Here is a 72,089-nt window from a genome sequence, read left to right on the forward strand (position 1 = left end):
TTATAAAATCTAGGTGTATTGTATCGATAACATATAAATAGCACTTTTACTGTAGGAATTGTATCCCATACTTTTATTTATAATGTCTAGGCATGTGTGCCTACATAATAAAGTAATTGAACAATTCATACTACAATAGACAGCCGCTGTTTGTTATAATGATACATTTATATTTGGAATATTCCTTGTATTGATTTAATCATGGCTGATACAAACGTTTGGGAATATGATGAAGAGCTGCAGAATTTGATTGAGGAAACTCAAGAATTCTTGATATCGGACTCGTTACTACGAACTTTGATTATTTCTTTAAGTGTGATTCTCCACGGGCTGATATCTCTAGCAGGCGTCTTGTCCAACAGCGTCAACGTGCTCGTCTTCATTAGACTTGGTCTCAAGGACAGCATGAGTGTTGGACTTTGGGCGTTATCTTTTACAGATCTTTTAGTAACGACATGTCAGTTGGGTGCTAGTATTTGTTACCTAATCATTTGTATGTATCCAAAGTTACCAATTGATCTATGGTCAGTTGGTATGGGTGTATTCGGTTGGATGAGGTACGTAGGGTATTTAATATCATGCTGGACAACAACAATTATTGCTTTAGAAAGGTGTTACTGTGTTGTCGCACCTTTTCAAGTGAAGCAAGTTTTTACAAAATCAAGGTGTGTTGTTTTGGTACTATTAAATTACTTCATTCATTTCGGTGTTCTAGTTCCCATTTTCGCTTATGAACCTTTTATTTGGTTACAATATACCATTGGAGAAACAGATGAAAACGGGACCCTTATTTATTTTCCGCAAGTACAGATGGTGGCTACAAAAGAAGGGGCGCATTGGGAATTCATCATTCATGTTGTAGAGAGTGTAGTCCTGTCTTTGCCTTCTCAAGGACTGATTCTTCTCTGTAGTTTCTGGATGGTGTTTTCTCTGAAGGCGTCTTCAAAAGTCCGGAAACATTCAATGTCTCAGAATGAGAAAAGGGCAGACAACCTTTCGCCAAGGGAGAGAATCCTTGTCAAAGTCGTGATACAGCTGGCTATAATCCAGACTTTTTGCAACATCCCAAGATTTATCACAACTGGGGTTTTTCTACTTGTGCCTGGGATGTTGATCGGTGCTTATATTGATCTTATGTGTGTAATGTGGGAGCTGTCCTACATCTTCATCACCATCTGTTGTACTAGCAACATCTTTGTTTACTTGAAGCTGAACTCCAGTTATAGGCATCAGTTTTACTATGCTTTTACAGCCAACATAAATAAATAATAATGCATCAATTATTTGGGGTTGAGTATGTTGTTTGTTCCGTGCATCTAATAGTGGGGTTTGAGTATGATGTTTGTGTCTATTAATTTAGCTTAGGTACGTTGTTTCATATAAAATTTTAAAATCAAACAAGTTCATTGAGTCAGCCAAAACACAATTTAGAATGAGTGGTCCCAATGAATCTGTACCCACAATGTTTTAAACCTATTGCCACAAGTAGCAAATTAGCAAGTAATAGTTGATACTGTTTGTACCTTCAATTTTATCATCATAAACCAATTTTTCCTTCTTTGCCCAAAAACATGATGGTGCTGATGTGAAAGAGTTCATCTGTTTTAATAAACTCGATTTGCTAATTCGTTTTATTTGTATCTTTGAGAACTAGACCATCAACATTTGTGTTTCCTACCATTAATCAATTTCTCATCAGAGCTGGATGAACATAAATTTGTCCTACCAGTAGTATACGGAACTAGAGACTATAGTGTAAGCATATAATATATATATATATATATATATATATATATATATATATATATATATATATATATATATATTTATTTATATATGTATATATATATATATATATATGTATATATGTATATATATATATATATATATATATATATATATATATATATATATATATATATATATATATATATATATATATATATATATAAAAGTCACTATACGAAATACACACACATACATTATATATATATATATATATATATATATATATATATATATATATATATATATATATATATAATGTATGTGTGTGTATTTCGTATAGTGACTTTGGATTATCAATGTTTTATAAAAACTGTAATTTAAGTAATGTCTTTTTATCAATGTATGCAACATCGAATGCTCTATCAACTTGCTGCATGGTATTTAGTAAGCTTTTATTAAGTTACCTGTGTATTCATCAATATAAATCATTTCAGGATTCCTAAATGTATTGGATAATCTTTGTTAACAATGTGTTTTTCATCAATTGATCAGTAAATAAACCTAAATTTGATGCGTAAAAAATTACTGTTTCAATATGATTTATTTAGGATTAACGGTTAAAATATTACTATTTAAAATAACTATATTAATATTCCAGTAAGCAATATAGTAAAAAAAATATCGCAAACACAATAATGATATTATCAAATATGGGACTAGAGAAATGACAAAATAATGCTGTTGGATTAATGCAGGGGCGGAACTACCATACCGCCAGACCCCGCAATGCGGGGGGGGGGGGGGGGGCAGGACGTTTAGGGGCCCAGTTCCGACCAAAAAACAATGAATTTTTTTTTTAAATTATGTTTTTCATGCATCTTGAAAGTGGTTTTGTAAAAAAAAAAAAAAAAAAAAAAAAAAAAAAAAAAAAAAAACAACAGGCCTACTATAGCAGAGATTGTTGCGTAGAAAAATATTTTAAAATCTACAAGAGCTATAGTTTGAAAGGTAGCCAAACATTCGCAGAGATTGTTGCGTAGAAAAATATTTTAAAATCTACAAGAGCTATAGTTTGAAAGGTAGCCAAACATTCACACTACTACCATGACTTACTGCCCTTCTTTAAAATAGGTATGCCCACGAAGCTCATTTAAATAGTTTTGTACTAAGTATATTAAAAAACAATTGATTCTTTAAATTGTTATTTAAATAAGACGTAATAAACAATGGTATAGCTATAAAATTCAATTTTTTCAAAATTGCTATTATAAAAGCCAAAACTGAAAAAAAATAAACATAACGCGAGAAACCATTCACGAATCAAGCTTACGTCTTTATATATTTTTGAGCAGCAATTTTAGTAGTGTCCATGATTATTTTTAACCCAAGATGAGTTTGGACTAAATGTGTCTGGTTTGTTCTCTCAGAATGGTTATTTATTGCAATGAAGTAGACTAACTTACTCAATTAGGATATAGATTTTATATATATATATATATATATATATATATATATATATATATATATATATATATATATATATATATATATATAGGGGGCCCTAATTTTTTCAATGCGGGGGAGCCCTTTTTTTCTAGTTCCGCCACTGGATTAATGTACTTGTAAAACTTATGTTTACAATATTCTCTATATCTACCTCGTCTAAAGATGATTTAGTAACGTTATGGTATACATTTTATGGTAACAAAGTCAGCAGAATATCATTTCTTAAATGTCGTAAATACTGTAGCATGTTACTACTTTTAAAATCGTATTGTAGTTTTAAAGGAGTCAATGTTACATGTCAGACGTAATATTATTTTTAACTATTAATAATAGTGAATATTATTTAAATGTATTATTTTACATCTCAGTGTGACATGCTCAAAGTTTACACACACAGCTTGAACAGATTACGCAAAGACAAGTTACACATATTTATATATTTATTTACTAACTCTTCTTTGTTATATAATTTAGGAATATTGTCTTACCAATATATCCAAATATTAAGTAAACATCCCGTTTGATATTTAGCGAACTTTTTTGAAAGCATAACTGATTTTCTTTTTGTTAACTAAATGATTTTGCAAGAAGTTGATATTAATGTTAATTATATAACCACTCAAATAGTTTTCTTTTAAATTAATAATAAAATATTAGAAAATATTTTTTTTTCATATCTGAAACACGAGGCAAAATATGCTTCATTATTTTGAAATTATTGACTTATTGACCAGCTGGTACCAGTTATGTATTTTGTTTTGAATGTATAGAACTAGTGATCAGTAGTTCAATCAATAAAACCAATAATAACTATTTAAAATAAAATTGTCGTTTTCTAGTTATCATATAGTATCAGATTTAAGAAATGTATTTTTCTATTTTTCTATTTTGCAAAACAAAAACAAATTTCTTTATTTAAAATGGATCGTCAATACCTCACTCTATTGACTTTTCCATAACGAGTGTTCCAATGTAGCACTGTTGGTCTTATTGATAAACCTGGATCGATGAATGAACGAGATAATCTAATAAAACAAAATTTGATATCAATAAAATAGCACTGAGTTTTAAAATAACGCAGAACTTCTAATCGAACTAATGCCAACAAAAAAAAAAGAAGAAAAAAACAGGATTGTAAAACTCTAATATAATTATGTTGTATTATTCGCAATTTTCTCGGCGTCGTGGCAAATAGCTGTAGATGTTTAACTACATTTTAGAGGTTGAATATCGTTGTCTTATGTCAATATCCTAGGTATGAGTTCTTTCCCCAGCGGGGAAGAAATTTACCGTTCATTCTGAGTTGGAACATTGCAGACAAAAATCATGCCTGAACTTGTTCAGGTGATTTAAAAAGAAATATTTAAAAATTGTATTAGCAAAGTTTTGACTACAAATTACTATGTATTTTTTAATGAAATGAGTTTTTTTTAAAAATATATCAACGAGTTTCTTTACAACCCATCTAGTTTTGTCTTAAGAAAGTGAAACTTTTGGTTATAACATAGGCTTGATGAATATAAATTGGAATATAACCTTAACCCTATAAAACTCAAAAAAAATCTGGCTCTCAGGATTTGCCATTTGTATAAATTGATTTTAAAAAAAAATTATATTTCTGAGATATTTTCAGGCTTAAGTTTTTATTTCTATTTTTTTTTTTACATCCGCTTTGATTACAAAATTAAAAAAAACAACGACAAAAAAATAAATAAATAAATAAAAAACAACACGCATTATTTTTATGTGGTCATTACAAATTTACATTTTGTCATTCTGCAACATTAATTTTGTTGTTATCATACGCTAAAAATGTTGAATCACGTTTACAATATATATTACTTTTTAATGTGTAAAATATGGTTAAAATGTAGTCTGAAGTTTTTACTCATCGTCAAATAAACAAAGAGGTTAATGGCACAGCAGACGGTGCTAAAGATGTAGCACAGCTCCCACATAACCATCGTGAGGTTAAGGTAAGCTCCGAGCTGTAGAGCTGGTAGAGTTTGATGGACAGCCGTCACGATAAATCTGGGAATGTTACAAAGTGTTTGAACTATCGCCAGTAGAATCACGACTTTAACCATGAGTCTTTCTCGTAGGGATAAGTTGTCTTTTATTTCAGAGTTACCCTTCTTTGTTTCGTTAACTCTTTGTTTTCTGACTCTTGAAGAAGCTTTTAAAGAGACAGTCATCCAGACTGTGCTTAGGATGATCAACGCTTGTGAACACACGGAGAGAACGACGCCTTGTACTAGATTGTTAATCGTGTCCCACTTTGCGTATTCTTCAGTTAACACCACACGTACTCTCATCCCATAAATAAGTGTTCCATTTACATCTCTTTGTCCGGTAGAATACATCCCCCATTCTAAAGGTGTACCGCTGAACAGCGGAACAAGAAGGCCAATATGTATTTTATATATTACAATTACAGACAACACGCATTTTGCTTTGGTAAATACTTTTTTAACACGGAAAGGAGAGACAACGCAATACCATCTTTCTATAGATATCCACGTAGTTATCCAGCATGAAATATAGTAAGCCACAGCTCTTGACCAACCAAAATACAGAGCCCCAAGTGTCCAGGTATTCACAGCAGTATAAGTAGACAGATACGCCACAAGGTAACATAAACACGACGCTAATTGTAGCGCCGAGACCGCGAAATCTGTGAAGGATAAAATCCAAAGCCCAACACTGATACTGTCTTTAAGACCCTGCCTAATAAATATAATCATGTTGATACTGTTGGTGAACACACCTGTTAGTGAAATCATCCCATGAAAAATACCACCTATAGTAAACAATAAAATTCTTCGTAGGGAATCGGATATTAAAAATTCTTTAGTTTCCGCAATCCATTTCCGAAGATCATCTTCAGTATGCGTTGATTCTGTCACCGACATTTTTTATAGCAACAAAGCAGGACTGAGAATTTAACAACCTGATAAACGTCTGTACTGTTTCGCCAATGCCGTAGATGTAGAACACTATCGCTAAGGAAAAATAAACCTTTGGTTTACGTTACTATAGAAATAAAATAAATAGCGTTTATTTAAATAGCTTTAAACAAATCCTAAAATTAAGTTTAGGATCAATACCTATTCGAAAAGTGGTAATCTTGTACTCATATTTTTTGGAGGGTTATTATAACGACGGTAATTACCAGAGGGCATGTAATGTAAAGAAAAAGTAACGGTGGGAATGATAATTGACGGTGTGATATCCTGCTTCCTCTAATTGTATTGTTTGTAGCGGGATTGGAGAGTTATTTTGTGCAAGATAATTCTTACATTTAAATTTCTTTTGAGGTCTTAAATTAAATCAAATGTAGTCTTAGGTTAAGGTTTAAGTTTTAGTTAGTTTTAGTTAAAAACTGAACATAGACAGTTAAACATCAGTTATTGTAAAGATTTTACTTGCATTTAGAATTAAAATTACATATTATTTAGTTTATCACTTAGGTTAATGGATGTTGAAGATAACACTTTTATTATTATTTTTTAGTTTTATATTTTGCAGTAACTTCAATTAATTTTGTAGTGTTGCCTTAAAATCTTCTGTTGAGATATATGCTTGTTTGTAGGCTAGGAATAAACATTACGAGCCGACCCGCGGCGTATAATACGCCGCTATTTAGTTGTTTTATTTTCTACTTTTCAGTAATTCTTATTTGTGAATTCGACAGTACCAATGCTGCCACTGAAAATATTTGCTTTAAAACACTAACACCCCCCCCCCCCCCGCTTTCCCCCAGCCCCTACCCTACACCCCCCCCCCCCCTCCTCTTAGTTACCTCCTCTAAGTTTAAAATCGTTTCAAACTAAATTATCTGCCCCTAATAGCCGTCACTAAACCCGGCTCTATGTTTATAAACATTAGCGTGACCACAGCTCACCAGACCATGTGGGGGGGGGGGGGGGGGTGGTAGTGATAGAGAGGAAGAGAGGGGACTGTAAGGAGGCGCTTGCAGCTTGTTTTCTAAAGTCTCCCAGAAGAGAATTATATATATAGATATTTATCTTTGACTAAGATTTTGTATAGATACATGCTGCTTGAATTTACATTGCATCTTAAATATGAATTTTTGTTTATAAACAGATTTTGATTTGGGCTTTGTTTTAAAATAGGGATACAATTTTATTTTAATATATTTTGTATTTGCTGAAAGGAAATTTTAAACGTAGATTTCTATTTTGGTATCGAAAAGTTTTACATTTTTTGTGTGATTTGTAAGTGCAGCTGTTCAGATTTTTTAGATTCATTTTTGGCTATATATTATGGTTTGAGATTATCTTTTGAATTTAGCAATGGCGTGCGCTAATTATTTGTATTTATTTATGCTTAGAATTCGTATAGACTGTAGTGTTTGCTTTTAGTAGGTTTTTTTTTTCTTTAATTGTCCCATGAATTGTAAATCGTTCAAAAAGTTATTGATCTTAAATATGTTAACAATTTATTATATCGTATGTATTTGAAAAACTCTCTCCTCTCTCTCTCTCTCTCACACACACACACACACTCTCTCAATATATATATATATATATATATATATATATATATATATATATATATATATATATATATATATATATATATATATATGTATAATTTGTTAAATGTTAGTAGTTGTATATTCAACCGTCTATACAACTTAAGCTGTGTATATTTTCTTCTTTTATATGGATACATTATTAAAAACTTCTAAAATGAAAATTACTTCATCGCTTTGAAAATATACAAGCATCAAGTTTGCTAACAAACGGCCTGATTCGAATTGAATTTTTTTTTTCCATCTTTGTATTGCGATGCATGTTTAAAACTGATTGTATGGGTTTCTGATGAATTTGTTTTCTTTTTAATTGATGGCGTATTAAAGAGAATACGTTATAAAAAAATTAGTGAGTTGTAAAGTATTAGTAACTTTAAGTTTTATATACCTTGGCATGCGATGATAGAATTAAAACATTTCAACCGAAAAGTATATTTTCTGAATGAAGGTATTTGACTCGAATTCCTTCTAATTGTAAATCTGGGCTGTATAATTGTACCCCAGTAGTCGACGAATTGATTTTTGTCTGCAAAAGGCGTAGCTTTTTGTTGAAAAAGAAATCTATTTACTACAATGTAGGTATTATACTAATTTTCTACTACTAACTTCACTATATTTCAAGAATATTTTAATTATCTTATGTAAGTAATTTTTCTAAAAATTGTATATAAAATACCTTTAGAGGTGATGAACAATATTTAACCAAAAAAAAAAAAAAACATTTTTCGTAAGTGTATAACATATTTTTTAACATAAATTGGATACAAATCTTTGGTATGTACATAAGGGGTATGAGAACAACATTCTAAACTAGACAATTAGGTGGAAGTTAGAGATTGGACACAAGGGGACATGAAGGGGAACAACAGCTGAAACTCGCTATGCTTGTTTTCACGCTTACCTCCCCTTTGGCCTTGTATGCCAGTCTGCGACTATCATTAGGAGTAGGTATTGTTAGTGTTAAAACTAAATATGTACACAATCAATATAACGGATTTATGCTCATGTTAAGAAAGAAACTAGATATAAATCAGAACGTAAACATTTAATACATATTATATGTAGGCCTATACAATTAGTAGTAAGCTTCCTCTTTAGAAGAGCTAAAATGTTTCTTGTCCTAGGCATTTGAATTAATAGTATGGTCAACACTATACCTAGCCGCCTTTACTTTCCCTAACGTGAGTTAGATACCCATCAGAACTGAGTGGGCTCAGGTAAGTCAAAAAGTTCTGAATCCGGAATTATTACTTGTACAAACACCCTTATATGTTGAAACACACTTTTATTTTTGTCTTAATTGTTACAAGCCTTTCGTAAACACAACACCAGGTAAATTCTAAGCCGTGCTCTTTACTGTTACGTATACAATGAATGTATAGGTTAGAATAAGTTTAGTTACGATGGGATATTGAGTGTGAGTATTGGTTAACTCCATGTTGCAGTATTATGTATTCTAAGGTCTAATATGGGTTTAAAAGCAGTGTGGACAATTGTTAGGGAGGACATTTTGGTTAGATAGCTGGTACAGTTGCTTGTAAAGTATCGGTACCGTAATTGTGAAAATAAACAAAGACCACGTTGTTTAGTATGGGTGTTTTTTTTTTGTTTTGCATATATACCTCATTCTACCATGTCATTTTAAACTGATGGTGTCAAAATAAAAACAAAAACAAAAAACGGCGTTACTCTTTTTATTTAAAGAAAGCCATAAAACTGTTGTAGTCTCATACTTTTAAGTATAATTCGGTTGATATGTGTAGTGTTAATTCGTAAACTTTCAGTGTGCTTAATGTATAGCTTACTGCATTTGAATGTCGTATAAAACATGTAAACTCCGTTTTGTAAAACAAATAAAAGCGAACACAGTATGAAATTCTGTATTTACAAAATAACAAATATGAATATGTTTTTGAAATGTGATATTCCTGTTTCTCTTGAAAATATGCCAATAAACAAGGCGGGCTAAACCAAAATATCCCATTGCTGAACGGCTCTGATATGTCGTTTCTTCTTTCTTCTTCTTTCTTAATTTTAGTGTTAGAAGGGATCCCCTCCAACACAATTAAGTATACGTGACAACTGGTTATACGCCAATGAGGCTATTGACTTCGATTTCAGCCTGCTTTTCTTGTTGGATTTGCTTCCATAGCTTTTGTCCAACCAAGAACAAACTACAAGGCAGTAGTTGTTTGATTTTTGGAGTTCTCTCTCCTAGAAGAGTGGTTATCCCCAGCTAACGAGCCTCATCTGCCCGAGGGTTCGAACTCGAGACCTTTCGGTGCAGCAACTATGAGCTTTACCAACTACATAATTGAACTATAAAAATAAAATAAATAAAAATAGTTAGTCTAGTAAAAATAAATAATTGGATTTTCATGGTGGTTTTTTTTTGGTTGCTGCTTCGTTCACACTGTGAGCTACTGCAACAGAAGCCAACATAAGTTGTTGATGAATATGGCAATGACGTATAGCCTGAATCAGAATTTAAGAAACATAATCTTCAGTAAATGACATCGAGTGTTTCTAGAAAGCAAATCTGCAACACTCAAAGTCAATGTTGTTTTATATTGTTTAGAAAAAGATGTTACCGAGTAAAAAAATCTGCTACTGTAAATATCCTGATAACATATTTTAACCTAAAGTGGATACAAACTTTAGTCTTTACATTAGGGGTATGAGAAGGCAAACACCATTCAAAACTTGACCATTGGGTGGATATAAATTTTTCTTGACACATATGTATAAAAGAAAAGCATGACGTATTTATATTTTAAATGTCACATAATATATATCATATTAAACGATTTTAATAATTATATCTTTTAATAAAATCAAACGATTTTAAATCATACTTTCAATATCGGGAAAAGAAACCTTACTTTATGATATTTGAACAACAACAGTAAGAGTAAAATTATAAAATATTAAAAACAAATCAATTAGTTCTGAGGTTTTATATGTCTGTGTGTGAGAGAGTATATCTGCGTGTGGTAGAATTAAATCAAATAAATACATATTAAAACAACAACAAAACTCGATTTACAACTTATTTCTTATTGTCAGTTACACCAGTGTCTGTCCATACCTAGATGAAGCTAGAATACGTACAATACGCCAACTAGTGAACTAAAGCTGAGAATAACTTTGATGCTCATACAAGAAAGTGTGTAACATAGTGTGCGGAATACACCACCACCCCAAAACACAACATTATTTATGTGGTACATCATGAAGCACACTATGTTGTGTAAGACCACATTACCACATAGTGTGTAATACCACACTGTGTCAGATTATATAAGAACATTGCCAAACACGGAACATTCAGCTGAATTAAACTCATTCCATAGAAAATGGACCTTTTTCGAAAACAATACCAAGACAACAGCCGGATATAATGCTACAATCATGACCAGCGATGCTGAATATTGAACCCGAAATGTTTACAAATATAACTTTCAGCACATGTATTATTTTACTTTACCTTAATAGAAAAGTCTAAGCACGCCAGATCTACAAACATAGAATTAATTCATTATATAGCCTACATTCTATAAAATAAAGTAATAACACACATTTCTTTTTACATTTTAATAAAGTCTTATACATTGCTTTGTTTTTGCTAGTAAGATTATTTGTGTAACTTGCCATACTTTTGGAGTTTAATATCTTTGTTGCTATAACTTGAAATATGATTAACGCCTCAACCTTTAGAACCCTGGGATTTTTAAGACTATTCTATCCAAGTCGAGATGCGGCTCTTGAATGTTCCAGCAGACACATTTGTTCACGTATAGTTTTTGCTATTAATAATCTATATATATAATTCTCTTCTGGGAGACGCTAAAAAAACAAGCTGTAAGCGCGCTCCCTACCACCCCACCCCTACATGGTCTGGTGAGCTTTGGTTCACGCTAAATGTTTACAGTCGTATAGCCGGGTTTAGTGACGGTTACTAGGGGCAGATAATTTAGTTTGAAACGATTTTAAACTTAGGGGAGGTAACTAAGAGGAGGCTGTTTTCACGGGGGTGGGGTAGGGGGTGGGGAAAGGGGGGTATCGTCCTTAACGGGCTACTGATAGTGTTTTAAAGCAAATATATTAAGTGGCAGCATTGGTACTGTTGGATTCACAAATTATGAAAAGTAGAAAATAAAACAACTAAATAGCGGCGTATGATACGCCGCGGGTCGGCTCGTATATACTAATTATATAAGGTCTGAGTGATGGAAGAGATGGGCGTGATCATAGTAGGGGGTATTGCCCTCACCCCGGGATCAGTGGCGTAGCTAGGATTTTTGGGCCCCTATGCAAAAAGTGTTAGTGAGCCCCACAGAGGCGTAGCGACCCTTCCCGGCGACCGGGGACAAACTTTCGATTGGCACTCCCACTCAGACTTTCGAAAAAGGGCCCCTATTTGCCTTGGGCCCCTATGCCTTGCTTACGCTAGCTTTACGGTAGCTACGCCACTGCCCGGGATTAATTCATGAAATAGTACCGTTGTGAAGTGCAGCATAGTAAAGTTTCAAATTCAGAGATACATCGGCACAATCTGTTTACGACATGCACTTTGATGGTCTCGAACACAAGTCTTACAGTAAATATAAATTATTCTGGCTTGTTATTTTTTGAAGCCTGTCATCCTGAAAACAGTCTTCATTCTCAATGTGTGGCCTAACCAATGTCATGATTTTCGATCTTAATTGTGATGCTAGATGGGACTTCCTCCAACACAATTAAGTATACTTGTCAGCGGCACTTAATGGTGTCATCCCCACAGAGGCGTAGCGACCCTTCCCGGGGACAAACTTTCAATTTTCGATTTGCACCCCCCTCAAACTTTCGATTTGCACCCCTCCCCCCTAAAACTTTTGATTTCCACCCCTCCCCCCAAACTTTCGATTTGCACCCCCCCCCCTCAAACTTTCGATTTGCACCCCCCTCCTTAAACCTTCGATTTGCACCCCCCCCCCCCCCTTCAAATTTTTGGAGCGCGAGGATTTTTAATTTAGCAACCATGGGCGTTTTTCCAACCCTACTACGCCGACCCCTATACGGTCATTTAATTAACGCCTTAAAATTATTAATAACCAGACTTAATTCTTCAGCCATTTCTAGGAATTAATCAGACATATCAGTAACGCCCTAGCGTGTTGTAAATTGACTAAACTAACACAATGGCAATCCTAAAGAAACTTGAACTCGAATTCGAACACAAGACTTTCGGAATAGCAGCGGTGGCGTAGCGAGGTCGGGTGTCACACGGTGCGGCACTTTATGGTGTCACCCCCCCCCCCCCCCCAGACGCGTAGCGACCCTTCCCGGGGACACACTTTCAAGTTTTCGATTTGCACCCCCCACCCTCAAACTTTCGATTTGCACCCCCCCCCTCAAGTTTTTCTCTATATATTTTGCTATTTTTTGTCTTGTTGTCACCCCCTAAATGGTGTCACCCGGTGCGGTCCGCACCCCCCGCCCCCCCCCCCCCTCGCTACGCCCCTGGATAGCAGTTTAGCTCTCTACCACTATGGGCTGTATGCCTAATTTGAAATAAAGAGATTCCGCTCTAACATCTTCATCGTTCTTAACCTTTTTGGTTTACATTTAAGGAGTCTTAGCACAAGATGAATGTCGTTGACGTACTGTTTGGTTGTCTCTAGATTTCCAAGTTCAACCTTCATAAAATGACGGCTTGGTCTAGATCGCTAGTCTGCCAACCCCAAAATAGAGCTTTACTTCTGCAATTTAAAAAAAAAATTGTATATATATATATATATATATATATATATATATATATATATATATATATATATATATATATATATATATATATATATATATATATATATATATATATTGACCTTATTAATCACTATTTTTTTTAAATTGTTTTTTTCATAGTACCATTTCCCCCAGTACCTTTAACTTATAAATTAAAAACCCTACGAGATTTCAGAGTTGGTTTTCGCTCATCAACTCGCTTTAGTTATTTATGTGACATGTCATACTGATCAGGGGAGTTAACAAAGGCAGTCACTCGCTGTAAAAAATATTGTAACAGTAGTGCCCCTTGTTCTAATGTTACCCTGTGTGAATAGTGAGTTCAAATTTCAGTCATCTGGATACCAACCAGAATGGTCCAAATAAAATTCATCCACCTTGTGTTTCAACCGACTTGTGTTGTTTATCAGACATCGTTTATCCTTTAAAATCAATACCACGAACATTACATATAGCAATGTACAAATACGTCCTTCTTTTGATTTCGGACAAACGCAGGCCTATGAAGAAATAGTGTGGTCAGCACTGTATACGGCCGTCTTAACTTTCCTTACTGCGAGTCAAGTACTCATCAGAGCTGGAAGGCCATGAGGTAGTTTACGGGATCCGAACTCAAAACTATCATGTTAGCTATCTCCGAACAGTACTGTGAACAGGTAACTCTTGGCCCTTGAATGATCGAATTTTTCTAGCACTTGATTGTGGATACTATCAAAATGTCTGGACTTTAAAATGTAAGTCACAGCATTGAACTCATTGATTTCCTTGGTATATAATCATATACTTTAGAACGGATTTTTTCATAAAGTTATAATTTACTTAATAGGTTAAGTAATTGTTGTATCATAGCATTTAAAACTCGATACTTGGGTTTAGCCTGCCGACGACTAAGCTTGTCGTAATTTGAACAATTCTCCGCTAATAATTACTTACGTACTATAATCAAGGTTCCAATGTAAACGTTAAATAGTATTTATAAAATTATATTAAACTTGTGTTTAAAACTCTTTAGTGATGTTTATATATATATTTATATGGAAACAAATCAACAATTATGCGCTTCTAAAAAATTAAACACAGTATTAGACATTCAGAGACAAACAAATAAGATATAATTTATAAAATCAATAAACAAGACATTTGTATCGTGTTTGATATAGTTTTTTTTTTCTTCGATTACAGGCAATTTGGTATCAGTAGAGTTGTAATGTTGTTTGATGTTAAGTTAAAGTAAATGATGAACACGATCTAAATATATATTTAGACTTATCCCAGAGATATTATTATTTTGTTTTTTTCTCGCTATTACTTTATAAAAAAACGTATTCTACTGTGATAAATTAGGATTTTACTACACCAGCTTTTTAATTCAATTATTAGTAAGATTTTATTTTGAAAATATAAACTGACAATTGTTCCATCTTTTGTGCAAACGAATTGTACGTATGCGTTAATTTATATCTATTTCTTCGAAGCTTTTTGAAGCGTTTTTGTTTTGAATATCGAGACAGGTAACTTAACTCATCAGAGATACATAAACATGTAAATCACCCCTGGCGCAAACCAGACAGTGTTGCAAAATATGAACTTTACATAGAGATGAGAGGGTGTGGTTGAATGGTAGAGCATTCGACTGCCAACCCTAAGCTCTTGAGTTTTGATCTCGTTTTCGAGTCAATAGGACGTTCCGAGTCCACTAGAGTGGGTACCTGATTAACGTTAGGGAAATTAAAGGTGGCTTTGCATAATACGGACCTCACTATACCTACCTTGATGAGAGAGAGAGAGAAATTGAAACAGGGAGAGCGAGAGAGCAAAATAAAAATGTGTGTTTTAAAGATAGAAAACTTGTCTACTACATTGAAATGAAATTGTATGAACTTTATAAAAAGTGAATTTATTTCTAAACAGATATATACCATTATTTTCGCATTAATTTAGACGCATTTCTCAAAATAATGTATCAACTTATTTTAAGATGTACAGTATACTCGAATAAACGTTCTGTTTTTATTTTTTTCATTTGTCAGGTACATTTGGCTGATTCCAACATCTGATAAAATCTCGCACATGTTTGTGTACTGGTGTGTGTACTTAGCAATAGCCAATCAAGGTTTTACACCTACATCAACAGAAATCTGTACACGCTCCTATAATACGTGTTATCGAATAATTTTTTTTTACAAATATTGAAATATGGCAGACACAGATGTTTTGGGACATGAGGAGGAAATACAGAACTTCGTAAACGAGACAAAAGAATTCTTGTTTTCCAACTCTTTACTGCGTACTTTGATCTTTGCTCTAAGCGTCATCCTCCATGGGGTGATATCTCTAGCAGGCGTCTTGTCCAACAGCGTCAACGTGCTCGTCTTCATTAGACTTGGTCTCAAGGACAGCATGAGTGTTGGACTTTGGGCGCTATCTTTTACAGATCTTATAGTATCTACGTTGCAGTTAGCATCTTGTGTATGCTATTGTGTAGCTTATGTCTATCCCAATAATCCTATTAGCCCTTGGTCAATCGGAAGTTTTATCTTTGGATGGGCTAGGTCAGTAGCGTATTACATATCATGTTGGATAACTACAATCATTGCTTTAGAAAGATGCTACTGTGTTGTGGCGCCTTTTCTTGTGAAGCTTGTGTTTACAAAATCAAGGTGTGTTGTATCGATCACATGCATCTACCTTTTCCACGTTGGATTGGTGATTCCAGTGTTTATCTATGACCCGTTGGAGTGGGTACCAGCAACTCTTGGTGAAAAAGATGCCAACGGCAGCCTCATTTTTTTCATGCAGTTTCAAACTACTTTCACGAAGCTCGGCGCGAAATGGGACACTATCAATTCATTAGCTTATGGAGTTACCCTTTCATTAATCTCTCAAGGTTTGCTACTTTTCTGTACCTTCTGGATGGTCTTCTCGCTGAAAAACTCTTCGAAAATACGAAAACATTCAGAAACGAAACAAAACAGAGAAAATCATCAAAATTCGGACAATCTTTCAGCAAGGGAAAGACGACTTGTTAAAGTTGTAATTCTACTGGCTATCATACAGACTGTTTGCAGCGTTCCCAGGTTTATGGTCACAGCAGTGTATTACCTGGTGCCAGGGTTTGTTCTCGGAGCTTACGATAATATATCGATTCTAATGTGGGAATGGTCTTACATCTTCAGCAGTGTTTGCTGTGCCAGTAATATTCTTGTGTACCTGAAGCTTAACGCTAATTTTAGGCAAAAAGTTAAGGCGATGTTTGAAAATAGTACTTCTTAGACAGTAAATGTAATTGGTAGATTGAATAAATACATGGTTTTATTTTTTAGAGTTAACAATTTTAAATTGTTAGTTTTAGAAATAACTAGACTACCCGTCATCCCTTGGATAACTGTGGGTTTCGGGGGTCATCCATAAAAAACATTACGTCTGTCACTTATCGTCACAAAAAACCAGATCTACATTAAAAAAGAGTTGTTTTTTTTTCTTTTTAAAACACCGATTTTGGCTGAGCATGGGTCTGACCACACTATCCCTTTATATACTGACAGGTGACCTACTCAACTCAACTTCACCGTTTTTATCGTTTAAAAAAACAATTCCAGCCGAGCATGTCTCTCACCACACTATCCCTTCATATGCTTAGGACAAACAAACAGATTAACTCTACTTCACCTGCCCTGTATCCCACCAAGTTCAGATAGGCAAATTTATCATTCACATCCAAAAAAAAAAAATTGAAATTTTTTTTTAATATTGACGTGATGTATCTAGAACCTCTCCCACCCGCATGAAAGCCTATTACACTAACAACTTAGCTATCTAGACTCGTGACGTAATTGATGTTTTTTTATGGTATAATTTAATACTTTGAGTCTCCTTATGCAACTTGATTTATGCGTATATGCCCTGTCTAGAACTAGATCTAGTAACTTTCAAATTAAATTTTATCTTAAATTAGCCAATTCCACAGCTTAATAAACAAAGATTTATTTAAAACGATGAAGGTCTAAAATAGTTTAGTATAGAAACTCATTATTATCTAGATCTAGATAGAATTATCAATATATTCTACGACTGGTTTAATTAAGGTTAGTTTTTGCAGTAGCCTAACTCTTGCTAGATCTAGATCTAGATCTAGATCTAGAGAGATAAACCACTTGCATTCTAGAAGCTAAAAAGCAAAGATTTATATCAAATATATAAGAATTAAAATAGTTTAATAAAGAAACTAAAAAATGCATTCTGATTTTAAAATGGATTGTATTTTTAACTAATTAATGATGGTTTGACCTATATTCTAGATCTAGTTCTATAAATAACTTTCTTCGACAGCTTATCTTTTTAGTTTTTAGATCTAGAGCTAAAGAAATTTATTGAAAAATTAAATGAAAAAGACAGTTGAAAATGGATATAAGTGTTGAAACTTAACAAATACAGCAAACGGACGATTTGTTAAAGTTATAGCCGACAGAATATTAGCTTTAGAACGCGTTAAACATTGGAATGGGAACACAATCTTCTTCGATAGAAGCCGCCATTGTTGATGTAAAAAGTAAACAAATCATGTGACGTCACTATTCAGTCAAAGTAAAGCCACATTTTAAAACATTTATAATTAAATAGACTACCCGTTATCTAGTTAGATAACTGTGGGTTTCGGGGGTCATCCATAAATGACATCACGTCTGTCAGCACTTATCGTCCCAAAATAACCAGACCCCACATTCAAAAAGAAGTTTCTTAAATTTTAAAAAACTCTACTAAACTCTACTTCACCTGCCCAGTGTCCCACCAAGTCTCAGACATGTTTGTATTTTAAAAAAAAGATTCCGGCGGAGCATGGCTATGACTACACTATCCATTCATATGCTGAGAACGTACAAACAGATGAACTCACCTTCACCTGCCATGTGCCCCGCGAGGTCCTGATAGTCAACTTTATCATTCACATCTAGGCCTTAAGAAAAACTAATTGAAAACATTGTTGTAAAAAAATAAACCGGGAGTGATCTCCTCTAAACTTTCTCGCATATTCTTATATAACTTGGAATATAGACATGATTTTTAATTACTTAATTTTTAAAAAATAGAATATAATCTCATAGAAAAAGAATTGCGCACCAATCGAACGCCAAAACAAAATGTGCATAATAGTGCGCAATATTATTAGTACTTTATAAATGTACATGCGGTTTTTTTTTAGAAATCGGAAATAGCGTAAATTAGTACTTCCGTTCAACGGAAATTACTCAAAATTTGACAGAAGGTAGAGAATTAGATCTGTTACTTACAAATGAAATTTAATTTATCTATCTGAAATAGTACTCAAGTTATAGGTTTTTGAAAAATTCAAAGTTGAAAAAGTACCACTTCCGGTTATCGGAAATCGCTAAAAAGTAGATCAGGATGTACGATATTGATAAAATACTTACATAGGACATTTCATCAACCAAAATGTTACGGTACTCAAGTTATCGTGTTTACACACAGACAGACACACAGACATAAGGACAAGATTGCAAAATTATGTTTGTCCGTATCAGTGAAGTGCAAAACGTCGAGATTTGTAAAAATCTCGATTTTTTTTTTTGCACGATTACAAGACTTTCTCTATACTTCGTATATACGAGAAAGTAATAAATCTTTTTACTATTAGTAAAGTCATTGTTCTAAACTTTTATAATTAATGGGGTTAATCTACCTATGAATATATCAATAAATTAATTAACGGCTTTAAATTAGTTTGTAATTAACAGTGTGTTTAAGAAAGAACAATGTTCTCCACCCAAAATCCTGTTTTACAGCTCTACAGATAATACAAATTCTCCCCAATAACAAATCAGACAAACAAACAAACAAAAGAATGAGTCATCAAACATGTAAACTTGAGTTTCACTAGTATACTAGACTACCCGTCATCCGTTGGATAACTGTGGGTTTCGGGGGTCATCCATAAAAAACATCACGTCTGTCACTTATCTTCACAAAAAACCAGACCCTACATTCAAAATGAGGTATTTTTTTCCAAAATAAGTATAGCTTGTAACTTAATCACGACCCACTATAATAATAGAAATTTCGTTCATATTTTTCACATGCATTTGTAGGCTTTAAGTAGTGAGTTGTGTCTCTTAGTTGACTGTTCCACGAGTTGGATTATATAACATTTTAATTTAACCAACTATATTGTGACTCAAAAATGTTATAAAGCTTTTAAAAATGTATTAATATTACTTGAACGAGAAAAATGGCCCGTTGAGGAAGGATACAACGGGCACTAGGTTGATAGCGTTGTCTCTTTTTTCTAAACCAAAACTAAAGTCTCCACCTTAACCTCAAATTGAATCGGAAACGACAATTTACGTTGAAAACGGATTTTTATCAAGAATCGTCATTTTAATCGGATTTAAGCTTGATCTACACTTAGTTACCGCGCATTGATACTGAATACTGTCGTACCACACCCCTAAGCTATGCACCCAATCTCAATCATGACAAAAGTCGCATTTAGAGTTTCTTTTAGGCTACTCTACTTCGGGATAGGGGGCTCCGCCCCGCCCCCCCCCCCCCTTTCGGGGAGAAAAAAGTCTGAAAGAAACACTGGGCGCATTTGTAGATCATACAAACTAAAGGAGGAGCCTGGGAGGGGCTTCGCCCCTACCGGAAGAGATGCACGAAAGAAACTGTGCACGCAAAACACTTTTTAGATAAGAAAAAGTTCCTCCCTCCGGTGAGGAAAAAGTCTGATAGAAACACTGATGTTGCGCTTAGCCACTACCCGAAGAATTGCATGAAAGAAACTCTACACGCAAAACGCTTATAAGATTAGACACAATAAATATGCCTTAATGTGAGTCTTTTTATTATAAAGTATCGATGACGTCATTTCTTTTAGGTTAGGAGGAGGAGGCGGGAATGGGATTTCGCCCCATCCCGAAGAAATGTATGAAAGAAACTCTTCACGCAAACCACTTAGATTAGACAAAGTTGCCTTTTTATTCAATGTTTACTCGAGAATCAATGACGTCATATTACTGTGTACACACTCCGGCTTGATACTAATTTCTACTATATGCTCCAATGTGACGTCATGTTTCGTTTTCATTTAACTATGCATGTTTTTAATTAGCTTGTGTTTTCTCTATAGCGTTCTTGTCAGATACATAGATACACTGACAGCGAAACTATTCTATATATACGAGAAAAATGGCCCGTTGAGGAAGGATACAACGGGCGCTAGGTGGATAGTGCTGTCTATTTTCTCTAAACTAACCCCCCCCCCCCCCACACACACACACACACACCCCAAAACATGTCTACCGTCCCACTCAACGAAATATAATTATATACTTTTTCCAGTGTCCGCCCCCTCCCAGAAAATTCTACCCCCGCCCCCGAAAATTTCAAGTACCCCCACCCCTCTCCGGCGAGGAAAAAGTCTGACAGAAACACTTGTCGCATTTGTAGATCATACAATCTAAAGGAATAACCTGGGCGGGGCTTCGCCCCAACTGGAAGAGATGCATGAAAAAAACTGTGCACGCTAAACACTTTTTAGATTAGAAAAAGTTCCTCCCTCCGGGGAGGAAAAAGTCTGAAAGAAACACTGGTGTCGCGCTTAGCCACTCCCCGAAGAATTGCATGAAAGAAACTCTGCACGCAAACCACTTTTTAGATTAGACACACGAATTAGGCTGTAATTTTATTATAGAGTATCGATGACGACATTTCTTTTGAGTTGGGGGGGGGTAGGCTTTGACGTTCTTACGCGGGGGATGGGCTTCGCCCCTACCCGAAGAATTTTATGAAAGAAACTCTTCACGCAAACCACTTTTAAGATTAGACAAAGTTGGCTTTTTAATTTAATGTTTACTAGAGAATCAATGACTTCATATTACTGTGTGCACTCTCCGGCTGTAGACTAATTTCTACTATATGCTCCAATGTGACGTCATGTTTCGTTTTCGTTTAACTATATTTCTCGTTAGTATCAATATTCTTGCCACTTACTTTGTTTTAATAAGTAGCTAATCTTACTGAATACCGTAACCTCATGCACAGTCTAGTGTTTACCGTTCCTATTAAATTGTGTTAGCTTTTTAAAGGTCGTAAACTGTGTTTATCGAATTGTCATGTAGTCATCCGACTTGTTTATATAAGTCCAAAATCTCTATAAAATAAATCACAGCTTGTTTTTTTTTTTACATTTGCCTGTCTCTATACATTATCTCTCAACAAGTATATGTGTTGCTCAGTTGAAAGCTCGAATACAGTGAATAAAATATAACTTTAACTCTTCGACTTTAAACTCATCTAAAAAATATGGGTAAAAAGTAAGTACTCTTTCTAACATCACAGTCTATTTGGCCGTTGAAGTAAAAACCTGTTTCAGTGAGCGCGACATAAGAAAGGATAGTGTGGTCAGTACTCTACCCAACCGTCTTTACTTTCCCTAAAATGAGAGGGTAGGCTCAGGGACGTCTATGGGATCCGAACGCGAGACTTTCGGGTCAGCTTTCTCTGAGCAGCATAAAGCAAATTTGAAACTGGTGAATTGGTTTTTGTAGTGTTGAATGTTTCTACCACCTAACAGCAGATAATATAGAAAATGTGTCCTGTGTAAAATGTAAGCCACGACATTGGACGTTACAATGTGTTTGCTACATAATGAAATACTTAAGAACATTTGTTTTGTTTTCGTCAAAAGGTATAGGCCTACTTTTCTTAGTAGGCTAAACACTAGTTGTAATATAACATTAAAGAGTCGATAAATGGATTTTGCCTGCCAACGCCAATGCTTGTCATATTTTTAATAATTTTTCAAAACAATTATTCACGTATCATAATTTAGGTTTCAATGTAAACTTCGCTTATCGTTTATGTTATTTTCAAATAAAGGATGTTTTAAAAACTTAAGTGATGTTAAATGGCATTTCTATGAAAATAAACAACAATTTTAGTGTAAAACTATAATTCTGTAGGAACTTAAAAATAGTAGTAGGAAATCGGTGACACGCACGTAAGATGTAATTCATAAAATCAATGAACGCGACTTTTTAAATCCCGTCCTATGTAGGTTATTAATTTCTTTATCCTTTGATAAAATGTAAGCCAGCGTTAGTAGCTTGATAGCATAATATGATGTTTTAAAAGTTAAAGAAAATATCGAATAAGATCTAAGTATTTCCTTCACTTATTTGCAAGTGGCTATTATTTTGTTTTAGGGTAATTATATTAATAACAAACTTACTCTAAGACGATGTAATTAAGATCTTACAACAATAATTTTTGAATTATATTATAAGTAAAATTTTATTTTAAAAAACACAAACTTACAATAAATTGATGCATTCTAACTGTAAACGGCTTGTACCCTCGTCTTTACTTTTATTTATTTTCTTAGCGTTATGACGAGATTATAACGGATTTATAATCACAGAGAAAACAAAAATTTTAAAAAATGTAATCATTTTGCTGTAGCTTATGCCTCTGACACCCTTGAAGCATTTGTACAATTATATATCTGTTACTATAAAAGTAAAAGTAACGTTTGGATTTAAACCGACCATCATTTAAGATTAAGTTTCATTTTTAAAACAATTTTTCTTTCAAACTCATATTTCATCTTTTATAATACTATAAAGTTTTACCATTAAGTGAAACCTAGGACTGGCCCTTGGATGATAAATTATTTTATTGTAGCTTCTACCCAGCTATGATCGATCCTGTTTCGCGAATAAATTATCTTTAATAAAATAGTCTTCATTGTATTCAAAACTATCTTGAAACTGAGAAAACTATCATAAATATGTATTCTATTATCAAGGCCCCTCTGTGAGCACTCTAGTGCGCCTGATTTTTTATGGTAGCCGTTCATCGCGCCGCCATGTGAAATTGAATGTTATTTGCAGAAACCTTTCTTGTCGTTTATAAAAAGTCACTTGATTTTAAATAAAAGCATCAATATATATTTAGTGCGATTTTATAATTAATCTACGTTGATTATTTATTTTTTTTATTTACAGAGAAGAAAAACGTTTACTTTATTTTCAAAACAAGTTAGTTTTGAGTATCAAGGGAGTGATATCAGTCCAGAAAAGATTTTGCAAGATTAAAATGGCTGAGACGGATGACAAAAGTTTTGAAGAGAGCGTGAGGAAACTTGTAGAGGAAACAAGAGAATTCCTCATCCCGGATTCCGTGATGCAAACTCTGATGCTAGCATTGAGTGTTATCATCCATGGGGCGATATCTCTAGCAGGCGTCTTGTCTAACTACATTAATATGCTCGTCTTCATTAGACTTGGTCTCAAGGACAGCATGAGTGTTGGACTTTGGGGGCTATCTTTCACAGATCTTGTAGTATCGGCTTTTCAACTAGCGACATGTGTATGTTACCTTATCACTTATGTATATCCGAATACTCCCATCAGCTCTTGGTCGATCGGCACTTTTCTTTTCGGCTCCGTAAGGTATGTAGCGTACTTTATATCATGCTGGATAACTGCAATCATTGCTTTAGAAAGGTGTTACTGTGTTGTTGCCCCTTTTCGCGTAAAACAGGTATTTACAAAATCAAGATGTGTTGCATCGATTATATTAATCTACATAATTCACGTTGGAATTTTACTTCCTATTTACATATATAATGACATGGAATGGGTAGTATACACGAAAGGTAAAATAGATGTAAACGGCAGCCTAATTTTTACCATGCAACTTCAGTGGACGTACACGGAACTTGGGGCCCAATGGGAAACTATCGTCAATATGGTAGAAGGTGTTACTCTCTCTTTTATTTCCCAAGGACTCATTATCCTTTGTACTTTCTGGATGGTTTTCTCTCTGAAGACATCTTCTAAAATAAGGAATCAGTCTGAAAAGAAAAGAAAAATGGACAGTCGTCAAAAATCAGACAATCTTTCATCACGGGAAAGACGTCTGGTTAAGATTGTAATTCTACTGGCTATCATACAGACTGTCTGCAGCGTTCCAAGGTTTATGGTCATAGGAGTGTATCATCTGCTTTATGGGTGCGATCTTGGCGGTTACGACAATATGATTACACTGATCTGCGAGCTGTCGTACATCTTCAGCACTGTTTGTTGTGTTAGCAATATTTTTGTGTACCTGAAGCTTAACGCTAGTTATAGGCAACAATTTGAGTTGATTTGCCGTGTCAATATTATTAGTTAGTAGTTATTGTCCATTGATGAAATGATACAACGGGATCAAAACTGTCAATGTTTCTTTTGTTCTCTACCGCACACCATGGGTGAACCTATTTTATCGGTACATTTTACTCAAAAATATAGGCATTGTATTGTGTTTGTATAGTCTTAAGTGTAAAGTTTTCACAATGTTAAATCTACATCAGGGGTCTCCAAACTTTTCAGTCCGAGGGCCGCATTAACTATCAAATTTCAGTTCGGGGGCCAGTTTCTTCCAGGCATGTCTTTGATTTTTTCTGGGCAAAGTTCCTCAGCCATCACCAACAAACGTTTTTTCCGTGGACAAAATGATCTCCGCGGGCCGGATGAGAGGACATCGCGGGCCGCATGGAGACCCCTGATCTACATCTAGCGCATTTAAACATGCACACTTTAAAAAAATAGTTTTAACAAACAATTAATAAAAACAGTGTATCATTTTATTTGCGAAAACATACCAAATTTAAATACTTACATTTCTTACATTTTTACATTTATGTAAGATATCACTGTAATATCACATACAATCTAGAATCTTAGAAGCAAAATTAATTTACGAATCACTGCTAACAATTAACACAAAATAAACAAAATTGTGAAATTTTTTTAACTTTGAATGCTATTTTTTTTAAATTTATAGAACTGATAATTTTATGTTAATGTCGTTATATAATATTATATTACAATTACAATAAACGCAAATCTTAGACGTTACAGCACACCCCTCCTCCATGTCACTGCTCATAGACTCAAAATCAGATGATTGCAAAACGTTTGTAAATTTTATCCAATAATTTTGCATGGAAATCTATTCTAGACAAAGGTCCTAACACTTAAACATATAAGCTTATAAAACATAAATCTACACCATAGACAAATAACCTAATCTACGAGGTTAAAACGCAACCATCTGGTTTTGAACACATTGAAATAAGACTTCATTTTTTTTTAAAATAACCATTTATATTTAGACATTTGTATTATATGAATGTTACTTGAATTGGTGTTTATAAGACTCATAATGTGCACGTGTCCTATGTGACCTACTTAGGTCCAGTAATGTTTTATTTTGACATTGTATAATACCTTATATGGATTGATGGTGCAACTACCGGGGTTTTTCCACTGTCTTATTAAGGGTGTCTAAGACTAAGAAATTTTCCATCAAGATCTGATTGATTGATTCGGATCAGTTGACTACCCCAGCCAATGGCTACATGAGTTGAGGATAACCTCCCCTGTGGCCTAAGTCTTTAACTAGGTCGCACACACGCGACACGAGGCAGTTCACCTTGATCAGGCAGTCTACCTTGATCAAACGGTCTATTAAGACCAGGCCGTCCATTTTGTCCGGCAATAGATTCTGACCATTTGAACGTGAGAGAACTTAAGTCCTGAGTGTGCTATGCTTTCTTAAGTTGTTTTAGTCTTCTAGTATAATATTACTTGTCGCCAAGTGATTCTTGAAGCTTTAGCAGTGTGGTGTGACCTGTGGCTATTTTTATACAGTGTTAAAATCTGTGATAGCATTTTTTCTTACGCTTTGTAAGTTGGGTTTTGTTATTTTCTAAATTAAATATTTTATCTCGTTTAACCTAGTGTTCTGCCACAACTGTGTTCGCTTATTAAAGGTTGTATGCAGATTGGATGAGTGTTAACTTCAATAGTATCACTAGTTTTCCCTAGACATCAAAATCGAGCCCTAGTGTGTTGTTGAGTTAGTGTTCATTCATTTAGGCTGTAAGTCATTTGCATATAGCCCCGAAAAAAGAATCCGGGGACGTTCACCTTCTATCTGGCTGGTGGATAGGCAAACGTTACAAAGTGGGGTCTCGCCGAGATTTAATCTGTCGTTCCAGTTGTTGGTTATATCAGTTAAACACTAAGTTTAGTTTGATTTAGTTGTTTTTCTATCCAGTAGCGCCGTGTTCTTACAACGCGCGCAAGGCTAGAGGTATCTAGGTCAAAAGCCAGACGTGTCACGATAGGAGGTCAAGTACACGGCCCAACGCTCCGTGTTAATTTAAAGAATCTAGGCTTGTTGTGATTTTGAAAGTTAGTGTTATGGAATCTTTTTTAGCTAATCCCACTTTTGAGGAGGTAGAAAAGTTGAGTAGAAAAGTTTTGATTAGTGTTGTTAAGGAATTGAAATTGGATTATTCTGTTACGCAGAAGTCAGAGGTGTTGAGAGATAAAATTGTTATTCATTTTATTAATGAAGGGGTATTTGATGAAAGTTTGTTAGCTGGTGTGTTACTCCGCGAGGAGAAACCTCTAGAGAAGGTAGAATTAGAAGCTAGAATTGCTTTAGAGAAACAGGAGTTAGAGGCTAAAATTGCTTTAGATAAGAGGAGGTTGGAATTAGAGTTTGGTCAAGTTAGTGATGTCACCTCTCTGGTAGATCCAAAAAAGTTGTCGGTGGGGCAAGTGATTGCCAAATTTGGGAAATTAGTTCCTAAATTTGATGAAACAGATTTGGTCGTTTTCTTTAACTCATTTGAGAGTTTAGCGAAGACATGTGAATGGCCCGAAACTTCCATTACTGCTTTATTGAGTACGGTCCTTACTGGGAAAGCTGCAAAAACATACCAGGCACTCTCTCACGACGTTCGAAATAACTATAGTTTGGTCAAGACTGCCATTTTGAAGGCCTACGAACTGACGCCCGAGGCCTATCGGATGAAATTCCGAGCACTCCGCAAGTTACCCACTCAATCATATGTGGAATTTCTCTTTGAAAAGGAGAAAATATTCTCAAGGTGGCTACACTCTGAGGAAGTTTCTGAGTTTGAGAAACTCAGGTCACTTATCCTAAGGGAAGAATTCCTAACGTCCCTGCCTGAAGACATACGACTTCACATACTGGATAACAAGATAATTGACATCCAGAAGGCTGCTGAGTCGGCTGACACATATATGTTGGTGCATAAGAAACCACCAGTGTCAGGAAACCGCCTCAACCCCGTGCTTCCCCTTTTTGGCAGCAATCCTCCTGTTGGCCAATACGTGAAGGCATCACAGTCCAGAGAGAAACCAAGATCAACTCTCAATCGTCGAGCAGTATGCCAGTTCTGCAAAAGACCTGGTCATCTTGTCAAGGACTGTTACAAACGTCGTCAATATAACAGAGAGGTGGTGCGTACTTCTGCGCACTATGCTCTATCCCCTCAAGCAGCCAGTTCAACTATGAACTCTAGAATTCTAAAGGACGCTAACCCTAAGTGTCCGCAAGAAGGTAGTCAAGTTTCCACACATTATGTGCAGTCACATTTTGACTGTTCACGCCACCATCCAGTTTCTTCCGAGTCTACCAATCTCGAGGGATCGAGAAAAGTTGACTTTTCATCTTTCATTACCGAAGCCATCATTAGCAAACCAGGTGATCCGTTGTCTCAGAAGAATATCACCGTCCTAAGAGACACAGGAGCGTCACAATCACTTCTTTTGAAAAGTTCAATGGACATTACACCTGAGACGAACACCGGAAGGATTTCCATTATCCAGGGAGTGGGGACAAAATCTACTGTCGTCCCTCTACACAAGTTTGCCCTGAAACATCATCTCGTCGAAGGTGAAGTCATTTTAGGTGTGATAGATAGTATTCCTGTCCCAGGAGTACACCTACTTCTAGGGAATGACCTTGCGGGAAGCAAAGTATACCCCTGTACGGTTTCAGACCCTTTGTCAACAGTTCCAGATAATGATAATGAACTGTATCCTGTATGTGCGGTGACAAGAAGCCAGACCAAACAATTGGCTGACACAACGTCTGAACCACACCTACAATCATCGTCAAGAAATTCGACTCCCAAACTGGAGTCTATGCTTCCAGAGAACACAAACCTGGGCTTACCCCTGAGGATATCTCAGGAAGACATCATTAAAGCTCAACAAGTCGACGCGGAACTCAAGGCAATGGTCGAAAAATCTCTCTCATCTGACGATGGGGAATATTTCTCCGAGAACGGCCTCTTCTTTCGTCGCTCTATACCAGTGAATGCCTCACCAGCCGAACCATGGTTGGGTAAAAACCAGCTGTGGGTCCCTCCACCTTATCGGCATGAAATACTGAAACTGGCACATGACCATCCAATGTCAGCGCACCCAGGAGTCACTAAAACGACGGCGAAGATCAAAGAACTGTTCTTTTGGCCCAAAATGAGAAATGATGTGTCGCGTTACTGTAAAAGTTGCACGAACTGTCAGTTGGCCGGAAAGCCAAACCAGAAAATTCCTAAGGCCCCTTTGAGTCCGATTCCTGTATTAGAAGAACCCTTTTCTAAAATCGTCATGGACTGTGTAGGTCCCTTGCCTAAAACCAAGGCGGGCAACGAGTACTTACTTACCTTTATGTGTTCAAGTACCCGTTTTCCCGAGGCGTTCCCCTTACGGAACATTAAGGCAAAGACTGTAGTCAGAGCCATGACCCGGTTCTTCACTACCTTTGGATTACCTAGAATCGTGCAAACAGATCAAGGCAGCAACTTCACCAGTCACCATTTTCAGGAAGCACTAGCCAAGCTAGGCGTTACCCACATCACCAGCTCAGCCTACCACCCTCAGTCTCAAGGCGTACTTGAGAGGTTCCACCAAACCCTCAAAACCATGCTAAGAACGTTCGCTAACAGTAACACCCAATGGGATGAGACTGTTCCTTGGATTATTTTCGCCGCGAGGGACTGTGTCCAGGACTCTTTAGGCTACTCTCCTTTTCAACTGGTGTTTGGACATTCTGTCCGTGGTCCCCTGAAGCTGATACACGAACGGTGGACAGGTACCAGCGATCATCCTGTGGAAAACTTTGACGATTTTCACGTTCGACTGAAAGCCGTGTGCGAAATGGCTCACAAGAACTTAAGAAAGGCCCAAGTGAGAATGAAAGGACTGTATGATAAGAGTTCTCGTAAACGAACATTCAATCCAGGCGAGAAAGTTCTTGTGCTAGTGCCTAATCTGAACAATGCGTTGTCCTTGAGATATTGTGGACCCTTTACTGTGCATTCAAAATTAAGTGATTTGAACTATGTTGTCAATACGCCTGACAGAAGAAAGAAACAGACAGTGTATCATGTTAACTCACTGAAAAAGTATTATGATAATTGTAACAATTTTCATTCCACAGCTAAAATTACTTTACCTGTATGTTCAAATGTTTCTGATGATGTGATACATGATAAATTGAAACCCCCAAAATTGGTAAATTCTGCCTTTTTAGATAATTTAAATGACCACCTTATGCATTTGTCCACAGAGGAAAGCCATAGATTGTCTCAGTTATTCGAGACATTTCCCTCTATTTTTGGGGATGTACCCAAAGAAGCGAAGGTTCCACCTCATGATGTAGACGTAGGTGACGCAAAACCCATTAAACAACACCCCTATAGAGTTAACCCGGAAAAAGCTGCTTTGATAAAAGATGAAATTGATTATATGCTCAAGAATGATATCATTGAGCCCAGTTTCAGCAACTGGAGTTCCCCATGTCTCTTAGTCCCGAAAGACGGTGGATCTTTCAGGTTTGTGACCGACTTTAGGAAGGTAAATGCGCTCACCAAAGCTGATTCCTATCCATTACCTCGAATAGAAGACGTTATTGATAAAGTTGGTCAGGCTAAGATAATTTCCAAAATTGATTTACTTTCAGGATACTGGCAAATCCCCTTATCTGACCGTGCAAAAGAAATATCTGCTTTTGTAACCCTTAATGGTTTTTATAGATACAAACGTATGCCCTTTGGTATGCGAAATGCTGGTCAAACTTTCCAGAGGGTCATTAACTCTGTCATTGCTGACATAGACCAATGTGAGGCCTACATAGATGATATAGTTGTATTTTCCAATACTTTTGAAGAACATATTGTTCAGTTGACTAACCTTTTTAGAAAATTGTCTGAAGTGAATTTTACTGTAAACTTGCATAAAAGTGATTTCTGTAAAGGTTCAATTACCTATTTGGGTTATCAAGTGGGAACGAACCAAGTTCGGCCCATTGAAGCTAAAGTAGATGCTATTGTAAGGTTACCTCCTCCCAAAAATTGTAAAGAAATCAAAAAGTTCCTTGGGATGGCTGGTTACTATAGGCGGTTCTGTCAAAACTTTTCAGCTATTGCTGAACCTCTTACTGCATTATTGAAAAAGGGTGTTGAGTTTGAATGGTCAAATAAATGTCAAGAAGCTTTTTTAACCATTAAGTCATTTTTATCTAATGCTCCTGTTATGGCTGCACCAGATTTCAGCAAGCCCTTTAAACTTGCCATTGATGCTAGCAACTTAGCCATTGGCTCAGTCCTATTTCAAGAAGACAACATGGGGATTGACCATCCCATTGCTTTTTTTTTCCAGGAAGTTAAATGAGAACCAAAAGAATTACTCTACTATTGAAAAAGAAGCTTTAGCTTTGGTTTTGACCTTACAACATTTTGAAGTCTATGTCTCTTATTCAACCAATCCCGTCCGAGTGTTTTCTGACCATGATCCCCTGAAATTTACCTCTAAGTTAGGACAGACAAATCAAAGAATATTGAGATGGTGTTTATATTTCCAAATTTTTAATCTGGAAATTTCACACATTAAGGGTAGTGATAATGTTGTGGCTGATTGTTTGTCAAGGATGTAAAATCTTATTGCACACATTGATCATGTGACATGTTTTGTGGTTCATTAAGACCATACACAGGTGTTGTGTTTGGGTGACACTCACATGAAAATGAGTGGTATAAGTTTTGAATTTTTCAAAATGTCAATCCTGTTACAAATTTTGTTTATTTTCAGGTGAACCTTAATTAAAGGTGGTTTTTTATTATATGTAACCTTTTATAATAATATGTCTCATATGACTCAGTTGATATTGTAGCTAGTCATTGAAATAAAGGTCTTACCCTGGCGGGTTTACCACTTTTAATATCCTCATGGAAATATTGTAATACCCCTATTCTGAGGGATTTTGATGTATAATTATTTTTTGAAAGGGTTACTCCCCATTCACAAATTGTAAAAGTCTGAGTTACTTCCCTTTTATGTTCAGGGATATTTTCATCTGGTATTAAGGTTTTGATTGCCTACATTTGTAAAGCATTTTTTTTATTATTTCATTGCCAGATTGGTTCCTTATGTCTGTTTTTGTGGAACCTATCTGTCACTTCCAAAAAGGGAGGGGATGTGACCTACATAGGTCCAGTAATGTTTTATTTTGACATTGTATAATACCTTATATGGATTGATGGTGCAACTACCGGGGTTTTTCCACTGTCTTATTAAGGGTGTCTAAGACTAAGAAATTTTCCATCAAGATCTGATTGATTGATTCGGATCAGTTGACTACCCCAGCCAATGGCTACATGAGTTGAGGATAACCTCCCCTGTGGCCTAAGTCTTTAACTAGGTCGCACACACGCGACACGAGGCAGTTCACCTTGATCAGGCAGTCTACCTTGATCAAACGGTCTATTAAGACCAGGCCGTCCATTTTGTCCGGCAATAGATTCTGACCATTTGAACGTGAGAGAACTTAAGTCCTGAGTGTGCTATGCTTTCTTAAGTTGTTTTAGTCTTCTAGTATAATATTACTTGTCGCCAAGTGATTCTTGAAGCTTTAGCAGTGTGGTGTGACCTGTGGCTATTTTTATGCAGTGTTAAAATCTGTGATAGCATTTTTTCTTACGCTTTGTAAGTTGGGTTTTGTTATTTTCTAAATTAAATATTTTATCTCGTTTAACCTAGTGTTCTGCCACAACTGTGTTCGCTTATTAAAGGTTGTATGCAGATTGGATGAGTGTTAACTTCAATAGTATCACTAGTTTTCCCTAGACATCAAAATCGAGCCCTAGTGTGTTGTTGAGTTAGTGTTCATTCATTTAGGCTGTAAGTCATTTGCATATAACCCCGAAAAAAGAATCCGGGGACGTTCACCTTCTATCTGGCTGGTGGATAGGTAAACGTTACACCTATGTAGATTCGTAATTATAAATTTAGAAAAAAAATATTTTTAAACAAGAATGTATGTCTCTATTTGTATCTCTTTTGGAACACAATGTTATGCGTCATGTATTGTTATTTTTATACATATTGTTAGAGTAAAATAAATTAATTGAGTGATAATTTTATATTTATCCACGAAGCCACGATTATAGTTGGTTTCATCACAACGAAACTTGCACGTGTCATTGTAGAAAAACTCAATACGTTTCCATACTATTTGCATCTTTGCACAGAAATTATTGATACATATCTTCTGACAATATGGATTTTAAACCAGCAAAAAAAGCTCCAACCAGCTCATCTTCGTCAAAATTAAATCAGGTTTTCTTCAGTGTTAGTTTTAATAAAATTTGGACTTTCAAATAAATAAATAAAAAATAAGAAATAACAAGTTATTATTTAATTTATCAAATATTGAGGTATAAATGACTAGAATGATTAGTATTAACAATAGCACATTGATATTACAAACACATTAGTGATGTGAGTATCATTTAATACATGATTATTGAAAGTCGGAATATCAAAATTAACTCTGCATGAATATTGATAGTAAGACTATCAAATTACCTCTATTTCGGTAATGAACAGATGATTACAATTAATAATAAACTGATAATTATATTTAAATTTACGAACTTGTAATGTAAAATTTATTGAAGGATGGATTTAATAACAAGGCAGTTTAAAATGGAGAAAACGTTTAAGATATTAAACTTTTCTCTTATAAAGAAATCTGCATGAGATAATGAGATATCGATTTCATGTTATGACGCTCAAATATATATTGTAGCCGTAGCTGTGAATGAGCAAACACACGAATGCGCGCGAAGTTATTCTGTAATGTCTTAATGGCCAACGCAGCGTTCACTTGAATACGCTTCCTAAGCTTGAATCAGAGTTTCTTCCAGGCATTTACGAGCAGTCCCCCTTCCCCCCCCCCCCCCCCCCAAAAAAAAGAAGGTCCACCGCCCTCCACCCCGAACGAAATAAAATTTATATAAAAAACATATACTTTTACCATTGTTTCCCCCTCCCCCCCACGGAACCCCGCAAAATGTTTTCCGCCCCCCCCCCCCGGAAAATATCAAGTGCCCCCCCCCCCCCCCCCTGAGAAAAACGTCTGGAAGAAACACTGGCGTGAATCGATTGATACCCTTTTAACTCACTTACATTGTTTTAGATAAATTAACTTATACTATACACGAAATGAACTTGCTTGCACCAAACATTTTAACACATTTTGAACACTCTGTAGCTGATTAAATGTTATTTAATTGTGCTTTTAACATATTCGACACATTTTGTGTTTCCCTTAGTTTTCACCGTTTCTTTGGCAAATAACACTTTTATCTATAAATATATGTTTCTAAAATGTTCATGATGTTCCTTGTGTTTAATAATTTTAAAACTCTTTTATATCAACAATTATTAAGAAACGCAGTGGTTGTGTGCCCTATTTTAAAAGCAAAATAAAGTTTTTTCAATGTGTTTCATCTTTATAGTTTATAATATTTAAATATAATATTTAATCTGCTACATTATCAATTTACGATATTTTAATAATTTTAATCATAATTTTTCATAACGTTAAATCTTTTGTTAAATCTGTTAAGTTTTAGATCTTATATTACTAATATAAGTTATAATATTTTATTAGGTAAATGTATGTATGTTATTTTATTACAACGTCAGTTGAATGTGCCAGATAAATTACATTGTGCTAGATAAATTACATAAGTCCTTAGAATTCATAGACGTAACAAGAATGCTGAAAAACGAATCTAATCATGTTTTGTTTTTGCCCTCTAAGCAATTTTGTGCATAATTAAAAATTATCTTTTACTTTTCGTCTTATTGAATTTTATACTGCAATCATCGCACAGCTGGTAATGTGTTGTTTAACTTTTCACGTAAAGTATTTATTTACAAAATCAAGGTGTGTTGCATCGATAACATTAATCTGCAAAATTCACATTAGAGTTTTTGAATTCCTACTATAAACTATGACCCGATGGACTGGGTACTATACACAACAGGTGAAAAAGATGGAAACGACAGTCTCATAATATTTTCATGCAGCTTCGGTATGTACACGCAACAAGGCGATCAATGGGACACTATCAACACCACAGTAAAAACTCAACACTGTATTTTATGTGGTAGATTGCCATATTAGAGTATGGGCCGAAAGAGAGTACAGCAGGGATATCAGTGTAGTGTTTGCTATCGTTTGAAGTTTACAAATTCGCTTCTCTGAATATTTTATCCAAAATCAATTGATAGAACTTCTATATTGGATGGGGGCACCAACTTAAATGTTCGCCACGGGCGCCAGGAGACGTCGCAACGCCTCTAAACAGAATTTCTAAAATTTGTTTTTAATTTATATATATATATATATATATATATATATATATATATATATATATATATATATATATATATATATATATATATACATATATATATATATATATATATATATATATATATATATATATATATATATATATATATATATATATATATGCGAATCGTATTTTTTAGAAGTATGGCTTCTATATTTACAACTTTGAATCAATTATAATCACAATCACAAATGAAGTATTTCAAACAAACAATCACGTGTATGATAAACGACGACAGCATCGAATAGGCTAAATTAAAAATTACTTTATTTTCCATCTACGCATTTCTGTGTTCATTAAAGACTAAAATTATGGATTTTGGCATTCTCCGTTTTTGCTCTTGACTTTAGGTTAGTTTAGGTTTAGATCAAGATTTCTTATTACATTTTTGGAATGTATAACATAATGCACGACATGCCAAGTTTTATTTTGCTATGTATATAATGATTTTTTTTTTAAATGTAATGAAAAATAAAGTTTTCTTAAAAATGACAGAAAAACCGGTTTTTTTTTCCTGATAATAATTTTGGGTTGTATAATTGCACTTCAACGTCGATAAATTAATTTTGCCTGGCAAGAAAAAGCTTGTTAGTTTTAAAAATAATCTTCTAGCTCCTGAACGTGAGCATTTTAATAAGCGTGTACTGTTAAATTTACTAACCACATCAGAACAAAATCATATTTTTATAGATGATGTTTTACTTCAAAGGTATTTACAACACATATAATTGTTTTAAACTCTTCTAGCAGCTTAAAGAAAGAATAGAGAAAGTCAATAACTAGAGTAAGATATAATTTGAACAATCAATAAACAGGACTATTAGTTATACAAACTGGTGAAGGGTTTTAATAATTATAACATTTAATTACAGCAGGACCCGTGTTAATTAGCTGTCGATGTGAAATGACTCGGCGTAATTTGATTTTTAATAAAACACAAACAAAGCTTGCTTTTTCAAAAAGAAATTTGAAAACAAAAATAATTAACAGTTGTTTTAATAGCAAATACAATTTAATACAGGTAGTTTTTTTCTAGTTTTACGGTAGAGATTATATTTTTATTTCATTTATGTTTTCACAAATAGTTTTTAAGATAATTAAGTAAATAATAACTTTCACACACTATAAATTGAATTTCAAGAAAGATTTCTTTTAAAAAAACGCTATCTGATTATGTCTATTAAGGCAATTTTAGTAAGAATTCCATTCGTATAATTTCTAATAAATTTCTAAAAAACCTTTTTAAAACCTTTGAATTTTTAGACATGAGGGTTCCACGTTACATACCTAAGGCCAACCGGAGTCACTAAGTTTTAGACAGGTGGGTTCCACGTTACATACCTGAAGTCAACCGGAGTCATTAAGTTGAATTTGTTTTCCAAAGCCAGGGTTTAATTTATACATGTATCTGCGGTGTTGGAGTTGGCGCTAAAAATATCCGACGACGTGGTGGTCCGACTTGGTTAGAGAATACGTTATTTATATATAGATCTTTTGGGACGGGGTGAGGGTATTTCTGTAAAAAAATGCAATAGGAGTCAATTGTTTTTATATATAAAAGATACCTCTTTTATACTAACAATACATTGGGCAGAGGAAGCAATGTCCGTATGTATCTTGACCTCGGCATGAGTAAGGATACCGTGCCAAGTCGAATTACTTTCCCCACTGCCCTACAATCATGTCCGAAATGGGTTCGAACTCGTACCAATAGTACTAGCAGTCAAACGATCCACCATTTGAATTACGTCTTCCAACTTTTAAAATGTCAGCATCAGTAAATATATAGTGAAAAATTAAAACTACTTTAACCAAGAGTTTCTTCATTCCCTTCAGCAGGAAAAACTGATTGATGCTCTTTTATTGTTGGAAAAGAAAAAAATAACTTTTATAGAAACAAAATAGCAAAAGCTTTTTGTGTATTAAGTAAATGATAGCATCCAAGAAGAGAGTTCGCAAGATCAAAATGGCTGACACTGATGTAACAGATTATGAAGAGAGTATAAAGAAACTTGTGGAAGAAACAAGAGAGTTCTTGATATCAGATTCCATGCTGAGAAATTTGATGCTCTCACTAAGCGTGATCCTCCATGGGGTGCTGTCTCTAGCAGGCGTCTTGTCCAACAGCGTCAACGTGCTCGTCTTCATTAGACTTGGTCTCAAGGACAGCATGAGTGTTGGACTTTGGGCGCTGTCGTTTACAGATCTGGTAGTGACGGTGTTTCAGTTGGCAGCTTGTGTGTGCTATCTTATCGCTTACGTTAACCCAAATACTCCCATTAGCCCTTGGTCGATTGGCAGTTTTGTGTTAGGCTCGGTAAGGTATGTAGCTTATTTCATATCATGCTGGATAACTACAATCATTGCTTTAGAAAGGTGTTACTGTGTTGTCGCACCTTTTCACGTAAAGCAGGTGTTTACAAAATCAAGGTGTGTGGCATCGATCACGTTAATCTACATAATTCACGTCGGAATTGTAATTCCTCTTTTCATCTATGATCCAATGGAGTGGGTACTATACACACGGGGCGAGATAGATACAAACGGCAGTCTCATTTTCTTTATGCAACTTCAGTGGACGTATACACAGTTGGGTGCTGAGTGGGACACTATCGTTAATATGGTGGAAGGAGTAGCCCTGTCTTTGTTGTCACAGGGGCTTATTCTGTTCTGTACTTTCTGGATGGTATTTTCTCTAAAGACAACCTCCAAAATACGGAATCAATCAGGAAAAAAGGAAATGGGAGATAATCATGAAAAGTCAGACAATCTTTCATCACGGGAAAGACGTCTTGTTAAAGTTGTAATTCTACTGGCTATCATACAGACTGTTTGCAGCGTTCCAAGGTTTATGGTCACAGCCGTGTATCACATACTTCCATACTGTGATCTTGGCGCTTACGACAATTTGATGACTCTAATTTGGGAATTGTCGTACATTTTCAGCACTATTTGTTGTACGAGCAATATTATTGTGTACCTGAAGCTTAATGCTAATTTTAGACAACAATGTCAGTCAATTTTTAACATTAGTATTTCTTAGACAGCAAAAATAAGAGTACTAGTTCTTGTTGTATGGCAATGAATAAAATACAACGTTAATGTTTGTGCTTTTTCTTTTCCCTTCAACCAAGCAGTGAATACGATTTACCGACTAATTATGCTCAAAAACATAGCCAAAGTTTGTATTTCTAGCTGTTGTATGAATTGTTTTCTTATAAAAGGAAATCAATATCCTTAAGTCATCCTTCCGCCTTCCCTACCACTCTAAACACACGCCCTTTTTCTTTTACTTAATAACCCAGCAGAGATTGATTTCATTTTCATTATTTTATTTCCCAATAAATAATTTTAAAGTAAACGATATGGCTTACACTGATACATTTCCGTAGACTATCACAACAAAAATAATCATAAACTTGTTCTATCTTAACACAATATTGTTGTGTTAAACTCACTATTGACAAAAACCCTAACTCAGAGGGGTGGGCCTGGCCCGGCGATTTACCAGGTAAAACCACGGTGAGCCCGAGATAAATAACAAAAGCATCGGTGGTTCATTGGGAACGGTGCTGCAATACTCCAAAAAGAGTTTTGATAATTTTGTTAAATTGTTGGTGTTTTAGCCTTCTTTAGTACGAAGATATTAAATTCAGACTTTGTTGGAGAAAAAAAAATGCACAACTGGAATATCAATCAGGTGTATTGGGGCCCTTTAAAATGTTAATGTTCTCTTAGCTACGGCCAGCTAACATGCAACGTAATCTTTTTCTGCACATTCAAATATTGTTTTTGTTAAAGAGTTTATTTTATATTTTTATAACTTTTATCTAATTCACATATCTGTATGCATAAAACATATTTTAAATGCTCCCTATGTTGATACGTGAAATACGAATGAGACGAAATAAGAAGCTTTTAAGAGCAGGTGTTTACGCCAATAATTGCGTGTCTTCTGGTCAAAAACTGTTTTAATAAAAAGAAAAACAATCAAGCATTAAAAGCAGTTATCAGAATTAGAAGGTGGAGATGTGCTATGAATGAGTGCAGAGACACATTGGCTATGAATACTATCAGATAGACATTACAGGACTAAAAAACAATATTAGAAGGAAAGATGCCTAATATTACAAAAAAGCAGAAGTTACAGCTAGAGAGAGGAAAAATGTTAGCGCCTCGTACTCCAATGGCCATTGATGTATGATGGTGATGAAGTTATCTAACTATTATTGTATTGTTATTATTGTTTATTTGTTTATTTATTTTACCCTCTATATTTGTTTTTTCTTTATGAGTATTATGATGTCAGGCATTTTTATATTATCGTTTGTTTTTATTCAGGCCTATATATTGTAATTTTAGAACACAAATCAAATTGTAATTTATTTTTATTTTTAGATATTCGTGCTAATTTATTTTCGTACTCTAAACCTTCATTAATTTGGTCATGATCTTAATTTTTATTCAATTGCTTACTGTGTTTAGTTTACTTTTATTTGAATGTCATCATTTTCACATACTTCACACCAATATAATACTTTCACGGTCCCTTCTGTCTTAAATGGGCGGAAAAATTCTGTGTATGCAATATATTGTCTGTTTTTAAATACTCTTAAGGACAGTTATAGGTAATGGTTTTTGTTTTATTTTTAAACATCTCTACCTCCCGTTGGTACCTATAATTATATTAACAGCTTATCTACCTCACTTTTGGTCTATTTTAAAATGAGTATAATTAAAAAGGAAAATACTAATGTCAAGTATGTTATGTATTTTTTAGATCAAACTAAAAGAAAAAATACAATGGGTACTAGGCTGTTTATTTTCTTAACCAAATCCAGCTATTTGTGATCAATCATATGTTGCAGATCAATAAATAAATCACAAAATTGACATACGAGTGCAATGCAGTTGTTTGTACCGTTGTTAGAGTCCAAACTGTTAATATGTTTTTTAAATTTCTTTACTAATTATGTATCCCTATTGATTAATAATTAATGAAGGCGTTCAGTTTGATGTCGCATACTTAATTTAGAGCGTTAAAGAATCTTAGTGTAATTAATATTTAGAAAACGTGTAATTTTCGCCCAATGAGTAATAATATACTTTCATTATATTGATGTTTCGCTGTTTCTCTTTCGACAAGCGGTAAAACGATTTTTAAAAAAAGTCAAACTATGTTTTATTATCATATGTGAATTTTAAAAATTAAAACATTTAAAACGGTTAATTTTTTCTTAATTTGGTTGTTCAATTACTCTTGTTGGGGCATCTCATATTTTAAACACAATCTGCATCATTTGCTAGCTCTTGTTGACGATGAAAATTTGATTAGCGATTTCTAAAATTAAAACTCAAAACTCAAAAGAAACATCTGGATTCGACGAGATTTATCATGATCTATTATTTTCTTCAAAATAGAATTTTGATTAATTATTATTTGACATATATTTAATATGTTTAATATGTTTAATATGTTTAAATTTTAAAAAAAAAACAACATTGAAACTTAACGTCCACGAGTTTACCACATGCAATGCTATTTATTAATTATATCACGATTTCAAATTCAAACTACTGTTATGGATTTCCAAGAAAGTATGTCGAATAAGTTAAAAAAAAACAACAAATAAAGCATCGGCCGTAACCAGAACCGTAGTCCTGTAACCCGCCGTCTCCCTATAACACTGTTTTTATACATGTATAAGAAGAATAAGAGTAGAATCATTATACAGAAACCGCTTTTTAATTACTAACTCAGACCTGGCGAACCGTGTGATATAACACATATTTTATTAAAGCATTCATAGTTGAAATATCATGATTAAACGAGAACGTGATTGTGGACATGAAGAAGTAACTGTAGACGTAGACGTAGACGTAGACGTAGACGTAGACGTAGACGTAGACGTAGACGTAGACGTAGACGTAGACGTAGACGTAGACGTAGACGTAGACGTAGACGTAGACGTAGACGTAGACGTAGACGTAGACGTAGACGTAGACGTAGACGTAGACGTAGACACAACAGCAAACGAAAATAAAAAAAATCAAACGGAAGCGCACATGAACACTCAAACGATTAATCAATATTTGCTTATGCGATGATACAGCACTAAGCAGCTTCAATCGATGAATTTTTTAAGTATCCATCTCAAAGCGGCTGTTTTACATACATTAGAGCAGGGGTCTCCAAACTACGGCCCGCGGGCCGGATGCGGCCCTCGAGGTCCTTTCATCCGGCACGCGGAGATCTTTTTGTCCACGGAAAAAAAACGTTTGATAGTGATGGCTGAAGAACTTTGCCCAGGAAAATCAAAGACATATTTGCTTATGCGATGATACAGCACTAAGCAGCTTCAATCGATGAATTTTTTAAGTATCCATCTCAAAGCGGCTGTTTTACATACATTAGAGCAGGGGTCTCCAAACTACGGCCCGCGGGCCGGATGCGGCCCTCGAGGTCCTTTCATCCGGCACGCGGAGATCTTTTTGTCCACGGAAAAAAAACGTTTGATAGTGATGGCTGAAGAACTTTGCCCAGGAAAATCAAAGACATGCCTGGAACTAACTGGCCCCCGAACTGAAATTTTATAGTTAATGTGGCCCTCGGACTGAAAAGTTTGGAGACCCCTGCATTAGAGTAATAGATACATTAAACGCAGCGTAGTTTATTAAATCAGATATGTGTATACATTTTCAACACGTTTGCAGCTGAATAAATGTTATCTATTCATGCTAATAAAATGTTCTAGTCATTCTTTGTTTCCTCGGTATTTTCAGTGTCCGTAGTGAAAAAACTTTTATTAATATAAAGTCATTTCGAAACATGATCTTGTCTTTATAATTGTAATTCTTTTTAAAAACTCTTACAATCTTATAATTGAGGTTTTGTGGTAAAGCCTAACACATTATTGAACACAAATAAATTCATCCTTTTCACATAACCATTTATCAATCTGCTACATTTTTCTGCTAGACTAATATTCATAATTTTTCATCATATTATTTCATAACTTTAAGTCATGAGTTGAAACTGCTAAGGCTAGAGATGTAAATGAGAATTTCTTTGCATATATTTTCTTAGTTTTAAACCATTAACATATGCACTACCTTTACGATTGAGTTCTGTTAGATTAGTTAACTTGGCAAGCAGAGACGCTACATTAAGGCTAACAGAGTATTGATTATATATATACATATATATATATATATATATATATATATATATATATATATATATATATATATATATATATATATATATATATATATATATATATATATATATATATCCCCTAATCAATACGGTGCATATTTTAAAACTCGTCTAATTGAAGTTTCACCACTAGACGTCTGATTGTGTTTATGACTTGTGTTATTTATTTGAATTTCGAAATAAAATTCTCGACACTGAAAGTATTACATTTTAGTTTTAAAAATATTTTAAGGACTATTTTAATCAAAGTATATTTTATCAAAGAGAGTCGTGAATACTAGAAATGTCTTAATTAGCAATTTTCGGATGTATAATTACAGTTCTTGAAAAGATTGTTTGATATCGCAAGCCAACATCGAAGTCTGTTATTTTCTACAACGATTTTCTACTTACCATTTACGCTTCGTTAGTTTATTAAAAGTTACATTCTACCCCATATACGATAAAAAGAATGCGTCTACAAAAAATGATTCTTCAAAGGGATTTTCCACAATGACGTTTTCTGCTAAGAATTTTTTGTTTTAAAAAAAACTTTAACGCTGATTAAAAGAATTTCACCAAAAAATCAATTATTCTAAACGCTTTAATCTTCAAGAAAAATGTTACACAAGACACAAACATTAATGAAACAAGATAATGTGTATAATCATTAAAAATGTTTATTAATTATTTCATCTAATTAAATTCATGCTCATGTTTATTGTCAGTCGCTAAAGGAAAACATGTTTTAAAAGAAATAACTATTGTAAATTAAATAAAATGTACGTTTTTTTTTTTGTTATTGATTGATTTCTCTAATGTAGGTATAATTTTATTTTCCTTATTAGTAAACTACCAATATAACTTGAATGTAATAATTTGACTATTTTACATGACACAATATGGTAAAGAATCATCTTTAGAACTAGCGAACCATTGCACAGATGAAGTGCAGTTCATAAGTTTATTGACCTCGACATATGAAGGGAAGTTGTGGTCAGCACTTTGCCAAGCCGCCTTTACTATCCCTAACATGAGTTAAGTACCCAACGAACTCGAAACTTTCAGGTTTGAAGCCTAGCGCTCTATCGCTTAGGCCACGCCGTTCCCTTATCTTACAAAATACTTGAGTAAAGGTGACTTACGGGAAAGAAGTAATAAAATTTCATGGACGTAAGTCTCTCTGTTAATACAATCAATTTAGTTTTCTCATTTATCGCGTATGCCATAAGTTAAATTTATTAATTTTAATTTTAGGAAATTAATAACTCAAATTTTCTTTAATTTACCTTCTAGCATATAGATCACTCTTCAGTACACCCTTGCCACCTGATAATGAAAATGTTCTCCTAGAAACATTATTGCTTCAGTTCTGAATTTTCCAATAATTAGATCCTAGTTCTATATATTTCGCAAATATAATAAAGGAAAAACGACCTTTAATAAAAACAAATGGCGGACACGAACCCCACGGATCATGACGAGATGATGAAAAAACTTGTAGAAGAAACAAGAGAGTTCCTGGTACCGGATTTGCTGCTTCGAAATTTGATGCTTTCGCTTAGCGTGATCCTCCACGGGGTGATATCTCTAGCAGGCGTCTTGTCCAACAGCGTCAACGTGCTCGTCTTCATTAGACTTGGTCTCAAGGACAGCATGAGTGTTGGACTTTGGGCGTTGTCGTTTACAGATCTTGTGGTGACGGCGTGTCAGCTAGCAGCTTGTGTGTGCTACCTTATCGCTTACGTGTACCCAAACACTCCCATTAGCCCTTGGTCTATTGGCAGTTTTGTGTTAGGCTCAGTAAGGTATGTAGGTTATTTCATATCATGCTGGATAACTACAATCATTGCTTTAGAAAGGTGTTACTGTGTTGTAGCACCTTTTCGTGTGAAGCTTGTGTTTACAAAATCAAGATGTGTTGCATCCATCACGTTTATCTACATTATTCACGTTGGGATTGTTATACCGTTATTTATTTATGATCCAATGGAGTGGGTTCTATACACCACAGGAGAAAAAGATGCAAACAGCAGCCTCATTTATTTCATGCAGTTTCAATGGACGTATACCCAGCTTGGCGCTCAATGGGACACTATCGTTAATATTGTAGAAGGAGTTGTACTTTCTTGTATCTCTCAAGTTCTCATACTCTTCTGTACTTTCTGGATGGTTTTCTCTCTAAAGACATCCTCAAAAATACGAAATCAATCAGCACTTAAAGAAATGGGAGATAATCATGAAAAGTCAGACAATCTTTCATCACGGGAAAGACGTCTTGTTAAAGTTGTAATTCTATTGGCTATCATACAGACTGTTTGCAGCGTGCCGAGGTTTATGGTCACAGCCGTGTATCACATATTTCCAGGCTGTGATCTTGGCGCTTACGACAATTTGATGACTCTAATTTGGGAAATGTCGTATATTTTCAGCACTATTTGTTGTACGAGCAATATTTTTGTGTACCTGAAGCTTAACGCTAATTTTAGACAACAATGTAAGTCAGTTTGTCGCATACATATTTGTTTTAGAAAGTTTTAACCCTAGCTAGCTATTTTTGTCAGTTCAGAAAAAAATATTAAGGTGTTTGAGAGTTATTTTTCCCTGATTTCTCATCAGCTGAGCGTTGAACATATTTTGTACCACATTATGATACAAAATATTGGGATTATTGCATTAATAATAGTTGTTTATATATATATATATATATATATATATATATATATATATATATATATATATATATATGTATATATATATATATATATATATATATATATATATATATATATATATATATATATATATATATATATATATATATATATATATATATATATATGATTCTAACATATTTTTATCGTCACAATAATTCAAAATCTGAACTGTTAGCAAACATTATGACACATACATATTATATAGATGTATTGGTCACACAGGTAAAATGAGCGGGATTGTTACCCAAAGATAGTGTTGTGTGTATTCTTGGATCCTAAGTGACAACACCAGACATCTATACTTATAAGTTCGGTCCAAGACGCAGCACTGTCAATGGTAGTGATCCGAAGCTTATCCAAATGAGAACCAACTTACGACATCGGCCAACACGTCTTAATCTTCTTTTTTACTTTCTCGTATATACGAAGTATAGAGAAAGTCTGATAATCGTGCAAAAAAAAATCGAGATTTTTGCAAATCTCGACGTTTTAAGGCTCCTTGAGTCGGAAAAGCATAGTTTTGCAATCTTGTCCGTATGTCTGTGTGTATGTGTGTCAGTGTGTCTGTGTGTATGTGTGTGTGTGTGTGTGTAAACACGACAACTTAAGTACCGTTACAGCTATGTTGATGAAATTTCATATACAAGTATTATATCCAAATCGTATATCCGTATCAACTTTTGAGCGATTTCCGATAACCGGAATTTTTTTCTACTTTGAATTTTTCAAAAGCCTATTATTTGATTACTATTTCAGATAGATAAATGAAATTGCACATGTAAGTAAAAGATCTAATTTTCTACCCTCTATCAAATCTTGAGTAATTTCCATCGACCGGAAAGAGTAATTTACGCCATTTCCGATTTCTCAAAAAAAAAAACGCATGTGAATTTATAAAACACTAATAATATTCCCCACTATTATGCACATTTTGTTTTGGCTTTCACTTGGTGTGCAATTTTTTTTTACGAGATTATATTCTATTATAAAATCTTTAAGTTTTAAAAATGGATTACAGATATTATCTGTGTCCTGAGTTGCCATCCCCCGTAGTTTTATTTTAGAATATTCGAGAAAGATTAGGGGAGATCATTCCCGGTTTATTTATTTTTTGAAGTTAAAATGGAATAGAAATTCCATTTATGTAAATATTTGGGAACAATTCATGTCTTTGTTTTCATACAATTACTTTTGCGCTCCAAAATTGGTTTTCTTTTATTGCAATGAAAGTAATACTTTTAGTTTACACTCACTTAATGTTAATTAAAATTAATAGTAAATTACATACGTTTTTGCACCACAATTTAACGATTCCGAATAAATGTGCATTAATGATTTAAAAATTACTGATTTTAAAAATCTAGAAAGTTTAATCAATTAAAAGAAAAACACGTTATACATTAATTATGTTTATGTTTATTTTAAAACAATAGGAATTAAAGTACAATCAGCATATCCAAGGATCATAGAAACCAACACCTTATCAATATATATAAAAAGCGCGATTTGTTTTTCTCTATATACGGTTTATAAAAATAAAAGTCTATTTTGATTTCACACTGTTCATCCGATAGCCATGAGACTTTGGGGAGTTCATTATACCACTCTAGGGAAGGGTTCTGTAAAAAAATAATTTTTAATTTCGCAAGGGCGGCGCCAGGGGAGGGTCCGATTTTTCTCTATTTACGGTATATAAAAATAATAAAAGTGAATTGCAGTGACACCGTTTATCCGATAGGCATGAGACTTTGTGGAGTTCATTATAAAACACTAGGGAAGGGTTCTGTAAAAAAATCATTTTTAATTTCGCAAGGGCGGCGCCACGGGAGGGTGCGATTTTTCTCTATATACGGTTTATAAAAATAAGTCGATTTTGGTGTGACACCGTTATCCGATAGCCATGATACTTTGGGGGAGTTGATTAGAACAATTCAGGGAAGGGTTCTGTAAAAGAACACCTTTGTTAATTTCGCAAGGGCGGCGCCACGGGCGGCTGCGATTTTTCTCTATATACGGTTTATAAAATTTCGTTTTCACAACGTTCATCCGTGTACCATGAAACTTTGGGGAGATGATTAGATCACTCAATGGTAGGAATCTGCAAAAAAAAAATTAATATTGCAAGGGCGGCGCCCCAGGGGAGAGCGATTTTTTCTCTATACACGGTATATAAAACAAGTTAATTAAAAAGTCTAGTGACAATTTTAGCGCAATTTCCTTATGTTATCTAAAAATAGCTCTGTCGTAGCGTAAATCAAGAGCAGGGTTAGTAAAACCATTGGTTAGTTATTAAAACGTTTTTTATTTAAAAAAAATGTCAGTATTTTACATGTTTTATTTACAATAGAGTTACATGACTAAAAACCATTGCGCGCCTAGCTACTGAACGTGATGACGAAGCCATAGAACGTGATGGTGCAGCTATTGAACGTGATGACGCGTGTGGTGTGGTTGGAAAAAATGCCTACTAATTCGGTCCAAATTTTAATTAATTCAAAACAATTTTTGTGACGGAACGAAAGGATATTTTTGAAAACTTTCTTCGGCAATATTGTTCTAAATTATGGCAGGAATCGATTGGTACATGTTTCAAGTCGCTAAGTGGTCTGGTTGCCGAGATATGGGCCAAAAACTGCTTTTTTTCGAGGTTTTTTGGCTTTTCCGGGATATCCATGAAAGAAACCCGGAATATTTTTGGCCTATGTTCATCCTGATAACTTGCTTAACATATTTGCTTTTGAAACTAGTCCTCGATATTGCTTCGTTGAGAAGATACGACTTAAAGCTGCGGACACACATCCATCCATCCATCCATCCATTCATACATTCATACATTCATACATCCAGAAATGACGGGTTAATAAACGCAATTCTCCAGAATGGAAATTGCGCTAAAAAAACTCGGATGCGATTTATCCGAGTGCCATGAAACTTTAAGGAGTAGATGAGAATACTCCTGAGAATATTTCTGCGAAAAAGAAAACTAAAGTTTCTTATGGGCGGCGCCATGTAGGGTACAATTTTCGTCAATACATGGTTTGGCGCCCAAAGTTTTAGAGCGACTATGTTGGCACTTGGCATCCGTTAATCGAGCGTCCTGCATAGCGAGTAAGGGGTACTACTATATTCAGCGGTAAAGCTACAACAGGCTTCTAAAAATAACTTTGTAACGCGAGGAAATCCTTCTGTACAGTTTCGTCATCTTGCGAAAGATGAAAAAATAACTTTTTGAATATGTGGAGCCTACTGTAGAGTTTCGTCACTTTGCGAATGATGCAATAAGCATCTATTATTAGACGATCCAGTCAGAAATTAAGATCGAGCATCTAATAATAGACCATTAATAACGCTACCATATTGCATCAGTCACACTGATGTTTAAAACACATCAAATAGTTTTTACGTGTTAAAGAAAAAAAATCCTGTTCATTTGTGTCACTTCAGCGAATGACGAAATCTGCATCGTTGTTTACAGGATGCTATTTGGTACTCTGGGTTATCCTATGAGCACGATGGCGCCTGTTAGTTTTAAGGAGCCAGGGGTCGTACGCTGCGCCTATGCGATACTGTAATCGGGGGGAGGGGGGCTCCTGAGAGCGCCCCTCTACGTCCCTGACACATGGGTGGTCACCGAAGTGTGTTCTGATTAATGTACACATAAGGTTTTCACGCGGTAGTGTAGGTAAACCCGTGTCCCGATATTTATGATCCAAGCGCAGGCATTGTTTACATTTAAATAAATAACTTTTAGAAAATAAGGTCACGAGTCTAAGAATATAGGATTGGTAACGCATGGATGAATCCCTTCTTATATATTTCGTCGGACTATCTTCTATTCCCGCGGCAACGCGCGGGGACGGGTACGCTAGTATCTCTATAAAAAGTGTTCTATAAATACGAAATTCAATTCCTTTTAAAAATTTACTTTTTGTGGAAAGAGAAAAATTCTCGTTTAATTAATTTCTTAACAAACACAATTTTATAATTTGTTTTTTTTTTAAAGAAAGCAAAAAAAAAGTATTTTTGCTATATACAACAAACATTTATTTACGCAATGATAAAAATCTGTACAGTATACACAATCATAGGTTATATAGGTAAAAAGATCATAAGCGTGTGTATATTTTAGGTTTCTGTAAAAATAGTTAAGGTGTTCTAGTGATTTCAATTTTTAAAAGTTCGTCAGAATGCGAATTTGAGAAATTGTGAAAATAAGTTATGGTAATGGGCACAGTAATAAACACTTTAATGCACTAAAATAGCAAACTAAATTCCATAAGTCGCTAAAATGGATGGGCTAATGCATTTACCGGAAAAAAAAATTAAGTTATTGTCATATATTATTTTCAGTGCATTAAAATGCTTATTTTTATTTTCTGATTTTTTTTTCACTTTTTTTCTTCTCGATGTTGTGTATTTAGACATTGAAATAATACAAGAGTTATTCTAAATGAATGATTTAAAAACAATTAATACTATTCCTAATTTACATTTTGAATTCATTTAAATTTAACTAAGCCTACGACTATAACATATTTCCACACGACAAAAATTCTAAACGACAATAATCTTCCATTTAGTCGAGAACAAAATGATTATAAACAATCAAAGATAAGATACAGACCTCCATTAACAAATGACAAAGTAAGCTTTTAAAATGTAGATATCAGAAAAAAAATTCATAGCGTACGAAGTAGGAATTAGCGCTGGGTGGTTAAGCTCTGAACGAGGCTAACTTAAATGTAACATGGCCAGGCACTTGGGTGGAACCCACAGGGAAGGCTGAAGAGAGGGTGCATATCGCAGACCTGGAAATAGGGTCATCTTAAAGAACAGCAGGGATCTCTTGAATTTCACAGCAGTGGATCGGAAAATGTGGAAGGTTGAGGTTGAAACCCTATGATCCACAAGCAGTAAAGTTGACTAAGTTAAAATTAAGTCAAGCAAATTAGTCGAGACATTGATCCGTGGTAAAACCATGTATATATATATATATATATATATATATATATATATATATATATATATATATATATATATATATATATATATATATATATATAAAGAGAGAGAGAGAGAGAGAGAGAGAGAGAGAGAGAGAGAGAGAGAGAGAGATTAATGACTGATTAAGTATCGCTACTAACTTATCTTTTTATTTAAGTTTAAGATATTGAGGAATGTAATTTTTAAATACATTTTAAATGATAATAATTAATTTCAGTTCAGATTACATTGCGTTATGAGACAAATAAATCTATAAATTTTGAACAAATCCGCTGATTGAGGAGAAGATTATATAAAATTGTATTCTGCTAGATTTACCACTGGACACTACAATTTAAACCCGATTTTTTATATGAAATATTTAACAACATTCAACTTGATTAGTAACTTTAATTGATAAAATATATCCTGGGGTTAAAAAATTAATTTGAGCAATAAAAATATTGTATTACAAATTATATTACAAAAACAATATCTTTATATATTTTAAATTGTTTGGATTTATATACATAAGTACGTATATAATAATACGAAAGTAGTTATGCATTTGTTTATATGTATACATATCAATGTAATATACATGCGCAAAGTATATATGCTCAACCATTCGTATTTGTGTTTTGTTTTTATTATTATTTTACACGTAATATACATATATACATATTTATATATCATACCTAAACTATAATGTTATTAATATACGTATAATGTCTATAAGTTTGATACCAAACTACATCAAACTGTGCAGGAAGTATGATGTAGTGAAAGATGTTATTGCAAAAAAACTTCATGTAAGAAACTTCAGCACTTCTCAGGCATATGAACACACATCGAATCCAAAGTTTATAAGATGCATTATTTATCTACTGTTGTGTTTCGAATTGTTAAACTGTATTTTAAACAAAACTTTTATAGAAATGATCTTAAAAATTAAATTTACTTAAAAATAGCTTTTATATATATATATATATATATATATATATATATATATATATATATATATATATATATATATGTATACCTTTCTGTCTATTTTCTATCTTTCTCTTTCTCTCTCTTTCTCTCTCTCTCTCTCTCTCTCTCTCTCTCTCTCTCTCTCTCTCTCTCTCTCTCTCTCTCTCTCTCTCTCTCTATATATATATATATATATATATATATATGTATATATATATATATATATATATATATATATATATATATATATATATATATGTATATATATATATATTATATATATATATATATATATATATATATATATATATATATATATATATATATATATATATATATATATATATGTTTATATATATAAATATATATATATATTTATATATATATTATATACATACGGAGTTTAACAGTTTTACCATCGCTAAGACTCAGTTATATAAATATAGTAAATGTAAATCGAATCTTCTGTTCTACCAAAGAAGAAAAAGACGCGTCAATATTTAATTGGGTCATGGGGGGGGGGGGGTGGGGGGGGGGCGAGAGATCCGACACTGATACCACTGTGCGTGTTGTTGTGTAGACCGGATCGATAAATACACTTTGGATTCCAACTAAACTAATATTTTCATCAATAAAAGTACCATTAGACTTTGTTATCTTGGAACCAGTAAATTAGCTTGAAAACGTCTAACGATAGTAACGATCATTTTTCTGTAGGAGTCTGTTTATCTGACATTTAATTTTTATTTTAGTAAGTAACTAGTTTTGAGTTTACCTATTTCTCTTATCTTAAGGGCTTATTTTATAGAAATTTTCCGCAATAATTCTTGAAAGTAAAATTGCCATTAACAACGTCAACTATACTTTTTGGCCCAAGGATAATTATTTTCTCCGGTAGGATAAGTATCTAGTAATTTCATAGATATCGTTTGCTTGATAGCGTGTCATTTTCTTTGTTTACATCTTTTTTGACATCAGACATTAAGCATTTTTGAAACTATGAAAACAGAAATTTTATAAATTTCCAGAAACATTTGTATGAAATTTATATCTGAAATTTCAATTTAATTATAAAAGTTTGAAGTATTTGATAGTCTATAAATTTTCACCAAACTTACAGATGTATACTTTGTTTTCTTGTGCCTTGGCTGTCAGTTCTAAGTAGTCGTCGAGCTTAGAATAAAATGTTGTAACATAATACGGTGTATGCTGTAATTCACAGATGTATAAGAATAATCTTAGGCAAAAAATTAAATTTAAAAATTCATAATTATTTGAAGCATCTGGTATTAAATAAGTAGTTTTAATCTCAATATAATCAAAAAAGCTAGAAAAAGTAACTTAGTTGTCTGTTAAAGTCTTACGGTAGATTCTGATGAAGTTAAATTTTAAAAAAAAGAAAGAAGACTTTTCTCCCTGTTAGTTAGCTGTAATTTTAAACTCTTAGATGAGGCTTAAGATAAAATGCCCTTACATAATTCTAAACATATGAGTATATTTTATAATTCAAATTACTTTTTTATAATAATCATGAAAAATGTTAATGCTTAAAAAAATAATAAAAAGAGTATGTTTATTTCACAATGCAACATCAATAAGTTTTGCAAAAATCTTAAATAAACTTCAACAAAGCGCAAAATATATGAAAATGTTTTTTACATGCACTTGTTAAAATTAAATTTAAATGTAATTTGAGTTGTGGCATGTATCGCTATAAATTAAATGCTTGACTTTTCAATTCAAATGTTATTAAATCATATAAAAATGTATTTGTACATTTATTTATAGAAACAGCGATAAATTGATACGACGTAAACATGTACCTTTCATTACATATTTTGTATCATATAGAAATTGAACTAAGCATCAAGAAAAATCAATTTAAAAAAAAATATTATAATTACAAGCTTTAGGGCAGGAATTGAAAATTAAAAATAACATGAGTGTCTATAAATGTTTAATTGAGCAGCGATATTTAAATAAATATAAAGAAAAGCATGGTAAAAACATTATCATAACGTATTAACAAAAAATAAACAGGGAATGTGAACTAAGTAACGTATTATAAAAATGCTTTATCTAGCATTATTTAATTATTTATTAAAAAAAATAATTTAGCCTCAAATAAAATGTCTCTTTTTCACTGTTACCAAGTGTCTACTGCTACATTAGGTAAGGTGGAGGCGGTTGGCTTTTCGCTTGGGAATTCCGACCAGACGGATAATGTAAAACATAAGACAAAAGAAAGAGGAGTTTAAATTATAGTTTGTGTTATAAATACTTTTTAAAAAATAATTGTAAACAAACAAAAAGCAAATTTTTAAAAAAGAAAAATGACTGACACAGATGATGAAGAAAGTTTGAAAAGATTTTTGGAAGACACGAGAGAGTATCTAATACCAGATTCCCTGCTTCCAAATCTGATTCTTGGTCTAAGTGTGATTCTTCAAGGTTTAATTGCTCTAACAGGCGTCTTGACGAATATCGCTAACATGGTCGTTTTCATTAGACTTGGTCTCAAGGACAGCATGAGTGTTGGACTTTGGGGGCTATCGTTTACAGATCTCGTGGTGTCGGTTTTTCATTTTGCAACGTGTATATGTTACCTGATCGTTTATATTTACCCATATTTGCAAATTAACCTGTGGTCAATTGGTTGTTTTATGTTCGGCGAGGTAAAATACGTAGCGAATTTTATATCTTGCTGGATAACAACCATAATTGCTTTAGAAAGGTGGTATTGTGTTGTTGCTCCTTTCCACGTAAAGCAGGTGTTTACAAAATCAAGGTGTGTTGTATCTATATCTTTAATCTACATAATTCACGTCGGGTTTTTAATTCCATTTTTTGTCTATTATCCATTGGACTGGGTATTATACACTACAAATGAAAAAGATGCTAACGGAAGCTTAATTTCTTTCATGCAACTTCAATGGACGTACACAGAGCTGGGCGGGAAGTCGGAAACTATCCTAAATATGGTGGAAGGAGTTGTCCTGTCTTTGATTTCACAAGCGCTCATTTTCCTCTGTACTTTCTGGATGGTTTTCTCTCTAAAGACATCGTCAAAAATACGGAATCAATTAGGAAAAAAAGAAATGGGAGATAATCCTGTAAAAGCAGACAATCTTTCATCACGGGAAAGACGACTTGTTAAAGTTGTAATTCTACTGGCTATCATACAGACTGTTTGCAGCGTTCCAAGGTTTATGGTCACAGCCGTGTATCACATACTCCCATATTGTGATGTTGGCGCTTACGATAACATGATGATACTTTTCTGGGAATTGTCCTACATTTTCAGTTCTATTTGTTGTGCTAGCAATATCATTGTGTACTTAAAGCTTAATGCTAGCTTTAGACAACAATTTCAGTCAATGTATCATTTAAAAATTGTTTCAGAAAGTTAACCCTGCATTCAGATAACTTCTTCGATAAGAAAAAAAAAATACAACTAGTGAAAGTCTGTTGCTATTTATTGTGTTCTATTCCTTCCAGCGAACATAGAAATTAACTCATTTCGAATAGTTGTTTGTACATTATTCAACTTATTTTTAACAATTATTTTAAATCATTTGTCCGGAGATCATCTATCATGGAACCAGATATATATATATATATATATATATATATATATATATATATATATATATATATATATATATATATATATATATATATATATATATATATATATATATATATGTAAATATAACTACATATATAGGCTACACATATTCTAATATATAACGTTCAAATGAACTCTATACATCTGTATGTATGTTTGTGGAAGAAATATGTATTAAAAAAACTTTACATGATCGCCATTTTTTTTACTATCATCTAAATTGATGATTAAAAAAACTCGATATGGATCTTTTAATTTTTTTTACAAATTATCAATTTTATTTTAATAGACGTAATGTGTGAAGAACAAAATCAAATTAATGTTAAGATCCTTCACTAAAATTCTAATTGTGTCTGAAAAAAAAGTACTCAATACTTTCCTTAATACCAATTAATTTACTTGATAAGTCAGAAAAAATAATTACATCGAGAAAAAAGAAATAGTATGTTTTGATGTTTGAATATTGATAAAGTGAGATGTGGTAGATAAAGCACGTTTTTTTGTTGTTGTTTGTTGTTGTAATACTACGTTTTATTTATTTTATACACTAAATGTACTGTTATCTAATTATTATTTTTAATCAATGACAGGTTAGAAGCGGTTCCTACATGCCCTCAATGTTTACTTTTATCTTTCCACTCCTACCAGTTTCCCTTTCTTTGGAGATGTTATGGCCGTCTCTACCTCTTTACAGTGAATGGAGACTTTATTTATGGCTACGGACAGTATTTTACTAGACTTCCAGATATCTAGCTAGATAACTGTGTGTTTCGGGTCATCTAAAAATGACATCACGTCTGTCACTTATCATCACAAAATAACCAGACCCCACATTAAAAAAAAATGAACTTTGACATGATGTGTCTAGAACCGATGCCATCCGCAAGGAAGCAGGTTACACTACCACCTTAGCTATCTATGCTCGTGCATCATGACACTTTTTGTGCTTCATATTAATAGTTGAGTTTAAGAAAACTTGATTTACGCGAATATGTCATTGATCTAGTATCTTTCAAATTAAATTGTATCTTAAATTAGCCAATTCCAATGCTAAACAAACAAAGATTTATAAAGGTCTGAAATAGTTTAGTATAGAAACTCATTATTATCTAGATCTAGATAGAAGTATCTAGATTCTACGACTGGTTTCGTTAAATCTAATTTTTGCCATAACTCTTGCTAGACCCTAGATCTTGATAAATAAATCACTTACAGTTGGTACATGATTTGATGTTGTTGATGACTGCAGTGAGAGGTTAAACAGCTGTGTGGTTAATTAGAGAGTAGATTACTTTAATTTAATGGATTGTGAAACTAAACACTACATGATAGTCTTCGTATGGTCTAAAGAAGAGGAGAAATGTGTTCATCAATAGCTGCAAGCCTTAGGGAGCAGCCCTGACACACACTGTCCTATGTCTCTGGCCCCTACCACCCAACCTGGGGTCTATGACCAGGCGTAACCTCGAATACAATAGGGTATCTCATTACGTGGTTCCCCAAATTTGCAACTCAAGTCAAAGGCCAGTTGACCGGTATTACCCCTAGCATGCACATCGCTAGGTGGGGTGGTGATTACAGTTTAGGTGAGGGGGGGGGGCGGGAGACGGGGGGATAACCCGCTAGCATCAATAATGGACTCAGTTATAATAATCAGGTAATGCATCTATGCAAGATGCGTTGAAAACTACTCACAAAAATGTCAGCCATTTTTAACGCTAAGCTATTGCTTGGCAGTCATTTGATTAAAACGATGAACGCGTTGGTTGGCCGAAAATTGCAACCACTGATGGGAATATCGCTCTGGTTATGACAAGTCTACACTACAGTGTAAAGTTCATAATTAGAAGTGAGCTCAATGTGCTTAGGATAGCCGTAGTGGCCTACAGTTTTCTGTTTACTGATACAAATTTACCATTTAGATCTATACTATATGAAGAAGTATGGACTATTACTAGTGTACAGGTATACATTACGTAAATGCTAGTTATTGTAGGCAAGTAAGTTTATTGCAGTAACTATAACTAACAAAAAAAAATCTTTATACCGGAATTAGACTTTGGTATACAAATGAAGTATACTGTAAATTCGTGGAATTTGTAAGGAATTCGTTTTTTAAAAAGTATGGTGTGATCAACAGAATCAATTGCTTTTCTGAAATCGACGAACAGCGTGCCACAAAGTAGGTTTTTGTTAATATGTTTGAGCCAGTTTTCATTCCTTTTAATTAAAGCTGTGTGACAAGAATGACACTTTCTGAACCCAGACTGATTACTTTGGAAAAGCTTATGCTTTACTAGGTAGTTTGACATGCATTTGTTTATATGTATTTCTAGTGGCTTGGAGAGGGAAAAATGTATTGAAATTGGCCTGTAGTTATTAGCATCTTGGATGTTACCTTTTTATGTAGTGGTTTAACCTTAGCATGCTTAAAATGTTTCGGGTAATATTTCTTGGCAATACAGAGGTTATAGATATAGTTAAAACTTCAGAGATTTTTGGAGCTGAAACATTCAATACTTTATTAGAGATAAAACAAAACGAAGTTGTTGTAGATGGTTTAGGAGATCTTAGGCTAACATAAACTTCCTAATCAGCGAGAAGCGTAATTATCAGCTCTGTCCTACCACAGTGAGCAAAATTACAAAAATGTTTAAGATTCTGACTTATTATGTAATCAGCATCTGTGTTGATCGCTACAGATGAAATGAAAGGATTAATATGTAAGTGTCGTAAAGTATCTTTAGTGCCTATATTATCAACCAAACTCTTATTAGATATTACAATATCGATCTAAATTTCAAGCGTGTAACTTCAAATTAGGTGGGTTCTTAAAATTCATTTATTATATGATTTAACCTTTTGATGTAATAGATATACGGAAATAATTTAATACAGTTTAGTTTATAATTAATACACACAACTACGTAATTTTACGTGCACAAATTACCCCTACCCACACCTTCACCTACATCTTCAGTAGGCTACACACATTCTTTCGTCAACTCTGAGTGCAATCTTTACAAATGTTTACCACTTTTTTGTTACTTTATTTAATAGACATGCGGACATTTAATACAGTTCATTTTATTATTTCTGATGTCGTAAAGCTATAAAAAGCTATATAATATCGGGTGGCGTAAGTTAGGAAGGTTTTTTATATTACATATATTATGTAACAAAGTAGAAAAGTGCCATATATATATATATATATATATATATATATATATATATATATATATATATATATATATATATATATATATATATATATATATATATATATATGAAGAGATAGTGTGGTCAGCACTATGCCCAGCCGCCTTTACTTTCTCTAACGTGAGTTAGGTACCCATCAGAGTTGGGGGACTCAGGGACGGTCTACTGATTTGAACCCGGATTTGAACTCCAGACTTACGGTTAGCAGTCCAGCTTTCTACACTGCCTCTATTATAGTACGACAATGTGATATGACGAATAGAGGCAGTGATTTTAACACTCACATGGAAGTATACAAGCTATATAGTGAAATACCCTGCAACCTTATCTAATATATATATATATATATATATATATATATATATATATATATATATATATATATATATATATATATATATATATATATATATGTATAAATATATGTATATATATATATATATGATTCGTACATATTTTATCATCCTAATAATCCAAAATCTAAACAGTTAAAACAATAACGATACATACAAATTAAATATATGTAAAAGTAACTCACACAGGGAATATGTGCGGGATTGTTACCAGAGGCGCCCGGGGACAAACTTTTCGATTTGCACCCCCGCCTCGAGATTTCGATTTGCACCCCCCCCCCCTCAAACTTTCAATTTGCACCCCCCTCAACCTACCTGTCAATTTATATTTCCAACCCATTTTGGCGCCCCCTAAGCTCGGCGCCCGGGGACATATGTCCCCCCCCCCACCCCACCCCCCCCCCCCCTCATCGCTACGCTACTGATTGTTACCAAATGATAGTGTTGTGTGTGCTGTTGGCTCCCAGACAGCAACACTGTCACACTGTCAAGGGTAGTGAGCCGGAGCTTAGCCAAGCGTGTCTAAATACGAACCAACTTATGTTGCATCGTGAACCAACATATTTTTAGGTTAAAATGGAATAGATATTACATTTATGTAAATAATTGTAAACAATTTATGTCTTTTTTTCATACAGTTACTTTAGCGCTCCAAAATCGGTTTCCTTTTATTGCAATTTAAGTTATAAATTTAGTTTGCTGTCTCTTAACGTTATTTAAAATTAATACTAAATCGCTTATGTTATGCACCAGTATTATACGATTCTGAATAAAAGTGCATTAATTTAAAAAATCACTAATATATTAATATTTAGAAAGTTTAATCATTTAAAGGAAAAACACGTCATAAAATAATTATGTTTATGGTTTATGAAAACAAAAGGAATTAAGACACATTAAGCATATCCAAGGATCATAGAAACCGCCACTTCATACCTCTATAAAAAGAGTTTTATAAATACAATATTCAATTCCAATTAAGAATTTACTTTTCGTGCAAAGACAGAAAATATCTCGTTTAATTATTGTCTTGGCGAACACAATTTAAAAAATTGTTTTTGTAAAAGAAAGTAAAAAAAACAAGTGTTTCTGCTGTATACAACATACATTGATATACGCTTTTATAGAAATTGTACAGTATACACAATTATAACATTGTTTAGTTTAATAGTTTATATTTCATATGCAGGTGTAGATTTTAGGTTTCCATAACAGTAGTTAACGTGTCCTAGTGATTTAAATTTAAAAAAACTTCGTCAAAATGCGAATTTGAGAAAATGTGAACATGAGTTATGGAATTGAGCACGGTAATATACATTTTAATGCACTGTAATAAGAAATTAAATCCCATTAGTCGCTTAAATGTCTACGTTATTTTAAGATAGGCTGATGCTTTTAAAAAAACAAAAGTTATTTTCATATAATATTTTCAATGCATTAAAACCTTTATTTTTATTATCAATATTTTTTCACTTTTTTTTCTCTCGATTTTGTGTATTTAGACATTGTAATCGTACAAGAGTTCATCGATATACGTTTTGAAAAGAATCAATACTATTCCTGATTGAAATTTTAAATTAAATTTAACTAAGCCTGTGAATAAAACATATTTGGCACATGACAAGCAAATTTTAAACGACAATAATCTTCCACTCAGCAGAGAATAAAACGATCATAAACAAAGAGGGCCATAAAAACCATCAAACACAAGACACAGAACTTCATAAACAAATGACACAGTAAGCTTTTAAAATGTAGCTGTCAGGAAAAAAAAATCATATTGTAAAACGGTGGAGGACAAGTTAGGACAGTGCAAATAATAAGGAGGGAATAACGCTGGATGGGGCACACATCTATATATATATATAATTCTCTTCTTGGAGACGTTAGAAAACAAGCTGTAAGCGCGCCTTGCAGTCCCTTCTGTTCCTCTCTAGGAAGTCTGGTGAGCTGTGGTTCACGCTAAATGTTTACAATCGTAGAGCCGGGTTTAGTGACGGCTATTAGGGGCAGAAAATTTAGTTTGAAACGATTTTAAACTTAGGGGAGGTAGCTAAGAGGAGGCTGCTTTCACGGGGGGGGGGGGGGGTGTAGGGATTGGGGGAAAGGAGGGGGGGGGGGGGTTATCGTCCTTAAAGACTTTCTGATAGTGTTTTAAAGCAATTATTTTCAGTGACAGCAGTGGTACTGTCGAATTCACAAATTATGAATTACTGAAAATTAGAAAATAAAACAACTAAATAGCGGCGTATGATACGCCGCGGGTCGGCTCGTTGTGAAATGTTCACTCAAATGTCAAAGGGCTTGAGTGGAACCCACAAAAATGGCTAAAGTGCGCCCAGGGCAGTCTTAGAAGCAGGGTCAACTCGAAGTTCAGAAGCAACATGGATCTTATGAGAGGCTTTGAAATTCACAGCTGTAGACCGGTTAAAGTTGAAGATTATGATTGAGACCCTTTGATGCACACGCGGTAAAACTTTACCAAGTCAAAGTAAGTCAAGCAAGTTAGTCAAGACAGTGATCCGTTATGAAACCGTGTATGTATCAGGGACGGAACTACAGTGTCGCCAGACCCCGTAATGCGGGGCGGGGGGCGCATTTAGTGGCCCCATAATCAATGATTTATAGTTAAAATTTTAGTTAAAATAATTTTATTGCATTTTTTGCAAAATATATAAATAAACATAACACGAAAAACTCTTACACAAACAAAGCTTTCATGTTTCATATTGTTTTGACCGGCTCGATGATGGGAAATATCACGGCAGACACAATAAAATAGAGGTTTTCAAAACAAACAGAATAATGCACTCGCACACAAGACATGTTGTTATAATTTGTTTTAATTGAAAAAAAGACATATATATATATATATATATATATATATATATATATATATATATATATATATATATATATATATATATATATATATATATATATATATATATATATATATATATATATATATATATATATATATATATATTGATATTTTGTGAGGTGGTAGAGGAACGCCTAGGGGTGTCATAAAAAACTCGGCATATCTGGGAAAACTTCGTAAAGGGGTCAAAACTGACCAGTCCTATTTCCCTATATAAACTTTGTATTTTATATAAAAAGAGGATAAATTCAATACAAATTTTAGGGTATTTAACCTCTGTACGTATGGCTAATTTTTTGCATGTCCCACCATAGATGACTAGGACGTATGGAATAACTGTCAATTTGACTAAAAACCCTCGACGAGGGCTAAAAATTGACCGCGACTAAAATTCTTCTTATATGGGATATTTATAAATAAATTGACGACCGATCCCCTTAATATTTTGTGAGGTCGTAGACCAAACCAGAAGGGAACAAAAACACTTGATTCGCGTCGGAAAAAAACCCTTAGGGTCGTTAGATTTGTCCAGATTTGATATTTTCTTATATAAAACAATGTTTTGGAAAAGTAAACAAAGAATACGTCATTTTGTCTATGTACAGGGGAGGTAACTTATTAAAGTAATCATTTTTAGATAATTTGTATTCTACTTCATAGAAAAAACAAATACCACAATGTATAGCATTCGCTTAAATAAATATTTCGTTATACAATTAGTTATTTATTTTACTAAATTGTAAAAAATTAATTGTAAAAGTAAATTTAATATAATATATGATTTTTACTATTAATGAAGCCTTTGCAGTTCTAATTACCTTGCGAGCTATAAGTTTACGAATACACCAAAACTTTCATGACATGAAAATAACTAGACTATTTAAACTTTTGGCATATCCGAATGGTCTGCTAATGAAAACAACATGGTTTTAGCCTATTTCTACTTTTTGAATGATTAATATCCAACAAGATCACTTTAAAATGAGTTTCAAAGTTCCAAACAACTTCACAGAGGATGACTCAGAGTTAAGTTTCAACAAACATGACGAGGAGTTTTATCTAATACGAGTCCCAAAAGGGTTTGATGTTAAAAAGTTACAAAACAGAGAATTTGATGTCAACCAAATAGTTGAGATTGAGGTTGGTAATGAAGACAAAATTAGTCAGTTGACCCCTGTGTATGAGCTAACTGCATTTAATCATCAGGATGGAATTTTCTTGCCTGGATTGGATGTAGTACCTATAGTAAAAACTAAACATAATAAAACCACACTTGGGCCACCCTTAAGTGGTTTTGTATGTGTCACCAAGACCCAGAGACAAAACCCAAGTGATCTACAGAGGCATCAAGGTCTAGCACCTCCTGGACCAGTTGCAATGCCTAAGGGACTTAGACCGAGATACACCCCTTTTGGAGCAGGTGCTGGTGCGGTACAAAAACATTCACACAAGTCAAAAAAGAAAAAAACGCAAGCATTCAGCAATCTCGTCAAATTATCATGAGCATCATAACAAGCGAAGAAAAAATGACAGTTTCCATGAAATAACCACCCCAGAAACTATCGTCACTACACCCAAGAAAAAACATCACAAAAAAACATTTAGTGACAAAGACAATTTTATTAGTTTTTCAAATGGAAGTCATGTACCCGATGAAACCGATGAATGCGAAACACCAATTATAAAAAGGAAACACAAGAAAAAATCATAAATTGCTTTGGAATTTTTAAATTAGTGTGTTCAAGATAAAATGAATGCCTGAGTGAGTGATCTAAGATGTCTTCAATTAGCTTGTGGATGTTAATATGAAATATAATCGTGTTTTGACGTGTACATATTTTACAGGTATAAACATCCAAACAAAAAAAAAACAAAAAAAAAACAAAAACTAAGCACTCCACATAACAGCCAAACACCAATAAGTTAATCTTTAAAACTCTCATTAGTTGTTTGTAAACCTAAGCGAAGCTAGGCAAAATGCCCAGTATATATATATTTATAGGGGGCCCAAACATTTTTTTGTGGGGTGGCGCTTTTTTTTCTAGTTCCGCCACTGGTATGTACACAAATTATTTGACTTATTGAGTATCGATTTTAATTATCTTTTTTTTATCTCGGCTCGCGTTATTGTGTAAAATAATTTTTAAACACATTTTAAATTATACATTTGTTTCTATTCAGATCACATTGTCTTATAAGACAAATAAATCTAGAAATTTTAAACAAATCCGCAGATCAAAGAGAAGAATTTACAAATCTTGTATTACACTAGATTTATAACAGTACACTACTGTTCAACAAGATTCAACTTTAATAATATTTACTGATAAAATATGTCATAGAGGTAAAAACAATTACTTGGTGCTAAATATATAATTTTATTTAAAAAAAAATATTTTAAATATTTTAAATTGTATTAATTTATGTAAATAACAACGCATATAATAATATGAAAGTAGTTAAGAGTGTATTTATTCGTATAGATATTAATGTAATACACACACAGAATATATATATGCACAATATAAATATATATATTATACAATATATACATATATATGTATAAATATATATTTATACTTAAACATTCGTATTTGTGTTTTATTATTATTCTTTTACACGTAATATACATAGTTATATATCATACCGAAACTATAATTCTAATAATACGCGTATAATGTCCATGAGTATGGATACCAAACTACATCAAACTGTGCAGAAAGTATGATGTAGTGGAAGATACGGATAGTATTGCACAAAACTTCATGTAAGAAACTTCAGCACTTCTCAGTCAAACGAACAGTCATCGATCCGAAATTTATCAGATGCATTACTTATCTACTGTTGCTTTCGAATTGTTAAACTGTATTTTAAAGAAAACTTAAATAGAAACGTTCCTAAATATTAAATTTACTTAAAAATAGCATATATCTATGTATCTATCTATATCTATCGATCTAACTGCTACCTATATATATATATATATATATATATATATATATATATATATATATATATATATATATATATATATATATATATATATATATATATATATCTGTCTATCTTTCTATACATATATCTATATATATTATACATACGCAGTTTAACACGTTTACCATCCCTAAGACTCAGTTATATAAATATAGTAAAAGAAAATCGAATTTTCTTTTCTACGAAAGAAGAAAAAAAGCGGGTCAATATTTAACTGGGGGGGGGGGGGGGGGGTGGTTCTCCGACATTGATACCACTAAGAGTGCGTGTCGTTGTGTAGATCGGATCGGTGAATAAACTTTGGATTCCAACTAAACTAATTTTTTCATCAATAAAAGTACTATTAGACTTTGTAATCCTGGAACCAGTAAATTAGCTTAAGAAAGTCTAACGATAGTAACGATTATTTTTCTGTTGGAGTTTTTTATTCTGACACTGAAATTTTGTTCTAATAACTAACTTTGAGTTAACCTATTTCGATTCTCTTGAGGGCTTATTTCTAGAAATTTTCCGCAATAAGTCTTGAAAGTAAAATAGCCCTTAACAACGTCAACTATACTTTTTGACCTAAGGCTAATTGTTTTCTCCAATAGGATAAGTATCTTGTAATTTCATAGATATCATTTGCTTGATAGCGTGTTATTTTCTTTGTTTACATCTTTCTTGACATCAGACATTAAGCATTTTTGAAATTATGAAAATTTGAAAACAGAAATGTATACATTTCCAGAAACATGTGTATGAAATTTATATCTACAATTTCAATTTAATTATAAAAGCTAGAAGTATGTGATAGTCTAATAAATTTTCACCAAACTTGTAAAGATTTATATTTTATGTTCTTGTGCGTTGACTGTCAGGTCAAACTAGTTTACGAGCTAAGAATAAAATGTTGTAACATAATACTGTTTGTGTTGTAATTGAAAGTTTTTAAAAGAATAATCTTAGAAAAAAAATAAAAATTAATCTGGTATTAAATATATAGGCTTAGTTTCAATCTCAATATTATCAAAACAGCTACAAGAAGTAACTTATTATTCTGATGAAGTGTTAAATGTAAAAACAAGCCTTTTCTCATTGTAAGCTAGCTGTAATTTTAAACTCTTAGACGAAGCTTAAAATAAAATGCACTAGCATAATTCTAAACATATGAGTATATTTTATAATTCAAATTACTTTTTAGAATAATCATAGAAAATGTTTATGCTTAAAAAAAAAGAATAAAAAGAGTATGTTTATTTCACAATGCAACATCAATAAGTTTAGCCAGAAACTTTAATAAACTACAACAAAGCACAAAATATATGAACACGTTTTTTACATGCACTTTCTAAATTTAAATTTAAATGTAATTTGAATTGTGGCATGTCTTGCTATAAATGAATGGCTTGACATTTAAATTCAAAATTTATTAAATCACATAAAAAGTATTTGTACATTTATATATGAAAACTGCGATGAATTGATAAAATGTATTCATGTTCTGTTCATTACCCATTTTCTATCATATAAAAATTAAATAAGCATTAACAAAAATAAAATTTTAAAAATATTATAATAACAAGCTTTAGTGTGGGAATGAAAATAAAAAAAAAAAACGTGAGTTTCTTTTAATATTTTAAATATATTATAACAACAAGCTTTAGTATATGAATAAAAAAATTTAAAAAAATAAAATGAGTTTCTTTAAATGTATAATTTTGCAGAAATATAAAGAAAAGCATGGTCAAAATATTATCACAACATAAAAGTAAAACAAAAGACAAAAGAAAAAGGAAGTTAAATAATAGGCTGTGCTATACATTTTTTAAAATAATTGTAGAAATAAACAAGAATACCAAATTTTAAAAGAGCAAAATGACTGACACAGATGATGAAGAAAGTTTGAAAAGATTTTTGGAAGACACGAGAGAGTTTCTAATATCAGATTACCTGCTTCCAAATCTGATTCTTGGTCTAAGTGTGATTCTTCAAGGTATAATTGCTCTAGCGGGCGTCTTGACGAATATCGCTAACATGGTCGTTTTCATTAGACTTGGTCTCAAGGACAGCATGAGTGTTGGACTTTTGGCTTTATCTTTAACAGACCTTATAGTTTCGGTTTTTCATTCTGCAACGTGTATATGTTACCTGATCGTTTATATTTATCCATATTGTCTAATTAACCCGTGGTCAATAGGTGTTTTTATGTTCGGTGAGGTGAAATACGTTGCATATTTTATATCTTGCTGGATAACAACCATAATTGCTTTAGAAAGGTGGTATTGTGTTGTTGCTCCTTTCCGCGTAAAGCAGGTATTTACAAAATCAAGGTGTGTCACATCGATCACGTTAATCTACATAATTCACGTTGGATTTATTATTCCATATTTTGTCTATTATCCAATGGACTGGGTATTATACATCACAAATGAAAGAGATGCTAACGGCAGCTTAATTTCTTTCATGCAACTTCAATGGACGTACACAGAGCAGGGAGGTAAGTCGGAAACTATCCTAAATATGGTGGAAGGAGTTGTCCTGTCTTTGATTTCACAAGCGCTCATTTTCCTCTGTACTTTCTGGATGGTTTTCTCTCTAAAGACGTCTTCAAAAATACGGAATCAATTAGGAAAAAAGGAAATTGGAGTCAATCCTGTAAAAGCAGACAATCTTTCATCACGGGAAAGACGTCTTGTTAAGGTTGTAATTCTACTGGCTATCATACAGACTGTTTGCAGCGTTCCAAGGTTTATGGTCACAGCCGTGTATCACATACTTCCATACTGTGATCTTGGCGCTTATGATAACATGATGATATTTTTCTGGGAATTGACGTACATTTTCAGCACCGCATGCTGTGCTAGCAATATCTTCGTCTATTTAAAGCTTAATGCTAGCTTTAGACAACAATTTCTGTCAACTTGTCACATTAATTTTTTTTCAGAACGTTAACGCTGTTTTCAGTTAACTTCGCCGTTAAGAAAAAAAATACTAGTGAAGTCTGTTAATGTTTAATGTGTTTATTCCTTCGTGCGGACTTAGAAATTAACTCATATTCTAATATATAACATTCAAATGAACTCTGTACATCTGTATGTATATTTGTGGAAGAAATACATATAAAAAAACTTTACATGATCGCCGTTGTGTATTATTTTTAAATTGTTCATTTTTTACTTACATCAAAATTTACGATTAAGAAACTCAATATGGATCATTTACTTTTTACCAATTTATCATTTTAATTGACGTAATGTGTGAAGAACAAATCAAACTATTTTTAAGACCCTTCACTAAAATTCTAAATGTGTCTTAAAAAAGTACCAATTACTTTCCTTGATGGGTCGGAAAAAAGATTTACGTCGAAAAAAAAAATACTTAATTTGTTTTGATGTTTGAAAAATAATATAATTAGAATATTGATAAAGTGCAAGGTGGTAGGTAAAACACGTTTTTTTTTTTGCTTTAAATACTACATTTTATTTATTTTATGAACTGAATGTATAGTTATGTAATTATTATTTTTTAAATCAATAACAGGTTAGAAGCGGTTCCTAAATGCCCTCAAAGTTTATTTTTATCTTTACGTTTGCGGATAAGATGGGGTATAATAGTCGTTCACTAAATTCAATTAGGTGCGTCCCTGTAGAGTCCATTTTTGCGACCCCCCCCCCCCACCCCTGCAATCCTTTGAGCGCTGTTGTGCTGGTCTGAGTAGTTCTGAAACGAGCAATCCAGTCCATTCCTTGATTTTCCTCCATCCTATGACATCTTTACTTTCCCCTTCTTATTCTTCCTGTTACAGTGCCCTGAATTATTGTTTTGGAAAGGCCGTTGGTTCGTGTAACATGCTCATATCATCGACCTTTTTTTTTTTTACTTCACACCATGGTTAGTAGACTATCAAATTAGTGTTACTTCCATCGACGTCTTCATTAGTTATGTGATTTCTGTATACGTCTGTGTTTACATCTTATTTCTGATGCCTGGATTCTTCTCTGGAGGTTTTAGTTCATGGTCCATGCCCCGCAACCTTACAGGAAGAAACACATGATGACGGTAAAATATTCGGTCTATAGTTACGGCTATTCTGACTCTGTCAGATTCTGTTGCAGATATCTGCAGTGCATTAGACATGGTTTCTCCTTGGTTAATACTAATTTAGCTGATATGTTCTCCACTTCTACTGATTTCCATTTCTTTTGAGATTCTATGTCCGACTCTACCTCTTTAAGGCGCGTTGGATTTTTTTAATTATTTATGACTCTTGGGACATTTAGTATCTTATAATCTTCTGCAATTTCGTTGTTTTACAACTCTGAACAATACGTGGTTCTTTTGTCAGGCATTTTTTCAAATTTTTTCCCCCTGTAGATTGGTGGTTAGCCTTTGCTTTAGGAATGTCAGGTCTTAAACTAGCTGCTGTGCTTTTTTGCTGTCGTTCTATTTCAGGTTTTCTTCCATTCTTCATGTGTTTTTTTTTTCTTATGGTCTGATTGCCTTCCTTATATTAGCTGGCTATAATCAATGTTATTAATTCATTAGTATAGTTAGTACATGAATTGATGTCGTTGATGATTGCAGTGAGAGGTTACACAGTTGTGTGGTAAATTCAGAGGCGTAGTGACCCGGGGACATACTTTCAATTAGGCGCCCTCCTCCATATATTTTTTTTATACATCAAAACTGCTGCTAAATTGAGCTTTTATTTTTTTTTCAAATCCATTTAGGCGCCCCCTACGGTCGGCGCCCGGGGACATATGTAAACCCCCCCCCCCCATTCGCTACTTCTCTGGGTAAATTAGACAGTAGATTACTTTATGATAAAGAAGACACCAACACAATCTCAGCTAAGCAACGTTAATTTAATGGATGGTGAAACCAAACACTACATTGTCATGATAGTCTTAATATGGTCTAAAGAAGAGGAAAAACTCACTTGTTCATCAAGGGCGGCCGACCTTAGGGACCACCCCTATCACGCTTTACACAACAAAACACGTCTACATCCTCACAAGGCTAACGTTCAACTGTCATATGTCTATGTCCCCTACCACCCAACCTGGGGTCTATGACCAGGCGTAACCTCGAATACAATAGGGTATTTCATTACGTGGTTCCCCAAATTTGCATTCAGGTTAGTTGGGTGGGACTCAAGTCAAAGGCCAGTTGACCGGTACTACCCCTAGACTGCAAATCGCTAGGAGGGGCGGGGATCACAGTTCAGGTGGGGGGCGGGAGGCGGGGGATAACTCGCACGCATCAACAATGGACTCAGTTATAATAATCAGGTAATGCATCTATGTAGTGGCGTAGCGAGGTCGGGTGTCACCCGGTGCGGCACTTAATGGTGTCACCCCCCCCCCCCCCCCCCCCGAGGCGTAGGGACCATTCCCGGGTACAAACTTTCAAATTTTCGATTTGCACACCCCCCCCCCCCCCCCTCAAGTTTTTCTCTATTTATTTTACTATTTTTTGCCTAGGTGTCACCCCCCCTAAATGGTGTCACCCGGTGCGGTCCGCACCCCCCGCAACCCCCCCCCCCCCTCCTTGCTACGCCTCTGCATCTATGCACGTATGCGTTGACATCTACTCACAAAAATATCGGCCGTTTCTATCTCCAAGCTATTGCTTTGGCAGTCATTTGATTAAAAAGATGAATGCGTTAGTCGAAAACTGCAACCACTGAGGATAATATAACTCTGGGTCACCAAATAGTCATGAATAACTACCGACTTAATGTGATAGAAGAGTTAAAGTGCATGTCTGTAGAATTTGTTCGTTAGGTATTAAAACAGGATGAACAAGTTGACCACGTATGCTAATTCCGGAAGAAAAAAGTGATCGGGTGGACTTTTACCCTGCTCTGCATAACTGGAAGATGCGCATGGATCTAACAGTAGAATATGTATAGAGAAAAATAAAGTTGTAGTTATCTCCCCTGAACTTTTTGCAAGTGTTCGTATATAACACTATGGGGGATGGGGGTGGGAACTCGGTATATAGACATGATTTTTAATCATTTTTTCAAAATACTTAAACGTATTAAAACAGAATATAATATCAATAAAAAAAGAATATCGCACCAAGTGAATAGTGAACAAACAATGTGTATATAATAGTGCAGAACTCGCTACAATTTGACAGAAAACAGAGAATACGATTTTTTACTTAAATATAACATTTCATCTACCAATTAGAAACAGTACTCAAATTATAGGCTTTTAGAAAATTAAAAGTTGAATAGATTCTGATAGGGGCCTACTTACATATGAAATTTCATCAACCTAGCTGCAACGGTACTCAAGTTATTGTGTTCACAGACAGACACACACACAAACACACAGACATACACACAACATTGCAAAATTAAGTTTCAATTTCTTGCACGATTACAATACTCCGTATACGATAAAGTAAAAACAATGTAAAGCCAAAACGGCATATATGCACCTTATCAGAGTCAATTTAATCACTAGCAAATTGTAATAACTACTCGTGAAACCATCTAACATGACCTATCAAGGAATCCAAACTATTGGTGTTGTAAGAAACCATCTATCATGTAATTATTGTTATACGCATCAAAGCTAAAAGAAAAATGCGCACCTTTATGTGGTAAGTTTACAGAATTCATTGAACATCGGATGTGAGCGCAAACGCTTTCACATCCAGTAAAATAAACAACAATTAAAGATGGATGCACTCGCAGCAAAGCAAAGCGCGTTACTTTGTATTGCTATCGCATTCATTACACCTACTTCCATTGTCAATGCAGGCAAGATACAATATTTATAAGGATTATGTTGATATAATATTGATTTATTTATATGTTGAGACGTGGTCTAGCTCTGCTGGGAACCGACTCACGTTAAGGAAACAAAGGCGGCTGGGAATAGCGCTGACCACACTATCTAGCATTAGAAATTGAAGTCTCGAGTTCAAACCCCCGGGCAGATGAGACTCGTTAGCCACTCGACAGCCACTCTTCTAGGAGAGACAACTCCAAAATTAAACAACTGCTGACTTGTAGTTTTTTTCTTGGTTGTCCAAAGGCTATGGAAGCAAATCCAAAAAGAAAAGCAGGCTGAAATCGGAGTCAATGGCCTCAATGGCGCATAACCAGTTGACACGTAACGCTTAATTGTGTTGGAGGCGTGGTCGAGTCGGCAAAAAGCTCATGGTAGATACATTCGAACAAAGTCGTTGATAAATTCAAACGCACTGGCAGATAAATCTCTATCCCCTTCAACACTAATAATTAAGAACGAAGAAGAAGAAGAAGGTCTAGATCTACGCTTTACGCACACCTACACCTCCTATGTCTAATACAGCCGTTTAGAGAGGTTTATCATTAGTGAGAGCGCCATTGTGGGTGGCAATATAGGACTAGATCAGCTGCATTGTGGTTTATAATATAGGTGCAATATTTGAGAGACGCCTTTGTGGTTGGCATTATAATTTATATGAGCGATGTCATTGTGGTTGGCAATATTGGTGCAATATATGAGAGACTTCACTGTGGCTGGAAATGGCTACAGGACATTACCCCCCCCCCCCCCCCCGGACATTCCCCACCCGTATTTATCCCCGGGGTAATTACCTCCCTGTCAATTACCCCCCCCCCCCCCCCTGTCAATTACCCCCACCCCATCCAACAAGATAAATCCTGTTTCTAACTCCAACTCTATACCTATATATTACCTTAATCCTGACCTTAAGACAAAGACGAAAAACCTAAGAATTCACCTCACGCTAAAATTAAACCAAAACCAAAACCAAAACTAAACATTAATTTTAGCCTAACCCTGACCCAAACCCTAACCCTAGCCCGAACCCTAACCCGAACCCTAACCCGAACCCTAACCCTAACCCTAACCCTAACCGTAGCCCTAATTGAAACCCTAGCTCTAACCCTAGCTGAACCTTAAGCTATGACCGGGGGGTTATGTCCTACTGGGCGGGGGGTAATTGACAGGGAGTAA

The 72,089-nt window shown here is 33.9% G+C and overlaps 2 protein-coding genes across 2 annotated transcripts; both read left to right on the plus strand.

Moving 5' to 3' along the window:
* Window positions 1-15,772: 15,772 nt before the first annotated feature.
* On the plus strand, window positions 15,773-16,849 carry LOC131941858 (uncharacterized). The gene has a single exon (XM_059301421.1). It carries the CDS (start codon window positions 15,773-15,775, stop codon window positions 16,847-16,849), a length of 1,077 nt encoding a protein of 358 aa, XP_059157404.1.
* Window positions 16,850-43,821: 26,972 nt separating this feature from the next.
* On the plus strand, window positions 43,822-44,999 carry LOC131941859 (rhodopsin-like). Its single transcript, XM_059301422.1, has 2 exons — window positions 43,822-44,866; window positions 44,989-44,999. The coding sequence occupies exons 1-2, from the start codon at window positions 43,822-43,824 to the stop codon at window positions 44,997-44,999; spliced, it is 1,056 nt and encodes a 351-aa protein (XP_059157405.1).
* The last annotated feature ends 27,090 nt before the right edge of the window (window positions 45,000-72,089 follow it).

This window comes from Physella acuta, unplaced genomic scaffold (assembly GCF_028476545.2).
Source record: "Physella acuta isolate Inbredline_101_S28 unplaced genomic scaffold, ASM2847654v3 ptg000374l, whole genome shotgun sequence".
Classification (NCBI taxonomy): Eukaryota; Metazoa; Mollusca; class Gastropoda; family Physidae; genus Physella; species Physella acuta.

Bases quoted from the DNA above. Each gene is read 5' to 3' on its own strand.
- LOC131941858 (XM_059301421.1), top strand. From the start codon at position 15,773: ATGGCAGACACAGATGTTTTGGGACATGAGGAGGAAATACAGAACTTC.
- LOC131941859 (XM_059301422.1), top strand. From the start codon at position 43,822: ATGGCGGACACGAACCCCACGGATCATGACGAGATGATGAAAAAACTT.